The sequence below is a fragment of the Ovis aries genome, chromosome 3 (assembly GCF_016772045.2).
Source record: "Ovis aries strain OAR_USU_Benz2616 breed Rambouillet chromosome 3, ARS-UI_Ramb_v3.0, whole genome shotgun sequence".
Classification (NCBI taxonomy): Eukaryota; Metazoa; Chordata; class Mammalia; order Artiodactyla; family Bovidae; genus Ovis; species Ovis aries.
The window spans coordinates 165,444,352-165,505,299 of NC_056056.1; the positions used below are offsets into that span (position 1 = coordinate 165,444,352).

The window sequence follows — 60,948 nt, forward strand, 5'->3', positions numbered from 1 at the left end:
TTTCCCCCACTCTGACTCAGTCTGATTCCTACCATTTTCTCAAGGAAAGCCTTTGAAGTCATAGAAACTAGTGAGAAAGTGTGGTCCAGTGAAGTCACCTTGCACCCTCTCTCCTACTAGGATGCCTGATGCTGTATAATTAAGACTTGCAGATCTAACACTACATTGGGTTATCCATAGATTCAGGATTAGGCACTTGGGCAGTAGGGAGAAATGGTGCAGAAAATCCCAAACTGGAGATAATTCAAAATTATATCTCATTCAACAAATATCTATTTGTTCAAATCCTGGAAGGTGCTGGAGACACGAATGTGAACAAAATTGGAACACTCCAGGGATTCATAGTCCAAGGGAGGCTATTCACACTTATGAATAACATTAATCAAGGAAAAGGATGATGCATGCAACATAGGCCCTAGGATTCTAGAAGGTGTCTTGTGGCTCAGGGAATGCTTCCTGTAGGAGGTAGAATTTGAGCTGTGCCTTGAGACAGACAGGCAGACATGGCTTCTGTGTGTATTCTTATTAATGCAGCAGCAAATGGAAACTGGGCATTTGTATGCATTTTTCTCTAAATAATGTGCATTTTCCCCATAATCTTTATTTTATACTGTGTATAAGTAACTGTGTATAATAATAAACCCCTCAAGGGGATATATTTTTTAAGGTGACACCCTTAGATGTTTTGTTTTGTTTGTGACTGCTGAGGAAAATCAGCAGATTTACTTACTTTATCATTTTTGACTAGGATCTGGGAAATGTATTGATTGTACTAGCTTTTAAGGTTCTGACAGTTTTGAGCCATAGAGAATAAATAGCAAGTTCATATATACAGAGCGCTTTAGATATCTGCCTAATTTTTTCCGCCCGTGGGCAGAAAAATCTAAATTATTTTGTGCATGTTAAAAAAAAGATAAAACATCCATAAGGAGGGTGAACTTGAATGAGGTTACCCACTGAGATGGCTTGATGACGTGACAGGAGCTTATCTGAAAACAACCAAAACAAAACCAAAAGTCACTTGTGTGTTAAGATGAGACTACAATTCTTTGCTCTCATAGTGTCACCTCAAATCATCTAAACAAAACAACCTCAAATCAGAAGTATCCTTGCGTATAAGTAAATTCATCCCTGTGCTGTTTATTTAAGTTAAATTAGGAAATAACTCAATTGGGCTCAGCAGAATAATTAATTCAATTTAGGTAAATTTGTGAAATAAAACTTTGCAGCTTTTACCCTGTGTTTACCACAGATTTTGAAGACATCTAAAAATGGCAGAAAGTAAATAAAATGGCACACGTGTGAGTGTGTGTGTGTGTGTGTGTGTGTGTGTGTGTGTGTGTATGTTTTCAGTTGCTCAGCTGTGTCCAACTCTTTGTTACCCCTTGAACTGTAGCCTGCCATGCTCCTCTGTCCATCAAAATTTTCAGGCAAGAATACTGGTGTGGGTGGCCATTTTCCTCCTCCAGAGGATCTTCTCTACCCAGGGATTGATCCTGCGGCACAGGAAAATTTTGTACACAATGTGACCTCAACCATCTGCAATGTGTGCTGAGAACTGACAATTTTCCACCCCCATACAGCTTACTGTATACATTAACCTGACTTCCCTATTCAAGAAGCTCTTGCCCAGGAGGAAAATTATTTCAAATGCTTTACTGTTTATTTTAGGAATTTTGCTGAAAGAAAGGAGGAAAAAAGTTTAAATGGACATTGAATGATAGTATCAAGTGACTCCTTACCATCTAAGATGCTTCAAAATTCTCACTTCATAATCCTTGCCTTTCTCTCTTTCTTAATCCTAAACTGTTATATCATCATCTTTATCCTGTCATCTTTTCATCTCACACTGAAACACTCTTCATAAACTACACCTTCACATTATAAATATCCAAACCCCCTCCCAGTCCCTCTAAAAAAAAAAAAAACAAAGCAAAACACACCTAAGATTCTGACAACACAATGATCTCCCTTGCCATGGAAAGCAAAAAATTAAGCTCTGCCTTATAAACAGCTTATTTTGGTAGAATTTTGGAAGAACCCAGCCTTTTCAAATATTCAAAGGAAAAAAGTAGGAAAGAAGCACAACTGACTTCGGTTATTCCTTAGGCAGTAAGATATTTTGGGGTTTTTTTCTTTATTTTTATAGTAAGATATTGTTTTACCAATTTAAAATAAGTTGTTAGTCAAATGTGTAAGAGTCTCTTCAGGTTTCTTGAGATACATTTCACATCACTAGGACACAGAGAATTTATAATCCCTCTGAAAGCAATCCAACATGGTGATTCAAAACACAGACTTTGAAATCCCAATACTTTCTAACTTCCTTCTAAAACTTACCTTTCTGAGTCTATACTAACTCTGCTGATACTAATTTCCTGCATCTAACTCTTTATGATAATATTCTAAAGCCATCTTTGCTGTAAGTGTTCATACCCAAGTATGTATCTTCAGTCCAGACCACCCCATGGATGCCAGACCCACATATTCAACAGCCAACTTGATTATCACCAAGTTATGAGTCAGAGACATCTCAAGCTAAACTTGTCTAAAGCTGAATCCTTATCTCTCTAAATCTTATCCTCTTCCAGGCTTCTACCTCTCAGTTACCATTGACAAAATCCCGCTCTCTAGGGGCTCTGGCCAAAGAGCTTGAGATCATTCCAGTGCACTCTCTTTCTCTTACTCTTCCAGCCAGTCAACAAATTTGGTTGGTCCAACCTTCCAAGTATATTCAGAATCCCACCGGTTCTGCTATGACCCTGGTCCGAGTCATCATTATCTTTACCTGGGTGATTGTCATAGTCTCCTGACTGGTCCTCCTCTTTACATCCCAAATACAAGTCTGTTCTCAGCCTAGCATTGAAGTGAGAACTATTGCCACTGTTTGCTCAAAAGCTTTTAACAGCTTCACACTTTCCTCACAAAGTATTTCCAGTGATTTATACATCTTTCCTTCTTCTGACTAGACCTTGGATCCACTTTCCTCCAGGATCCCTGGCTTCTTTGCATGTCTCAAATAACCTGATCTTCTCATACTCCCTCCTTCATCTCCTACAACCATTCAGTTCAGTTCATTTCAGTTACAACCATTATTCATATCCAAATTATATTCAGATTAGATTATTTTGCCTCCCAACAAATAATGTCCATTCTCTGTTAAAAACCCATTCATCTTTCTAGTGCATGCCACCTTTTTAATGAGCTTATCCTTCCAGTCATTTTTTTACCTCTACCATAGCAGTACTATTATGTGCTAAATGATCACAATTCGTTCTGTTTGTTCATGTCTCCTACAGAATGAGTGCTCTCTTCATGTCAAAACTTATCTTCTTTTCAATGTCATTTCTGTAGCACAAAGTGTACTATGTCTATTACATGTGTTGAACCAAACTGTGAGAGTTGATCTCAAGAATCCCACATCAGGGGCTTGCCTGGAGGTCCAGTGGTTAAGAATTCACTTGCAATGCAGCAGACATGGGTTTGATCCCTAGTTGGGAAACTAAGAAGTCACATGCTATAAAGCAATTAAACCCACTCACCACAACTACAGAGCCTGCATACCACAACTAGAGAGTCTGTGTGCCACAACGAAAAAGAGTCCCACATCACTGGCAGGATGACCTGGCCATCATTGCATAAACTTTTTCTGAGCACCTCAACTGGCCAGACAGTTTTGGGCACTAGGGATCTAGTGGAAAATTGGATTGACAAGTTTCTTGTCAACTTTCTTTCAATAATACATGATATTATTGTTTACATAAAAATGAGAAAAATCATTTAAACACTAGAAAATTTAATTTCACAAGTGCTCTCAGGAATAATCTCCTGACATTTAAACTCAGGATATTCGATCTTGTTTCAACCTGTCCTATTTTCCCTCTGCTGTCACAGAAATCCTATTTTTGTCTTTCAGTGAGAAGTTCTTGTTGAAAATTCTTTACTCAAAACAAATATCTTTGTTCCAGGCCTCAGAGAGCTTATGTCTTTAAAATACTTATAACACTGTATAAGTAATTGAATTAAATATGTTGTAAAATGTCCATGTGTGTGGCAAGAGTAAAGACTAAAATGGGATGTTAAATGTTTGTTTTGAATGTAAAAAGGGGAAAGAAAAATGGGTCAAAATAGGGAAGAAGAGGTGGTGAAGTAGGTCCTTCTCTCTCTGTCTTTTCTAGAAGCATTCCATCCAGTTCCCTTGGCTTATCCAGGATATTTTCCTCTCTTAGGAACCAAATTAGCCCAAGATCTAGGTATCTCTCTGGTGCTCAAAGTATGCTCCATAACAAATGCATGTGTGTCTGTGTGTCTTTGTGTCTGTGTGTGTGTATATGTATAAGAGATAGGGACAAAGACAGAGAAAGAGAGAATGTGTGTTTACAGAAGGACTTTGGCCTGAAGGGTTCCTATCCCTTTTCATGGAGCTTATAGGGAGTGAAACTCTTAAAGAAATGGGAATGCCAGACCATCTTACCTGTCTCCTGAGAAACCTGTATGCAGGTGAAGAAGCAACAGTTAGAAACCTCCTGTGTGGAACCACTAACTGGTTCAGGATTGAGAAAGGAGTACGATGAGGCTGTTTGTTGGCACCCTGTTTACTTAACTTTTACCCTGAACACATCATGAGAAATGCCGGGCTGGAAGAGTTTACAAGCTGGAACCAAGATTGGCGGGGGAAACATCAGCAACCTCAGATATGCAGATGATACATACATTTCTCTAATGGCAGAAAGCAAAGAGAAACTAAAGAACCTCTTGATGGGAGTAAAGGAGGAAAGTGAAAAAGCCAGCGTAAAACTAAATATTAAACTAAGATCATGGCATCCAGCCCCATCACTTCATGGCAAATAAAAGGGGAAAAGGTGGAAGCAGTGACACATTTCCTATTCTTAGGCTCTAAATTCACTGTGAATGGTGATTTCAGCCATGAAATTAGAAGACCATTGCTTCTTGGCAGAAAAGCTATGACAAACCTAGACAGAGTGTTAAAAAGCAGAGACATCATTTTACCAACAAAGGTACATGTAGTCAACGCTATGGTCTTTCTAGTAGTCATGTATGGTTGTAAGAGCTGAAGGCTGGCTGCTAAAAAATTTATACTTTAAAACTGTGGTGCTGCAGAAGACTCTTGAGAGTCCCTTAGACAGCAAGATCAAACTAGTCAGTCTTAAAGGAAATCAACCATGAATACTCATTGGAAGGACTGATACTGAAGTATAAGCTCCAATATTGAGCCTTCTGATGCGAAGAACTGACTCCATGGAAAAGACACTGATGCTGGGAAAGATTGAGGGCAAAAGTAGAAATGGGCATCAGAAGATGAGATGGCTGGATGGCATCACTGATGCAATGGACATGAACTTGGGCAAACACCTGGAGATGGTGAGGGACAGAGAGGCCTGGTATACTGCAGTTCATGGGGTCATGAAGAGTCAGACACAATTGGGTGACTGACCACAACGACAACATAGGGAGTGAGGACAGAAACTCCTTAAAGAACAAGAATACTTTAAATTAGAGCTTCATGACCTTACAAAAGAGCTTCACAACCCAGATAATCATGATGGTGTGATCACTCACCTGAAGCCAGACATCCTGGAATGTGAAGTCAAATGGGCCTTAGAAAGCATCACTACGAACAAAGCTAGTGGAGGTGATGGAATTCCAGTTGAGCTAGTTCAAATCCTGAAAGATGATGCTGTCTAAGTGCTGCACTCAATATGCCAGAAAATTTGGAAAACTCAGCAGTGGCCACGGGACTGGAAAAGGTCAGTTTTCATTCCAATCCCAAAGAAAGGCAATACCAAAGATTGTTCAAACTACTGCACAATTGCACTCATCTCACATGCTAGTAAAGTAACGCTCAAAATTCTCCAAGCCAGGCTTCAGCAGTATGTGAACCATGAACTTCCAGATGTTCAAGCTGGTTTTAGAAAAGGCAGAGGAACCAGAGATAAAATTGCCAACATCTGCTGGATCATGGAAAATGCAAGAGAGTTCCAGAAAAACATCTGTTTCTGCTTTATTGACTATGCCAAAGCCTTTGACTGTGTGGATCACAATAAACTCTGGAAAATTCTGAAAGAGATGGGAATACCAGACCACCTGACCTGACTCTTGAGAAACCTATATGCAGGTCAGGAAGCAACAGTTAGAACTGGACATGGAACAACAGACTAGTTCCAAATAGGAAAAGGAGTACGTCAAGGCTGTATATTGTCACCCTGGTTATTTAACTTCTATGCAGAGTACATCAGGAGAAACGCTGGGCCAGAAGAAGCACAAGCTGGAATCAAGATTGCTGGGAGCAATATCAATAACCTCAGCTATGCAGATGACACCACCCTTATGGCAGAAAGTGAAGAGGAACTCAAAAGCCTCTTGATAAAAGTGAAAGAGGAGAGTGAAAAAGTTGGCTTAAAGCTCAACATTCAGAAAACAAAGATCATGGCATCTGGTCCCATCACTTCATGGGAAATAGATGGAGAAACAGTGGAAACAGTGTCAGACTTTGTTTGGGGGGGCTCCAAAATCACTGCAGATGGTGATTGCAGCCATGAAATTAAAAGATGCTTACTCCTTGGAAGGAAAGTTATGACCAAGCTAGATAGCATGTTGAAAAGCAGAGACATTACTTTGCCAACAAAGGTCCATCTAGTCAAGGCTATGTTTTTTCCAGTGGTCATGTATGGATGTGAGAGTTGGACTGTAAGAAAGCTGAGCACTGAAAAATTGATGCTTTTGAACTGTGGTGTTGGAGAAGACTCTTGAGAGTCCCTTGGACTGCAAGGAGATCCAACCAGTCTATCCTAAAGGAGATCAGCCCTGGGTGTTCATTGGAAGGACTGATGCTGAAGCTGAAACTCCAATACTTTGGCCACCTGATGCAAAGAGCTGACTCATTGGAAAAGACTCTGATGCTGGGAGGGATTGAGGGCAGGAGGAGAAGGGAATGGCAGAGGATGAGATGGCTGGATGACATCACCGACTCAATGGACATGAGTTTGAGTGAACTTTGGGAGCTGGTGATGGACAGGGAGGCCTGGAGTGCTGCAATTCATGGGGTCGCAAACAGTCAGACATGACTGAGTGGCTGAACTGAATGATTTAAAAAAGAGAAACAGATTCATAGACATAGAGAACAAATTTATGGTTCCCAAAGAGGAAAGAGGGGTAGGGAAGGGATAAATGAAGAGCTTGGGATTAACATATACACACTACTATATATTTAAAAAAAAATAAGCAACAAGAGCCTACTGTATAGCACAGGGAACTATATTCAGTATCTTGTGATAACCTATAATGGAAAAGAATCTGAAAAAGAATATATATAAGTGTGTGTATCTACACACACATATATATATGCATTAACTGAATCACTTTTCTATACACAAAAACATTGTAAATCAACTACTCTTCAATTAAAAAATTATGAGCTACATTATGAAGCCAGACTTCTTGGAAGAGGAGATGTGGGAGGTTTAAGAACCAAGAAGATTAACCTCCTTTTAGATTCCTCCTCCACACTGCTTGCTCTTGGCTAAGTCATTCTTTGGCTGGGGGATATGTTGCGGGGGAAGTGGCTGTGAAGATCAGTGGAGGGATAAAAAGGGCCCTGACAAAGCAGCTGGTCTAGTTAACTGCAGAGGCCTACAGCACTTTCAAAATTAAGAAAAATCAAATTATGTGTTCCTCTCCCATATTCTGAAGGCAGTGCCAGTTAATTGAACACTTCATAAATGCTGTATTGTTTTGCAATTGTCTTTCAGTGTTGTTGTAAGTAGCTGCAATACTCATTAGCCCTTTGTAAGATTTTTTTTCTTGAATTACTTTTAGTCCATTTATAAGCAAACTGTTGGGTGTCTCTCTGATCCAGATACTGGGAAAACAGTTACAATGAACTCTTGTGAATCATCTATGAGCTTAAGGAAATGAGAAAGAAAATTAGCATATCCGTAGGTGGCCCTAGTGGTAAAGAACCCACCTGCCAATGCAGGAGACACAGGTTTGATCCCTGGATCAGGAAGATGCCCTGGAGTAGGGCATGGCAACGCACTCCAGTATTCTTGCCTGGAGAATCCCATGGACAGAGAAGCCTGGCAGGCTGCAGTCCATAGAGTCACAGAGTCAGACATAACTGAAGCAACTTAGCATGCATCCAGTCCATTTCACACCATTTTTTAATTTAAAATTTGTGATGCTTAATTTTATGTGTCAACTTGACTGGGCTAAGGGATACCCAGATAACCTGCAAAACATTCCTAGGTGTATCTGTGAGGGTGTTTCTGGGAAATGTTTGCATTTAGATTGGAGACTAAGTAAAGATCACCCTCATCAGTGCAGGTAAACGTCACCCAACCTGCTAGGCCCCTGAACAGAATAAAAAGGTGTAGGAACGGCCAGTCTGTGCTCCCTGCCTGAGGGACATCCGTCTTCTCCTGCCCTCAGATATGGATGCTCCCGCTTCCTGGGCCTTTAGACTGGGACTCGGCAGGACCCTGGTCCTCAGGCCTTCAGACTTGGACTGAATTGCATAATCTTCCTTCCTGGTCTCCAGTGTGCAGTCAACAGGCTGTAGGACTTTTCGGCCTCCAAAATCAAGTGAGCCAATCCCTACAATAAATAAACACATATAATTGGTTTTGTTTCCCTGAAGAATTTTGATATAATATTCCCCAAGAAACTACGAAGAAACATGATTTTGTCTTTTGCAGATAAGGACTGAACAGTTAAGAAAAAGTATATAACCAAACAATGTGTGCACCTGTTCTGTGCCATGGTGGGACTCTCACCCACAATTACCTGATTGCAAGGTTCATAATTTTTTGATCATCCAGTGTCATTGGGGAGGAAGACAAGGCCCAGGTGTGAAGAGAAGTATGAAAGGCAGCCTATGAAAATATGAATAAACCCATACAAGGCATGAGCTGATGAAGTGACAGAATCCTGAAGGGCTATGAAATTTCAGACCTAGATCATCTCATTCTGGTATACTCAATTGCTTACTCTGAAGAAGGGTCTTAAAAACAAGTGTCTGGCAGTCCAATCATTGCCTTGGCCGGAAGTGGACATGCAAGTCGCTGCCAGCTCAGATTTGTCCTTTGGCCAGCACTACAAGTAACAGTATGTCATGCTACCCAGAGAACTTTTCAAATACCCACACCCATCCGATGTTTGAAGAAGGGTGGAGGAGACTGGGTGTCCAGAACGTCCAGGCTGGAGTGATTACATGATTCGTGAGCCAAAACCACCTGTTCTTTGGAACCACTCCTCCAAAAGATCAACTATAAAGAAGTGTATCTGGGTATAAGCGGTTAAATCTTTTTCACATTTAATGTACAAGTATATCTAAGGCAGTATTCAGGGAATACTCGAAAAATGTACAAATTATTCATCCATACCTCTGTGTGAGCTGTATTCTTCCCAGCAACAGAGCTCAGTTAAATTCAAGTAGGTTACTATACAGTGTTCAAGACAAATTTTCTTCTAGTCAGTTTTTCTCTTCATATAAAATGGACTTAATATAAAGCCTGTTGGACTTTACCTCTTAATTTTGTTAAATAAAGTTTGTACATTGTATTTATTTTGGTGTCTGTGTGGTCCATTGTGCCTTACTGAGGATGGTGGCTCATTCTCCCTAAAGTTATCATTCAGGCTCTATCTAAAAATTGGCAGCACAACATTGGAGCGGACTGCACTCCGGGTCAGAGGCAGACCTTGTGTAGGTCATGTGTGAAGGACACGCATCCCCCCCTGGAGGGCCTGGGGCAAAACCCCAGGGGGACATTTCATTTTGGATACTGGTGAAGAGACCTCATCAGACCCTCTCCTGGAAGTGCAAACTTAGGGACACACAGATGGTGAGTTAGGAGAGCACAGTTTGTCTCCTTATTTATCCCTGTCTCTCTGGGCGTCACTGTCCTGGTCCTGGACTCAGAATAACTGAGCTCCTGCCGCCATGCGCTTCCCTGCTGTGTCACCTCCCTGAGCAGCCGTAGAGCAGACCTGAACTACCGAAGGCACACCTATACATACGTAGACCAATCACGAGTCCCTGCTCTTCTTCAAAGCAGGAATTATGCCTTTACATACTTTCACAGGGGCTTCCCTGATGGCTCAGTTGGTAAAGACTCTGCCTGCAATGCAGGAGACTCCAGGTTCAATTCCAGGGTCAGGAAGGTCCGCTGGAGAAGGGATAGGCTGCCCATTCCCATATTCTTGGGCTTCCCTTGAGGCTCAGCTGGTGAAGAATCCACCTGTAATGCAGGAGACCCGGGTTTGATCCCTGGGTTGGGAAGATCCCCTGAAGAAGGGAAAGGCTACCCACTCCAGTATCCTGGCCTGGAGAATTCCACGGACTGTATAGTCCATGGGATCACGAAGAGTCAGACGTGGCTGAGGGACTTTCACTTTCATACTTTCACATCTACCTTACTATGGGATGTATGGTAAGCACACAACCGATATTAATGGAATGAAGAAATTAAGGACTGGCAAACTTTGTCTCTAGGCAATTTGAGATATCAATTACGTTCCGGTCTTAAAGGCAAGGCTCCCCAGGTGGCTCAGCTATAAGGAACACGCCTGCCAAGGCAGGAAACATAGGAGACGTGGGTTCAATCCTGGGTCAGGAAGATCCCCCGGAGAAGGGAATGATAACCCACTCCAGTATTCTTGCCTGGAGAATCCCATGGACAGAGGACTCTAGCAAAGAGCTGAATATGACTGACTAAAACAACATGAAGGCAAAGGCTGGAGGACAAGCTGTAAAACAGAATTCTGTAGGGAAAGTAGCCTTCTTTTTCACTTGAGATAGAGGTAGAAGACCCTGATGCCAGGAAAGATTGAGGGCAGGTGGTGAAGGGGGCAACAGAGGATGAGATGGTTTGATGACATCACCAAATCAACAGACATGAGCTTGAACAAACTCCAGGAGATAGTGAAGGACAGGAAAGGCTGGTGTGCTGCAGTCCAGGGGGTCTCAGAGTTGGACACGACTTAGCAACTGAACAACAACAACACTGCAGGATAAGTCGCAATGAATATTTGGAGAAAAGACTTGGGAGTTAGGAAGAGGGGAAGGGCTCACAAAAGTAGGAGTAGAATCTCAGTTTTGAGAAAGAGTTCTGTGCCATTCTTTCTTCCTTGGCCTGATGATAGTGGCCAGGCACAGCTGGCAGAAGGATGGATGGGATTTAGGTAGGTCCTTTGAGTAAAAGTCTCTTCTCTCTTTCTGATCTAATCTAATTCCAGGGGCCCAGATTGGCTGGGGAAGACAAAACAACCCAGGCAAGAAGAGTCAAATGTCCTCAGCAAATATTGGCTGTGCTCATTTACTTCTCATAGGCCCTGTACCCCAAAGGTGGGGGAAGAAAATTCCGGGCTGAAAATATAATTAGTCAGCCTGCTGGTTTGGGCTCTAATTTAATCTGGGCAGCTGTGTCAGGAGCCTGTATTAGCATGACACTGGGAGGCGGAGAATATAATTACTGAGCAATAGAGTAGGGGAGGAGAAGTGGGATGGTGACCGGTTTGTGCTTGTGTGAGAGGATGGGGGGTGGAGGGTGATGTCGATGAAAAGTGAGGATTCTCCTGGGAGAAGGCGCTAGGAAAGAGGCTTCTCTTCGTGGATGGACGGTGACTTTAATTTGGCTTTTGAGAAATGATGTGTGTGTTGTGCAGGATGTGTGCGCCTGTGTTGGGGTGGGGTGGGGCCGGGGCTCGGTAGCTAGCAGCTAGTCCACTCTGCATGACAAAGGTGAGCTTGAGAGCTGATAGATGGGCCTTGTTGGCTAGTGTGGAGAAAAGAGGACGGAAGGGACAGGAGTGAAGGAGCAGGTTAGGGTTCGATTCTGAACAAATATTCTCAGATACTTTTTCAGTGGATCGAAGTGGGGAAACAGAAGAAGAATTTTAAATGTGCATGCCCATTATCTCCTTTTTGTCTTAGGCAAAAGAAATGTGATTGGAAAAATATTTTGTAGGCAATTTCACTTAGACCAAAAAGCTACCAACTACCAATTTCACTTTGAAGATGCCTACTTTGTACAGAGCTCTGGGTTAAGCAGCTTATACTTTAATGCCCTAAATGGTCCTTTGAAAGTTCAACAAGATACATGGTATGATAACCCCCAATTAACAATGGAGGAAACTGAAGTTCAGAGGTGTTAATTACAATACTCAAAGTCAGACAGCTAGTAAGTTTGAAGTTATCATTTAAATCCAGGCCTATCTGACTCAAAACACTATGCTATTAACTAGCAAGCCATAAAAGGTGTTATCTTCTCCATGTAAGGGGCTTCTCTGGTGGCTTAGACAGTAAAGAATCTACCTGCAGTTCAGGAGTCTTGGAGTCCATCCCTGGGTCAGGAAGATCCCCTGGAGAAGGGAATGGCTACCCACTTCAGTATTATTCCCTGGAGAATTCCACGGACAGAAGAGCCTGGCAGGCTACAGTCCATGGGGTCACAAAGAGTCAGACTTGACTAAGCAACTAACACTTTCACTTTCTCCTTGTATATTTGGGGGAATTGAGGCTCAGAGTACTGAAATAAGTTGCATTAGCTCAAAACGTGACTTAGTATCACAACTGGAAATAGATCTTGGATCTCACACAGTACTGCCTTTTTACATAAAGGACATTTAGGGGAAAGAAGATATTATTTACCAAGAAAACAACTAGATATCTTAAAAAATATTCAAATACAAGAATGGTTTTCCTCACCCTCAACCCAGCAAGTGTGATAACAGCTAAATTTTTGCTCATTTGTTATATACTAGGTGATATACTAAATTTTATACACCCTCTCATTTCACTCTCACAACACCAGAGGGCATTAATATTGTCCCACATTACATGAGAAGATAAGGCTTCAAGGCTACACAACTTGCCCAAACTCACATAGCTGGTTAGTGACAAAGCAGTGATTCAAATCCTGACCGCCCGCCTCTCTCTTCATTACCATCTCCCTGTGAAACATGCTGTTCCTTCAAGCATCAGCCCATCCTTCCTTCAATATCCAAGATGGATCTATCAGGTTTATCTACCCCTTTAAAGTGACATAAAACTTAACAAAATTCCACAGAAATCTTCCTTTATTTCAACCCTAGGCCAGTCCCACTCACATTTCAGCCTATTATTTTCAGGAGTGGGAAAACATACAGATATTTATTGGGGAACTTTTTCTTTACTCTCAGAGCTATCTTTCTCTGTAGCTTTTAACCTTCCCCCGCCCAGGCAAGGCCTTGCAAATTTGTCCTCTGTCTTCTATCCTAGGGGCCTCTTGTCTTTTAAGCAAAAATCAGAGGAGAAGCCTGGTTCTTCTATTGCTTTTGTCCTTTTGAGGTTCCATCTGCCCTTCAGCTCTCTTTCTCCCAGGCAAATATCTCTCAAGGGGCCTAGAGAGCCACTGAGTTTGAGAAGGTAGAGAAGTCAACTCTTGGCCTCCCACGGGAAGGGGGAGCCCAGGAGGAAGCTGTGCTCCAGAGCTTCTGGACAACTGATTAGCTGGAGGAGATGGCCCTTCATGCCTGCCTGCATCGTCCCGCTTGCTCAGCTGCTCAGCATCTGCCCTGCCCCCAAGAGAAGAGTGGGTCTTCTCTAGGGTCCCTGCCAATCTCCTGGGCTCTGGCAAAACGAGCCAAGAAGGGCGCAGATGTGTCCTGCATCCTGAAGCCCGCAGGCACCACTGGGCAGCTCCGAAGCCCATATCCGGGAAGCCAGAAGAGGTATCGTGATTTCACAGGTCTCCCTATCCTGAAATCCTCCACCCCCCACAGTGTTTTCTCCCTATGTCTTCTCCCTCAGGCCCCCAAATCCTCTCCTCCCTCCTCAGAAGAAAGCATAGGCTATAATTAGAAAGTGCTTCTGACTGAAAGTCAAAGAGGTTACTTTCGTCATTAGCCACTAAGATCCCACAAACTGAGCAGCGTGACCTAAGTAAATAAATAAAGTTGATTCAAAAGAAAGAGACTGGTTATATCAGTTACCAAGGCAATGACAAGGGTCACTCCTAGTATGGCCATCAGAATGAGTGGATTTATGAGCCAGCAGCAATGATATAGTCTTCATAATCAGACAGACCAGAGATGAAATCCTGGCCTTCTTCTGAGACTGCTGGAGCTCCTCTTCTAACATCTAACCCAAAGTCAATCACAGGCAACTGCAGACAAACCAACCTGGGGGACACTCTAAACAACAGAAGAATGATACTCTTCCAAAAAGTCAAGGTCATGAGAGAGAAAGGGAAATTGAAGAGCAATTCCAGATGAAAGGAGATAAAATAGACATGAAATTTATGTGCTATGTGTGATTCTATGCTTCATGGAGGAAAAAGTTAAATTTGAATAAGATCTATCTTAGATGATAATGTTGTGTCATTGTCAGATTTCCTAATTTTGATCATTGTACTAGACTTGTGAAAATTAGTAGCTTTGTTTTAAGGTGACATGACATGTGCAAATTACTCTTAAAATTCAGAAAAAAGAGACTGTGTGATAATGCAAAATATTAACCATTCTCAGACAGTGTGAAAGGTGTCCTGGAGTTCTCTTTACTCTGCTTACAATTTCTCCATAAATTTAAAATTATTTCAAAAGAAAAATTTACAAAATAAAACAGAGTTCAAACCCTGAACCATGACATCCAAGGAATTCCTTCAGATTCCTAACCTCAAACTATCTTAACAATCTTATGTTCCTCTCATTCTTATCATACAACTTACCTGGCATTACTTGAGTTTTCCCAAGCATACCCTATATTTTCCATCTTGGTACTTATGCCCACTCACATATGCCAGTAGAGCTTTTTATTCCTTCAGTTCAGTTTAGTCGCTCAGTCATGTCCGATCTTTGCAACCCTATGGACTGCAGCATGCTAGGTCTCCCTGTCTATCAGCAACTTCTGGAGTTTATTCAAACTCATGTCCATTCAGTCGGTGATCCCACCCAACCATCTTATCCTCTGTCGTCCCCTTCTCCTCCTACCTTCAATCTTTCTCAGCATCAGAGTCTTTTCAAATGAGTCAGCTACTCGCATCAGGTGGCCACAGTAAAGGAGTATCTGCTTCAACATTAGTCCTTCCAATGAATATTAAGGACTGATTTCCTTTAGGATGGACTGGTTGGATCTCCTTGCTGTCCAAGGGACTCTCAAGAGTCTTCTCCAACACCACAGTTCAAAAGCATCAGTTCTTTGGCGCTCAGTTTTCTTTACAGTCCAACTCTCACATCCATACATGACTATTGGAAAAACCATAGCTTTGACTAACTGGACCTTAGCTGGCAAAGCAATGTCTCTGCTTTTTAATATGCTGTCTAGGTTGGTCAGAGCTTTTCTTCCAAGGAGCAAGCATCTTTTAATTTCATGGCTGCAGTCATCATCTGCAGTGATTTTGGAGCCCCCAAAAATAAAGTCAGCCATTGTTCCCATTGTTTCCCCGTCTGTTTTCCATGAAGTGATGGGACCGGATGCCATGATCTTCGTTTTCTGAATGTTGAACTTTAGGCCAATTTTTCACTCTCCACTTTCACTTTCATCAAGAGGTTTTTCAGTTCCTCTTCACTTTCTGCCATAAGGGTGATGTCATCTGCATATCTGAGGTTATTGATATTTCTCCCAGCAATCATGATTCCAGCTTGTGTTTCTTCCAGTCCAGCGTTTCTCATGATGTACTCTGCACAGGGTGGCAGTATACAGCCTTGATGTACTCCTTTTCCTATTTGGAACCAGTCTGTTGTTCCATGTGCAGTTCTAACTGTTACTTCCTGACCTGAATACGAATTTCTCAAGAATACACAGAAGAACTGTACAAAAAGATCTTCACAACCCAGATAATCATGATGGTGTGATCCCTCATCTAGAGCCAGACATCCTGGAATGTGAAGTCAAGTGGGCCTTAGAAAGCATGACTACGAACAAAGCTAGTGGAGGTGATGGAATTCCAGTTGAGCTAGTTCAAATCCTGAAAGATGATGCTGTCTAAGTGCTGCACTCAATATGCCAGCAAATTTGGAAAACTCAGCAGTGGCCACAGGACTGAAATAGGTCAGTTTTCATTCCAATCCCAAAGAAAGGCAATGCCAAAGAATACTCAAACTACTGCACAATTGCACTCATCTCACATGCTAGCAAAGTAATGCTCAAAATTCTCCAAGCCAGGCTTCAGCAGTACGTGAACTGTGAACTTCCAGATGTTCAAGCTGGTTTTAGAAAAGGCAGAGGAACCAGAGATCAAATTTCCAACATCTGCTGGATCATGGAACAAGCAAGAGAGTTCCAGAAAAACATCTGTTTCTGCTTTATTGACTATGTCAAAGCCTTTGACTGTGTGGATCACAATAAACTGTGGAAAATTCTTAAAGAGATTGGGACTACCAGACCACCTGACCTGCCATGATCTTAGTTTTCTAAATGTTGACTTTTAAGCCAACTTTTTCACTCTTCTCTTTCACCTTCATCAAGAGGCTCTTTAGTTCTTCTTCACTTTCTGCCATAAAGGTGGTGTCATCTGCATATCTGAGGTTATTGATATTTCTCCCAGCAATCTTGATTCCAGCTTGTGCTTCATCCAGCCTGGCATTTCTCATGATGTACTCTGCATATAAGTTAAATAAGCAGGGTGACAATATACAGCTGTGACATGTTCCTTTCCCGATTCGGAACCAGTCTGTTTTCCCATGTCCAGTTCTAACTCTTGCTTCCTAACCTGCATACAGATTTCTTGGGAGGCAGGTCAGGTGGTCTGGTATTCCCATCTCTTTCAGAATTTTCCACAGTTTGTTGTGATCTACACAGTCAAAGGCTTTGGCATAGTCAATAAAACAGAAACAGATGTTTTTCTGGAACTCTCTCGCTTTTTTGATGATCCAACGATTGTTGGCAATTTTATCTCTGGTTCCTCTGCCTTTTCTGAAACCAGCTTGAACATCTGGAAGTTCACAGTTCACGTACTGATGAAGTCTGGCTTGGAGAATTTTGAGCATTACTTTGCTAGCATGTGAGACGAGTGCAATTGTGTGGTAGTTTGAACATTCCTTGGTATTGCCTTTCTTTAGGATTACAATGAAAACTGACCTTTTCTAGTCCTGTGGCCACTGCTGAATTTTCCAGATTTGCTGGCATATTGGGTGCAACACTTTCACAGCATCATCTTTCAGGATTTGAACTAGCTCAACTGGAATTCCATCACCTCCACTAGCTTTGTTCGTAGTGATGTTTCCTAAGGCCATCTTGACTTCACATTCCAGCATGTCTGGCTCTAGGTGAGTGATTATACCATTGTGTGCCGGGGGCCAGCGTGAGGAATCCCACCCGTGACAAGGTCATGCAGAAGGAAGCCTGACAAAATGCAAGGACGTGATCAGACTTCTGGGGTTCCCCCTGGAATTTCCTGAGCATCTACCCCTAAGACCAGAGTCTGGTTTATTGTGTTATGCTTTCCACCTACTCTTGTCATTAACAGGGGGCTGTCCCCCCACCACCTTTTTCTGGAAAAAATTAGAGCTTTTAGATAATAAATCTCCTGGGCATAATTCGAGTGCTTCAGTCCAAAAACCCCTCTGATGGCTTTCTGGCCTGCCTGCAGGACTCATACAGCTGCGCATGTGATTGTTTAAGGCCTCCTGACTGCAGGAGGCACAGGAAGCTTAAAACATCCTAGGAATGTAGGGGCTTCGGAGGAGTCAAAATCATTAGAATAGGACTGATTAAAGGTTTCATTTGTTGAGCCAATACTTGCTGCCAAATTTTCATATCTTTTACTTGTTGATATAGTTGGTATATAGAAAAAACAAGTAGCAACATTAGATCTTTGAGTTAAGTACCTTCTTTGTTATAACCCACTACGCCTCTGTTCTATAGAGATGTAACTTTAGTGCTTTAAGGAGATGCTGATTAAAGAAAAACACTTCAGGGGAAACGAGATTAACATTCATTAAGGAAGAGAGTCAAAAAGTGTTAACAAGCCTCTTGGCCAGAAGATACTGTAAATCACCTGAGACCTTTTGTATACAAAAAGATATACGGAAAGAGTCTGGGCTGCTAACGCTGCATAATTTTGTATTACCCATTGATCTCTATGTATAATCAAAAGTATAAAAGGCCTTGAAGGACAATAGAGGGGGGGGCAAGTCATTGGAAGGACTGGTTTCCCCTGTGTCTCCTCTTTACTCTAATTTCAGGCTGAATTCCCATCTGGGGCGTGGAGGCTTACCATGTCTACTTTTGTCCTGGCTTCTAAGATCCGTAAGAAAGAGAGCCCAAGGCGGGGCACTCTCCGATATTCAAACGGGCGCTGGCGGCCTAATGTAGATGGCGCAAGCTCCTTGTCTGGAACTTTATTGGTTTTCCACATAAACCAAGTTAATCAGCCTCTTTTCTCCACTTAACTTTCCTACTACACTATTTCTTCATAATTTAATCTTATATTAATAAATAAATAAGTTTTTCCCTTGCCAACGCCATCCCCGCTTTGAATTCCCTGGATCCACCAGGGCTGGACCCCAGCAATCGTGATTATCTGGGTTGTAAAGATCTTTTTGTACAGTTCTTCTGTGTATTCTTTCCACCTCTTCTTAATATCTTCTGCTTCTGTTAAGTCCATACCATTTCTGTTCTTTATCGAGCCCATCTTTGCATGAAATGTTCCCTTGGTATCTCCAATTTTCTTGAAGAGATCTCTAGTCTTTCCCATTCTATTGTTTTCCTCTATTTCTTTGCATTGATCGCTGAGGAAGGCTTTCTTATCTCTCCTTACTATTCTTTGGAACTCTGCATTCAAATGTGTATATCTTTACTTTTCTCTTTTGCCTTTAGCTTCTCTTCTTTTCACAGCTATTTGTAAGGCCTCCTTAGACAACCAATTTGCCTTTTTGCATTTCTTTTTCTTGGTGATGATCTTGATCACTGCCTCCTTACAATGTCACCAACCTCCATCCATAGTTCTTCAGGCACTCTGTCTATCAGATCTAATCCCTTGAATCTACTTATCACTTCCACTGTATAAGGGATTTCATTAAGGTCATACCTGAATGGCTTTCCCTACTTTCTTCAGTTTAAGTCTGACTTTGGCAATAAGGAGTTCATGATCTGAGCCACAGTCAGCTCCCAGTCTTGTTTTTGCTGACTGTATAGAGCTTCTCCATCTTTGGCTGCAAAGAATATAATCAATCTGATTTCCATGTCAACCATCTGGTGATGTCCATGTGCAGAGTCTTCTATTGTGTTGTTGGAAGAGAGTGTTTGCTATGACCAGTGTGTTCTCTTTGCAAAACTCTATTAGCCTTTACTTTGCTTCATTCTGCACTCCAAGGCCAAATTTGCCTGTTACTCCAGGTGTTTCTTAACTTCCTACTTTTGCATTCCAGTCCTCTATAATGAGAAGGACAGTTCTTTGGGGTGCCTTAGATGCAAAGAGTTAGACACGACTGAGCGACTGAACTGAACTGAACTGAGACGGTTTTGTAGGTCTTCATAGAACCTTTTGAAATCCTATTCAACTTTGACTCAAATAAAAATTTATCCAATCTTAGGAATAAACCCTCTTTTAACCCTTAAATCCATCCAATCTCTTGAAATAATCCATCAGTTTGGGTTATGTCAACCTTTTCAACTGTGGCCTAGTCATTGATGCCTCCTACTACCTTAGACAAAGCAGAACTCAGATTAAAAAGTTAGACTGCCACCTGGTGGCCTTTAAAGAAAATTACTTGAAACATTCATCTGCACACAGAAGTTGGCAGATTAGGAAACATCAGGACACAGAGATTCTGCTTAAAGTCTCATTTAATTTTTCTGTGGGTTATAAAGTCCACTCTGTGGAAGTGAATTTTGAAGTCTAGAGTCAAGATATATTCACTGTTTTCCCCAGAGTATTTACTCAATAAATGGTAACTAGAATTACTAGAAACATAAAATGTTATACTGGAAAGAAACTTGAAGACCATTTATTTTTATCTAATCATTTTATAGTTAAGAAAACTTGGGACTTCCCTTGATCCAGTGGTTAAGAATCTGCCTTGAAATGCAGGGGATTCAGGTTTGATCCCTGCTCAAGGAAATAAAATCCCACATACCTCCGCAAAAAAATATTTTTTTAGAAAAAGAAACCTAAAATCCAGAAAAGATGCAGATCAAAGCCTGAAGGACAGGCTTTTGACTCCTCGCTTTTACCAGACCTATTTCAGAAGAAACCAGTTCATCCTGAGTGCAGCAAAAATGATAGTGCCTGACTACAGAACACTTGAGTTTAAATCTCATTCACACCCACCCTCTCATTTACTCCTCCCTTCTAAGGTGGGCCTGGCCGCTGCCAGCTCTAAGTAGTTAAGGGTAGGAGGGGGCTCCAGAGGAGGGAACTGTCCCCCCAGTGAAGGAGGAGGACTGTTGTGGCAGGAGAAGGTGCCTGCAAGAGATGAGATGTTTTTATGAGGTTGGTCAGCCAAAGCAACTTGCCTTTCGAAGTTAAGGTGGTTTTACACTCCAGTTTTACTTTCTCTTGTGTATGGATCACTTCCTTTCAGATTCTCTCTCTGCACTTGTCTTGGGTTCTGTTTCTCTTCTTCTCCTCCCTTCTTCCTCTTTCTTTCTCTCTAACCCTAAACAAAGAGAACTCTCCTTGGAGCCGAGACTCCTGCACAGACCAGTAGCTGGGGTGGACCCTACACCAACTCCCCCTCTGCAACTCTCCCTCTGATCAGAAGCTGACGGTTATCCCACTTCCTGATTAACTGACACATCACTGATGAAACTTTTTAACGTCCTTCCAGAAATCCTGGTTTGTTGTTCTTCACCCACCAGTGGGTTCTGCCCCACACCCTCTCCTGCCTCCGTATCTGCTCTGCCCCCCAGGTTCTCTGGTCCACTGTGGCTGGGAAGAACAGGCTAACTTCAGTGGAATGGCCTCAGAGTTTCAGGGCTTCTCTTCTATAGAGATGAGAGGAGAATGTAGGCTTAGAAGAGCCCTCCACCTCTTCCTGCAATCTGCTTCTCCTGCCCCTTCCTCATCAGAACACACGTTCTCATGTTCTGCCTCTAAACCCTAAACCCCACACTCAAACACCACATTTCCCCTTATATCAGATCTAAAGCAGCCTTCAAATTCTGCCTGCTGTTGTGGCTTTTAATTCCTATCCTTTTAAAGACTTTAGAGTGCTGGACCTAAAGACCCCAGCTTTCAAAGTTTCCCAAGTCCATGAGGTCACTAAGTGCCTCCTGGCACTTGATGCATAGTTTCTCAAAGGTTCAACTCACCTTAGATGCTCTTTTGCCCAAACATTTTGACAGCTTTTCTGTCATCCACTTGTTTTCTTACCGCCAGTTATACCATTGCTGTGAGTGTTGACTTTGTACCAGCATCCTGGTAGAGAGAGGAACCATCCTAGAAGCTGTCCTGTCTTCTAGCTAGGAAGACCAAGCTGAAAATTTTTCCACATTTCTTATTCCTCAAGTCCACAGGGTTGTCCCAGCTCCCAAAGTCCCCTGCCTCCCATCCTGTGAATCCCCAGATCCCTCCTCTTTCACTGCACTTATGTTCACATCCTGTGGACCCCAGACTCTGTCCTCCTCAAAGGGCTTCTGAGACACTGAGCTTACTACATGAATCACACTTGAGGCCCCATGAGGCCTCTAAGTTAAATGACATACTTATAAATTGAACAGGCTTGATCAGAAGAAAGGTAGGACATAGACTTACCAGACAATCTCTGTTCAAACCATCTGAGTGTGATGAAAGACCTGAACAGCATTTTTTAATCTAGAGAGGGCAGAACAGAAATGACTGTAGTGGAGGACAACTTTCCTATGAGTGATTTTTTGGGGATGTTCCTAAAAAAACAAAAGAGACATTTGGGAAATAAAAACTCCTTTTAAGAGAGTCACAACTGATGTCAGCTTGTTAAAATCTTCAAGAAGTTGTGCCTTAAGAATCAAGTTTTTTCTTTTGTTAGCCATGTATTTCCTCCAAATTATCTAATCACACAACAGAGTAAGCCTTCTAAGGGATAGCATTTTATATTGTCTATCTTTGTATCCCCCTGGATCTAGTGTTTCTCTGGAACTTAGATGGCAGACAACTAAATACAATTCAAATAGAATTATCACATCAGATCCCCACAGGAATGCCCTCTGCAGAGGCTTGTGACATTCTGCTCTTTAGTTCTGCTGGATTTATAACAGAGAAGAGATAGCAAAACAGAAAGAAGAACTTCACTGCAGTTAAGTTGAGTGATTCAGGGCACTGGGTGTTTTAGGAAATAATAGTAAATCCCATTTCTTTGAATCCTGTACTGCCAAGCACAGAAGCAAAGAAAAGGACATGATGACCCTCTGCAGGTCTGAATTTCTCATGAAGTTCAGAAAACTCTTGATGAGTTGAACCCCTACTTTCTCCCCTAGTGCACTACCCATGCTCTCTCCCCACTTTTTAAACAAATTTTTGGCTATGTGGGCTCTTAGTTCCCTGACTAAGGATCAGACCTGTACCCCCTGCACTGGAGGCAGAGTCAGTCAACCACTGGATCACCAGGGAAGTCCCTCTCTCCCCCACTTTTGAGCTTTTGGTACAGGGAGGGGACAAACGCATTCAAACTCCCACATCAGTGATTTGCAGAAACGGACCCAGTGGAAAATGGCTGTTCGCAAACCCCACGGTCTGAAAACAGAGAGAGCTGAGAACTGGAATGGAAGCAACTAGCTTGCATCTGGGCTGGGGCAGAGGGGTCCAGCTGCTTGGCCCAGAGCAGCGGCTGTGAGCAGCAGCTTGTCCATCTTGGGACAGTCTTGCTGGGCAGCTGTCCTGGCTCTGCCCCAGGTCTGGCTGGGCTGCCTGCCAACTAGCTCTCAATCTGGGAGCTTCAGAACTTTTTCCCAATCCTGCTCAGCTGTTTGATGGACACCTCAGTGCTAGGAAACTGTTCTTACTTATCAGTGTTGTCAGGTTACATGTCTGGAGGACAATATCATTCAAAGGCCATTTTTACTTAGCTTTGTAATGGGTAACACTTTGTTCCCTAACACATTCTCTCTTGCCTTTCTAATGATTTCTTACCAAAGATCTGTCACTTAATATTTTCATTTTCTGTAAGAAACCGCACATAGGTACATGAGAGAAGAGTAAAAGTATGTGTAGATTTCTAGAGCCAAGAGAATCTTACAAAATTTTTCTCTGTCGGAAAGGAAGCTGATAGCCAGAGAAACTAAGTAACCAGCATATAGCTAGTGTTAAAGCCAATGGCTTTTTTACTCCCAGTTCAGTGTTCTTACTAAATTTCATAAAGCATAAGGGAGGTCACCCTAGAATGACAAGTTGGCCACGTGATAAGGCGTTAAACTACTGAATCGCATGGGCAGTAGAGAGATAATTCCACATCTCAGATAGTTTAAGGGTTTTTATTTTAAACTGGGGGCGGGGGGGGTGGGGAGGGATGAGCAAAATCTCCTAAAAACCTCCTGAAATTTTGAACTACATCTAGCAGAAAAAGGACAATTGGTCAAGGTTTCAGGAAGCCCATGGAATATATGATGAGAGAACTTTACAGAGTCAAAGGTATAGAGGCTCCATCCCTGGGCGGGAGAGATCCCCTGGAGAAGAAAATGACCTCCAACTCCAGTATTTTTCCCTGGAGAATTCCATGGAGAGAGGAGCCCGGTGGGCTACAGTCCAAGGGGTCGCAAAGAGTCAGACACAACTGAAAGACCGAACATACACACACACACACACACACACACACACACACACACACACACACACACAATGTTATCAGAGGACATAGGAAGGGTAGATAAGAGGGAGAGAGAGAAATACTCTACAACTGAGGAATAAGACAAACATAGAATACTCTGGACTTCTTTGTCTTCCTAGGGATCATACAGCAGCATCTTTGTCTTTCAGCAATTGCTTTTAAAGAAGAAAACATTTATTTAAAAAATCACAGATCTTTTTTTAATTAACAAAAAAACTCTCAAATTTTGTTTGTGAAATGAAATTTTTTGTGAAATGAAGATTTGCTTCTTTAATGAGTAAGGTCACTTTGGTGGCTGCAGAGACTAGAGTTTTCCTAGAGTTTTGCAACTAGTCCTTTAGGAAGATTATCTTCATTTTGTAGATAGGAAGTTGAGGCCTGGAGGTGTTAGTTAATGTGCCCAGGGCTTCCCTGGTGGCTGAGTGGTAGAAAATCTGCCTGCAGTGCAAGAGACTCGGGTTCAATCCCTGAGTCAGGAAGACTGGAGGAGGGCATGGCAACCCACTCCAGCGTTGTTGCCTGGAGAATCCCATGGACAGAGGAGCCTGGTGGGCTACAGTCCATGGGGGTCAGGAAAAAGTTGGACATGACTCACTGACTAAACAACAGACAGCATACAGGTGGTACTTTCCCTGTCCCCAGCATGTTGAAAATAACAGTTAAGGAGAGTAGTGAATTTCAGAAACTTGAGGTTAAAAACAATTTTAAGAATTCCACTAGTTAGTTTTTGTAGTTAATTTGTACAGGGGAAAAATAGTGTTAAAGAGACCAAGGGAGTGCTAGATTCGGTTTTTACTTGTGGATTTTGAGTTAATTCTCTGAAAAGTTTATATTTAGCACCTACTATATACTGGGGAAAGAGGTTGGACATTTTTATCCCTACATGTAAATGAATGTATTGTGTGTATTAGAGAGAGAGAGAATTATTATTTTAATCCTACTTATCTTCAAAGAAAATAATATTTAGAGAAGTTAATTTGCTGAGCAGAAATTTAGGCTTCTTTCCATGACACTATAAGTATATTGTGAATATCCAATGAAGTTGTCCCACTGGCAATTGGAAATGAAATTTTGGAACGTGGTTAAAAGAGGTCCAGCTGTAGTTATAGCCATAAAATTGGGAAGAAAAGAATGAACACTTGAAAGTCAGTCCCAGCAGTACATCAGCGGTGTGTCTCATATGGTAAATATCATGATAAATATTTGTAAGTAAATGCCACAGGAAAGGAACAGAATCAGGACCTGAAAGAGAGATAGGAGATAGATAACTTGGTGCCACATGGAAGAAGAAAGAGCGTCAGGAGATGGGGTGAGGGATCGTCAAGGATACTGAATGCTGGTCAGAGGTGAAACTGACAGAGGGATGGAAGAAAATCTAGAGTCTAATAAGTCTTCTTGAAACTGAAAGCCAGTAAATGGAAGACATCTCCAGGGTGGGACAGATTTGGGGGTGAGAAATCAATCAGTTATTTAACAAAAAATACTTTGAATTGGTTTAAGCAAAAAATAAAACAATAAGAAGTGCACACAGAGAAACAGTTGCTTACAATGGTGCAGTATTTGAAAACAAGCTTCTGGGGACTTCATGAGAGTGTGAAAGAGTTATGAAAACAGATGCACTCTGGCTTTAAGCCCTCTTCAGTTTGTGATGGGGCTGTAAGCATCTTCTCAGAAATAAATGTGAGATCATTTTAGGGAGAGTGCATTACCATTTTTAGACCCTTCTCCTGCTGAGGACAGAAGCTTTACGTGAGGCAATGGAATTATTTGAGGCAGTTACATGGTTAGAAGATTTTTCCTATACACACCCTTCAGTGAGCTGTACCTTCCCCTTAATAGGAAAAGATCTCCTGTTGTCTAGGAAAGAGCAACACGGCTCTTGACAGGAAGGGCTCCTTAGTGGTGAGCTCCGGGGACCTCAGATATTTTGTTCTACCGTCAGTTTGCCGAGCTAAACAGAGGATGTGGCCGGGGTAGGAGGCGGGGACTGTGCGTGTGTGTGTGTGTGTGTGTGTGTGTATGTGTGTATGTGTGTATGAGCGTTTTCTCATTTCCGCTTCCCCTTTCAAGCCGGCAAACGCAGTTTCATGAAGACAGAGAGAAAGGTGCGATATGCAATATGATACCTTCTCCCTGTCCTCGCCTCCGTCCCAAAACAGGGGAAGGGCAGTGCCCAGCACTGACAACTGCATTGCCTCAAACTCAGCTCTCTACCAGTGGACAGGTGAGTACAACTTCCACCTCAGTTTTAAGATTGTGCTGATTTAGAATGGTGCCAGGAGATAGGGAACTTCCCTGGTGGCTCAGCAGTAAAGAATCCATCTGCAATAAAGGAGACCCAGGTTCAATCCCTGGATCAGGAAGATCCCCTGGAGTAGGAAATGACAACCCACTCCAGTATTTTTACCTGGAAAATTCCATGGACAGAGAAGCCTGGAGGGCTACTGTGCATGGGGTCACAAAAGAGTCGGACATAACTTAGCGACTAAACAACAGGAGACAGGACGAAACAAGTCAGAGAAAACTGAGGCTGCAGAGAAGAAGGAAGCATCAGGAGAAAAGCTCCCACATCCCTGACTTCAACCTTAAGAAATGCATCACTGTGCCTCTTGGAACATGGTCTCTCTGCCTTTTTTTTTTTTCCTTCCTGTTATCAGAGAGGTACTCTGGGCCGGGTCATAAAACATGGGGTCCTTTGATGACCTGGTTAGTATTTAGGAATTCTTTCTCACCTGAGAAGTTCCTCTCTGTGCCCTGCTGACCTTGCTTTTGCTTCGTTTCAGTCTGATTCTAGCTTTGAAGAGTTCTCAAGGAGAAAAGTTGCTACACTTCGTCCGCTCTAGTGTTCATAACTCCGACTCTCGAGAGTATCTAGCCTAAGTCAACTTTGCTTTTTTGTGGACATGGCCTCTTTCTTCAATAGCTGCAGAAGGAGGTTGGTGAGGAGATAAACTATAGCAATATATGCTTGGGTGAGAGGAGAAGGGGAATTTATACAACTGGACAACACTGGGCCAAATTTACTGCAAAGCCCAAGATTGATAACCACCTCCCAGGTTGGTGTTCAAGTCGTACATCTCAGAGATGGATTGATGAATGTATTGACCCCTTATGATCTATGTAATCCTGATTGAGGAGTGGATCTGCTCCTCCAACACACCTGGTCTCAGCAGTAACCAGGCTGAGCATGTCACCACCTGCATGAGTTTGGGGGAAGGCAGAGGAGTATGCTGGGGTTTTCCCATGCCCTGCTTGCTACTGAACCCACCAGTGGGTGGAGGAGCAGAGGTGGGTGCCCAGTACAGAACAAGGACAAGATGAAAGAGCCCCCCAGAGGAGATTTGATGAGACCATGAGGGTTTGGAGGAGAGCCTCGGTGACTCCATCTACCACAAATGGCCCTGAATAGAGAGAAAAGAGAACTTTCTAGACTCCTAGACAGTACATGGTGGACCCAGGATAGGAGATTGGCAGTTGCAGGATTTCAACTTTTTGTCTAAGCTTGTTATTAGGCTTGAGTGATTAGACCTACAGATCTGGTATAATTTTCCTATAACTTGAAGCATTATTATGAGGAGGGTAAGTCGGGTTTATTATCTGTCTCTACTGAGAATATCATCAGAGATAACTTGCTGAACCTATCACAAGAGGGATAGAAAGAGGTTTTACAAATGGTTTCTTATTCATAGACACCCCAAGGAGTTTAGAAATTCTTTCCAACTATACTAATAACTTTTTCTCATAATTCTCTTATTCCACTGAAACTTAGATGGAGTCCAGTGAGTAAACATAATGTAGTGGCTATGGAGACCCAACATAGTCATTTTGATTCATGATTCATATTCTATTAGAAAAAGGAGAGGAAATTTATTCTCAGCTTGGATCATGATTCACACAATAAGAGAAAAAGATCCGACATCTATCTCCACTTAATAACTGCCAAATATTTACTGCCTAAAACACAAAACCAAGGTTGGTATTCCAGTACCCAGTACTACTCTGTGTCTGGCCCATACCTGGGCCTACTGCAAAAAGCTTGAACACAGATTTTGAGAAGATGAAGAGAGGGTGTAGATATTGTGAAAGAAAAAGAAGAGTAAATGTGAGTACCTGAAGGACAGAGTTTCATTACCAAGGAAATAATACTGAAGCATTAAAGATTGTAATTCACAGAACTAACTCAATGATTGAGACATCTGCTCATTCTCACTCCTGTTTCTAGACTGAACTGCCTGTAAACCAGTCCCAATGAACTGATGCCTCTTATTCTTGATGCCTGATGATAACCCATCCAGAGGAAAGAAATTAGTGTCTCCCAACATGGACAGCACAAGATTCTTTTTTTCCAAATGTACAACTTTAGTAAAGAAGAGAGAAAAAGAGTCTGTAGATGGTCTTCTTTCAGGATGCATTCAACTAAGCTTATTTGTGGGTAAGAGGGGAAGGAGGGAATGAAAAGAGAAGGGGGAAAGAGTTATAAAAGTGAATAGGCATTTTTCTTGGTTTTATTTATCAAATAGCATCCCTCTTTTCTCCTTGAATAGATTGAACTGCTCCCTTAGACCACAAGAAGTCTTGAATGCAAAAATGCTCCACTCAGGGTAAATTTTATTCTGATGGTCTTCCAAACAGCAGTGACATGGGAAACGGTTACAAATTGGGAAGGCATTGCCTATCTGTGAAGGAACATGAGAGCTCATGGCAAGTATGGAGAGCCTAGGGGTATGGAGAATGGCGGGCTGTTAGCCTGGCTTGAGGTGCAGTTTGTCCTATTCAAAAACCGAGAAATTGGCCATCCTGGGATTTCCCACAACACCTTACAACAGTGGTGATGTCTCTCTTGGCTGTGACCGAGGATAATATGTACCCATTGCGGAAGGTCTTACAGGCCCCATCATGGAAATTCCGTTTCCTTTTTCTCTCCTCCCACGCTTGTTTTCACTCTCAGTCCAATTCACAGGCACTGCTCGGGGTGTAGGCATAATTCAGACAGAAGAGAAGAGAGGCCTGTCTGATACATGTCCTAGGAGGAGGCCTAGAGTGCTGAAAAGAAAACCAGGCCTGGGTCTTAGAAACCAAGAGCGGAGGAGGAGGGCTGTGTAATATAGAGGAAGAAAGCACACACCTGGGGCTCAGAACTTGTGTGTGTTCCATTGATAATAGTCGGTATTCTGTGTGACTTCAGATAAGCCTCTCTCTCTCTCTCTGACAGTTTTCTTAACTACAAAATGAGGGGTCAGGATTATATGATCTCTCTGATCCCTCTGAGTATTAAATAAGAACAAAGAACATATTTACTGCTTATTTTTCATCTCTTCTTAACAGCATCATCTTCCTTTCATCCTCTGGATTTGACACACACTTCTGTACCTTGCCCCCTGGAGGAGGAAATGGCAACCCACTACAGTATTCTTGCCTGAAAACCCCATGGACAAAGGAGCCTGGCAGGCTACCGTCCGTGGGGTTGCAAAGAGTCAGACATAATTGAGCACAAACATCTCTACTCTTCTGCCCACTTCTTGTTCTTTCTTTCCTTATTCCTGAAAATGTCCCAACTTTAGTGAATGATTTAGACCGAGAGAAAATAATAATAATAACTATATTTATTAAGCACCTCCTTTATACATCAGGGAATATGCATTATCTGATTTTTAAATCTCAATAACCCAACAAGTCTGGTACTCTGTCTGTTTTATATATGAAATAATTTAGGTTTAGAGGGGACAAGGAATTTCACCAAGGACACGTATGCAGTAAGTAGACAGAACTGTGATTTCAAACAAGGTTTATTCTGATTCCACAGTGCACATTCTTTCTACAGTCTTCCTTCTCAAGAGTTGACCATTCTTCCTAAACCCCTTCAAAACATCCCCATAGTAAGATATCTGTAACTGGAGCTGATATTTGGCAGGTTCAGATTGGTAGGCTATAATGGTTGATAAAATATTAAAATATGTTCATATCAAATTTGGTAAATATTCATTGTTTCAAGCCCTATGAATGCCCATCACTAACTCAGCTATCCCAGTGCTTTCTACAAGACTCCCCAGATGGCACCAAAAATTCAGTGCTGTGCTAGCCATAGCACTTGTGGGACCCAGTCCAAGGACTCTGACTGGTGTCACCTCTGATTTTCCTGTGCTGCTAAATGTTCTGAATGCTATAACCATTTAAAAGTAATGTGAGATTCCAGGCAAACTCTCCTCTAAAGTAGAACCTAGCGTCTTGACTGCTGTTAACCAAACAAAGTCACTCTCCTTTTGCTAAGATGAAAACAAAGTTGACCCCAAATTACTTTTGGTTTCTCTGCCTCCTCTGTACTAGATTATAAGATGGAGAGTTTATGTAGCATGATATGGAATAGAAAATTTACTAACAGAGTTTCTCCTTCCTTTTATCCTAAATTGCATTTACTGCTGACATCTACATGGTGATCTTAGGTTATCCTCATATGCTATTACCAGTGGGAAGATGATCCAGCTAGAGTCAGATCAATGTGGGTTAAAGCTCAGTACCACAAGATCTTAAATATATGACCTTGGATCACTCACATATCACTCCAAGCTTCAGATAACAATAATTAGCTCCAAGGAGATTGTGGGGATTAAGTGGAGTAGTTTGTGGAGAAGCTTTATGGGTAAATATAAGGAATTCTATACATCTCAGTTATTATGAATACCTATTACTTTGACTTGCCTATGTTAATATTAAGTGAATCTCAGACTACATTCCTTAGAAAAGAGATACTGGAAGTAAGTGATGATCTCAGTATAGTAAAAATCACATACCCATAAAGATTTTCTCTGCTACAAAAGCTACTGCTTCTGCTGATGATTTTGGTTGGAAGATATTCCTTTCAAAGCTCTTAAACAACTCCCTAGTCTTAAACCACAAATGGTGATTTTTCTTGTCTAACTTCCATCCTATCTGCTGAAATTTTTTCTTTTAACTATAACATGCTCAGAACAAAGAGAATTTACTCCTTCTCTGTTTGGTTGTAGTCAGTTTCCAGAACACTCAACAGATGATGGAGAAATATTTGGGGAGTAAATCTCTAGAGAAATGTAGGGAAGGCAAAGACAAAGGACTGAAAATGGTAGCAGAAGGGGAAAGAAGATTTTGGAGTGATTTAGGCAAGTAGCAATAAAACCAGTGTGGCATTTTTGTTGCCTTTTTTAGGGGGTGGGGGGAAATAGTTAATGGAAACATCAGAGAAAATTTATCAGACATCCATCCTTACAGAAGATAGATTAATATAAGATTATAATATAAACCAGCATTAAGAAAGATGGTACTCAAATCCCAAAGGAATTTTTGAACAAGGAGTAAAAATTTACAACGGAAAATTCTGGAAGACAGGTTTTTTTGTGTGTTTTTGTTTTTTAGAATAGGAGGATTTGATAGTTTCAGCTTATAAATTCAGTAAGACTTGTGTGGCCCTACGTTCTAGCAACAAAGCCTTGGTGTGACTATGCCCCAAGCCGTCTTCCTCTACATTAAAATGTATATAAAACATATACTGATACATTAGAATTTGAGACCATGTGGAGTCTCTGTCCTAGGACATAGACTAGATGAGGGTAATTTTTCAGCACCAGTGCGATTCTTGCTTCTAGGTACAGTGTCTACTGAGCCCCTTCTGTTGTGAGGTACTGTGCAATTTCCTGAGTACGATTTAGGAGAGAGGTTCAAGCATTGGTGGATAATGACAAGAAATGTAGACACACATATCTTGCTGAATGTTATATAGGTACCTGTGCTGGGTGCTAGAGGTGGGTAAGAGAACAGAGATGACTTGAGAAGGTCTTCAAAGGATAGATAGCATATGGTTGGGTAGAGAGGAAGGTGGATGAAACTGTATAAACTAAGGCAAAGGATCAGAGAAGCTCAAGAAGTGCCGGGGGTCCATGAGCTCTCCTGACTGAGCCACACTCTTTTGGTCTCCTTCTTTCAGCCTTCCTCATCCAGGCTTACCACTCTCCTAGGTCACCAGGAAGTTTTAAGTCTGGAACCTCATGAAAGTGAAAGTGCTATACACTCAATCATGTCTGTTTCCTTGTAACCTCATGGACCATAGCCCACCAGGCTCCTCTGTCCATGGAATTCTCCAGGCAAGAATATTGGAATGGGTAGTCATTCCCTTCTCTAGGGGCCCTTCCAAACCCAGGGATCAAACCCGAGTCTCCTGCATTGGAGGCAGATTTTTTACTGTTTGAGTCACCAGGGAAGCCCTCATAAATCAGTGTTAATTGAAGGTAAATTTCTTAAGTAGGAAGTAAATCCCGAGGCCACTGGACCATTTTCTAATTCTTACAGGAAAAACTACACAAATGCTTCTTTTGTACAGTATTATTCCTACAAATATTTCAAATTCAGCTAGAATAAATTCATAAATGTTATTATTAGAGGCAAACTCTATAACATTCATTGCCACCAATTCACTTTCTAGAGAACAAAGTCAATGCCCAAGTAGAAAATCTGATTGACTTACCAGAAGTCAGTTAATTGGACAGCAAGTTTGGAAGAATGCCCAAGTCTCCAAACTCCCAGTCAATGCTTTTTTCATTGCACCAAACTCCACTGTACACACAGGTATGTGTTTTTGTATGACTTGTTTGGAGGAAATACCTCCATACCTTTTCTCTATTATAAGCCACCCCTCCATACCTTCCAAGGTGACATCCTGACAGCTGTGTGCATACATCCCTCAGTTCTAACAGTCTCACTGCTGATGTGCTTGCCTGATAATCATTTGCCACTTCCTCCAGATTTCCACAAAGAACACTCAGTTTCTTATCTTCCAGCAACACAGCTTCCGAACTTCTGCTACCACTAACCAGACAATTCTATTTCTTTCTGCCTCGGAATATTGCTGTACTTTTAGTGTTCCCACACAATGCCCCATGAACCCGTCTCTATAATCCAAGTGTGGCAGAGATTGGAGAAAACCAGTTAAATTCTGTTTAGGCAACAGGGACAGAGCAGTGAACAACCCCGAGAAAAATCTCTGTCCTGGTGAAGCTTCTGTTTTAATCAGAAGAGTAAATAATGAATTAGATTAACAAATAAAATATAATGTTAGTGATAAGAACAATGAAGAAGGGAAGGAACTACGTGAAAGTGACTGTTGCCTGGAGGCTGTGGAAGACAGCCCTGGCTTCACAGAGAAATTGCTTGAGAGCTGGGCTTTGCAGGTTGAGTGTGTCAAAGGCTGAGGTGGCAGGGAAGACGGGAAAACAATGTGTGAAAAGTCTGGGGTTAAAAGAAAGATAAGTATTTTCGGGGGACAGAGGGGAAATGAGTCTATATGAGTGTGATGTATTTTCCAAGAAGTAGGAGGAGTACAGGATAGATTCACATCATGGAGGATGTTAAAACCCAAGTATAGGCCTCTATCTCTCATCTCAGTGAGATTCTGACACAGTGCTTGAATACAGCATCCTCACTGAGAAAACGAGCCCAGAGAAAGGGGGTGAATTTGCCAAAGTTACACTTTAGCAAGTGGCTGAATGTGGGAATCCATTTTCCTTCCTTCTTTCCCTCCTTCCTTCACTTCTTCCCTCCCTTCCCGACTTTCTTCTCTCACTTCTTTCCCTCTTTCTTTCCTTCCTCTCTGCCTGCCTTTCTGACTTCCTTTTAAATTCCCCTCATCCCCGAATAAGTTCTGGTGAGCTGAAGATTTCCTGTGATTTAGGTGAGGTTCATTTGCTCTGGAAATCAAAGACAACAGGCAAGTCAACCTTTGCTATCTTCTTCCCCAGTCTGACTGATGCCAACCTATTAAATGCTTTGGATGGTGGTGCAGGACCAGGTAAATGCAGGCTAAGACGGTTTTTTAGACTCTCTCCCTAAATTCTTTACAGTGGCAGTTTCATCCTTGTTTTATCACCTCACAGCAGCTTTAGCCAAAGGACAACATATTCTCTCTGCTACCACTCTTTGTGGCTTCACTCTGCATCACAGGTTTCATTCAATCATTTAATTTCCCCTCAAAGGCACTGGCTGTGGACAAAGAGCCCAGTGCCAAGGGTTAATAAAGTTGCGCAGTCCCAACTGCTGTCTCTCCTTGGGGGGAAAAATATACCTTAGGCTTGACCTGAAGTAAAAGAATTTAGATCAGACAGCAGTGATTATGTATCCTTTTCCTCTGAATATATTTTATCAGTAACAAACAGAAGCATCCAAAACAATTTTATTGTCTTAGGAAGGCTTTTATATTTAGGATGTTCTTTTCAAAAATAGCTATTTTAGTGCCTAAATTAATGCTTCACTGATGGTTTTGTTTTTAAGAGTTTGAAAAGCAGGAGTCTCTGGAAACTGGCTTTCTTCTTATTTTTCCCCCTTTTATTTTTCCTAACTCTGACAGATAAAGGTGTAGGTATGAGGATGGAGTGTTTATGGCAGCTGCAGGGATGACGGGTGGTCCCACCTCCACCTGTTCACTGTGGAAGTTGTGAGTGCAGCTGGTGGAGAAGAGGCGGGACGACAGAGTATAAGCAAGTTACAGTATCTTAGCCTCAAATCTTTTAAGCTCTATTTGCACAACTGAATGATTCATCCCTTCTGTTTTCCTCTTCAAATAAGTGGCTTGTACCATTGGAATGCATCACTTGGAAAAACACACAAGTGTTGATTAGGCAGTGTTAAATGAAATATTAGCACACTGATGAACTAGGGAATTAACTCAGAGCCAGGGAAAAACCCAAGATGACAAATTAGAAGGTGATGATTCTGAAGGTGGTAACTACTAATTGATCCAGAAATTGCAGAAAAGAAACATCTACATTTGCTTCATCAACTGCACTAAAGCCTTTGTGTGGATCACAACAAACTGGAAAATTCTTAGAGATGAGAGTACCAGAACACCTTACCTGCCTCCTGAGAAACCTGTATGCAGGTCAAGAAGCAACCATTAGAACCAGACATGAAACGACTGATTGGTTCAAAATTGGGAAAGGAGTATGACAAAACTATATTGTCACCCTTGTCACCCTGCTTATTTAACTTATATGCAGAGTACATCATGCAAAATGCTGGGCTGGATGAATCACAAGTGGGAATCAAGACTGTCAGCAGAAATATCAATAACCTCAGATATGCAGATGATACCACTATAATGGCAGAAAGTGAAGAAAAACTAAAGAGCCTCTTGATGATGGTGAAAGAGGAGAGTGAAAAAGCTGGCTTGAAATTTAACCTTAAAAAAACTAAGATCATGGCATCTGGTCCCATCACTTCACAGCAAATAGAAGGGGGGGAAAGTGGAAGCACTGACGGATTTTATTTTCTTGGGCTCCAAAATCACTGCAGAAGGTGACTGCAGCCATCAAATTAAAAGACGCTTGCTCCTTGGAAGGAAAGCTATGACAAACCTAGATAGTATATTAAAAAGCAGAGACATCACCTTTATGCTAACAAAGGTCCGTATAGTCAAAGCTATGGTTTTTCCAGTAGTCATGTATGGGTGTGAGAGTTGGACCACGAAGAAGGCTGTGCACCAAAGAATTGATGGTTTCGAACCATGGTGCTGGAGAAGAGCTTTGAGTGTCCCTTGGACTTTAAGGAGATCAAATTGGCCAACACTAAAGGAAATCAACCTTGAATATTCATTGAAAGAACTGATGCTGAAGTTGAAGCTCCAATACTTTGGCCACTTGATGTGAAGAGCCAACTCAATAGAAAAGACCCTGATGCTGGAAAGGTTGAAGGCAAAAGGAGAAGAGGGTGACAGCGGATGAGATTATTGGGCTGAATCACCAACTCAACAGACATGAATTTGAGCAAACTCCGGGAGACAGTGAAGGACAGGGAAGCCTGATGTGCTACAGTCCATGGGATCACAAAGAGTTGGACATGACTTAGTGACTGAACAACAACAATAACAACAGTGTCTCCATGTTGTTTTTATTATGGGATTCTCCCACCCCCATTTCCCCCAGAGAAATCCTATGTTAAATGGAAACAAAACAAGCCCAGAATGACTGTAGTTAGAGTGACATCCTGGTTGTGAGACCTTTAGAAAATTGGTTTAACCTTTGAGATCTAATTTTTCTCCTTTCATATATCTTTATGAAGATCAAATAAAGTGAAATTTATACATTGCAAATTTAAAGATATTTTCATTTCAATGGAATATTCTGGGAGACAAAATTCTTAAGAATTAAAGAAAATGTTTTCTAACACAGCATCTCACCTATCATGAGAGGCAGCCCTTTCTCATTATCCCTTAAATTATACGATGTTTCAAGTTTCCAGATTTGAAAGCCTTGCCCTGGTGTTTACCTTGTTCAGAGCATTCCTTTTTTTTTTTTTTTTTTTTGAAGAAACAGACATCTCCTCCCAGCTCCTGAATAGGCAGAGGGTTATGTTCTTTTGTGCAGAGCTGGGAAAATGTGGGGGCAACCCTGGGGGTGGTGGATTCTGAACACAGGATGACAGTGTATCACTGTGTTCCAACTCTCAGGATAGCGTCTCTGTGGCCAGAGGCCCTGAAGTCTGAAGTGGCGCCATGGAGGGCTCTGTGCTGAGCCCCACGTCCTGGGAGAGACGCAGGGCCTGGCTCCGTCAGAGCCGGCACTGGCAGACCCAGGTCCTGGAGGAAGAGGCTGCAGCAGCCCTGCAGAATGTCCCAGATGCCGAGCCCGCTGGCTTGGATGACGTTTTCCAGGAAGGTAAGGAGGCCAAACAGAGAGGCTTGTGATAGGGAATATGTGGCAGATGCCCAGGTCTGCCGTGCAAGCAGAGGGTCCCCAGTTTCTTCCCTGATAGCTCGGTTGGTAAAGAATCCGCCTGCAATGCAGGAGATCCCGGTTCGAATCCTGGGTTGGGAAGATCCTCTGGAGATGGGAGAGGCTACCCACTCCAGTATTCTTGGGCTTCCCTTGTGGCTCAGCTGGTAAAGGATCCGCCTGCAGTGAGGGAGGCCTGGGTTTGATCCTCGGGTTAGGAAGATCTCTGGAGAAGGGAAAGGCTACCCACTCCAGTGTTCTGGCCTGGAGAATTCCACGAATTGTATAGTCCATGGAGTCGCAAAGGGTCGGACACAACTGAGTGGCTTTCACTCTCACTCCTTGTGGCTCATTTTGACTGGGTTAAATGAGCTCAAGGGAAGACCATGAAGACAGTAACATAAGGTATGAATTGTGTAGGAAAGAAAGGGCATAAGATTGAGAAAGAGGAAGAGGCACACTTTGCGTCATCTTGAGCAGCTGTGAGGACCCCAGGCCGGGGATCTCTGTGAATGTTTGGAGTGTTTCTCTGTTGTCTGTGTGACAAAGCTACACTCAGTCTTGGCGCCTGGACTCTGGCTGCTGCTCAGTTGCCGATGTGACCTTTGGCAAGCCACTCACTCCTCTAGGACATATTTGATAATTGAAGTATTAGTGCCTGAAATAGTAGTAGTACCTTTTCCACATGCCTCTCAGAACTTCTTGGAGGTTCAAATGATGCTACAGACATGATTGAAAACTAAAAAAGAAATCTTATGTAAATAAGCCTACCTTTGCTTGTTTGATAGGAAACAAAAAGGACAAAAGCAAAATTGTGCTGGTTTTTCTTGTTTTTTCTTTCTTTTTTCTGTATTTTTTTTTTCACACCAAAACAGTATTTTATTTTGTAAATTTTGACCCATTATTACTCCCATGTTATGGTCTTTTCAGCTGTCAAGCGTACAAGGTGAAGAAAAAATTTAGTTAGATGGGGGTTGCACCTGGAAAATAAATTTCTTAAACTCCATATACATGTTTCAAATCTGCTGGGTCCCAAGTCCATCTATGAACTCCCAGGCTGCCAGTATCATATGCAGCATACTAAAGCTACACTATCTGAATAGCAAATTCTGCATAAATCAGGTCAACCAATGTGTCAACCTGTAATAGACTGCATACTTTTAACTGAACATGGCAAAATATTCACTCTCTTGAACTTTACATCATCTCTGATGTCAAACAATGAGGCAAATCCCAACAGTATTTGTTCCCAAACCTTGGGATATTTCCCAAGTTTCTGGGAGAAAGGGGGCACAGAGGCCAAGAGAAAAGAGATGTTCACTGTTTTTTTTACATGGGTATATCACTTTTGCGGAGAAGGCAATGGCACCCCACTCCAGTACTCTTGCCTGGAAAATCCCGTGGATGGAGGAGCCTGGTGGACTGCAGTCCATGGGATCGCTAGGAGTTGGACTCGACTGAGTGACTTCACTTTCACTTTTCACTTTCATGCATTGGATAAGGAAATGGCAACCCACTCCAGTGTTCTGGCCTGGAGAATCCCAGGGATGGGGGAGCCTGGTGGGCTGCCATCTATGGGGTCACACAGTCAGACATGACTGAAGTGACTTAGCAGCAGCAGCAGCAGCATATCACTCTTATATCTTAAGGGAAAGTTTCATGGGAATATAAAGGGTTCATGAGGTGGCTTGAATAAAGATAAATTTGTGGAACAAGGTGAGTTCCAGGGAGGAAGTCTGATATCCTTCAGTCCCCACAGTGATCCAATATCTGACTTTTCTAGGAAATCCAATCAACAAGATTGAAGACTGGCTTCAAGATTGTGGGTAAGTGCCAGCAAAGGGGTGTGTTGAGCATGGTTGATGGTTGGGTGTCCTGACTGGAGGACTCAGAGACAGGGACATGAATTTTAATTGGGCCTAATAATTAGAAGTGAGGTTGAAATGAGTGAGAGGGGTCTGTAAAGAATTGGGTGAGTGTGGGGGTTACGGCTGTGAGTCAAGTGCCTCTCTGGGCTGAGACTAAGTTAGGGTGAAGGTCTGGAAACACTGAAGGTCTGGAAACACAGACTGGATCTGGTCTAAAACCAAGAAGGATGGAAATTGGCAGCCATAGTGAATGACAGCTAAATTCCAGACCCTTGCTCCATTACTTTTCCCTTTGGATCGGAGTCTTAGACTGCATGACAGAAGAGGAGTTAAAAACCTAACTGTTCTTACAATCAGAGTAATTCATCATTATGAATCATTATACTGTTTATTTCTACAACAGAACACAGGAAGGGCTAAGCATTGACCCTGGTTATTCAAAGCATTGACTAAGTGGAATAGGGACTTCAGATTATAGCATTTCTTTCCTGAGAAACTCTTAACATTTGAGGCCCCACACCCCCAACAGGCTGTCCCATTTTCGGCTCAGTCTACTCAGACACGGAGGGAAAGCTTCTGTGACCTGTTTAAGTGTGATCACTTGTGTGATAATGAATTCTCAGAACTTAAAAACTACTGCCTGCTCTTTATTTCCTTTCCAGAAATGTCTCAAGCTTGGTACAGCCTTTCTTTTTTTTTGATATAGCCTTTCATCTAAACTTGTTTATTAACATAAAAATAAACCCATCCTGGTTGATTTGGTAGGAAATAAATAGCACTGCATAATCCAAGGTTGTTTATTTTAACTCTGCTCTGGGAGGTAAGGCCAGGAAGGATTTATTTTGTGTTTTTTGTTGTTGTTGTTGTTTATTAAACATATTGTCTTTATTGATTGTCATAATCTGGTTCAAAATTTTTTGACTTCAAAAGTCAATTAAGTGTAATCAAAATACAGGGAATTAAAGGGATGATGTTAATGGGAATGCTTGCAGGTTTGGGTGTGTAATAACTGTCCCAGGATTTAAAATGCTTCCCACAGTTCAATACTCCTTTGTACTCTTCGTTTATGAATTGGGTATATAGGAAGAGCAGTAACTTGGCCCTTCCGTGTCAGAATGAAATGATGCTAAGGGACCTTTCAATGCAAATAGGGAGAGGAGCAAGCTCTGGATCTAGTGTCTAGTCATTGATTTTATGTCCTAAGCAATAACTCATGAAAGGCCTGGGACTTGGATGAGGGCTGTGAAATGTCAGACCATCATTCTCAGTGAGAAGACATAACAGATCCAGGCTTTTGTCCATACTTCTGTTGTGTATCCCACATACACATAGAAAAGCAAGGGTCAGCCTGAGCTGGTCTTCATATATAGACTGTAGAAATGCCTGCTAGAGCACAACTAGAAAACAGAAACAAAGGATGCGTATCCAACAAATCTTGTGTTACCAAATTTTGTTTTGGACAAATAAGGAATTTTATCAGTGGTATTTTAATGTAAATTTTATTGTAGTATACACATCAGTAGAATTTTTATTTTTAAGATAAATTGTACAACTCAATGAATATAAATTCCAGCTATGTTAGATGAATACATTCTAGCGACCAGTGCTGTACAACGTAGTGCCTGTAGTTAACAAGATGGTATTGGGCACTTCAAAATTTGTTTAGATGGTAGAGCTCATGTTAAGTGTTCTTATTTCAAAAAAAAAGTCAAAGGGAGATGAAGATACCCTGGGAATTGTTGGATATGTCTGTTTCCTTGATTGGTGATGGATGGTATCACAAGTGTTTACATATGTCCAAGCTTATCAAGTTATACACATTAAATATGTGCTGTTCCTTGTATATCAATTGTACCTCAAAAAAAAAACCTGTTAAAATAAGAGCAGTATAAATCACATAGAAGTATAAAATATTTACTGAAAAACAAGTGAGGATTAACTATATGGTTCAGTAACTTTTCTCAAGGGAATAGAGTGATGAAATCTGAAAAATCTGAAGTGAAACATTGCCTGCACTCCAGAAGCCCCTTGTGTCCCCTTCCGTTCACTGTCCTACTTCCAAGGGTAACCAGTACCTTGACTTGTAGCAGCATGGATAAGTTTTGTACTTTTTAAACTTTATATAAAGGGAATCATACTATATGCATTTTTTTATGTGTGCTTCTTTTGTTCAGCCTTAAGTTTGTGATGTTCATCCACGCATTTTCATCCAGCAATAGGTCCTTCTTTTTCATTGTGTAGCCCTGTCTATCTATCCATCATGCAAATTATCCACTTTACAATAACTAGAGATTTGGGAGTCTCCTGATTCTGGGTTATTATATATATTATTTCTTTTGGTGAATATATACGGGCATTTCCATTGATGGCATACCTAGAAATGCAACAATAGTGTGTTTTATTGTAGTCATATTAATAGTGGGCTTTAGCAGTTGCATTGCTGTGTACTGACGGCGCAAGCATTAAATGCAGCAGTAGATCTTGTCATTCTAGTAGCTGACTGCACCAGCTACCATAATGTCTTTTAATAGTAGTAGGAAATATTAATTTATACTAGTATTTGTGATGTTCTATGTACTAACACAGGTTTGTTGTTATTATGACATATGTTTTTATGCAATTATATATTAGGAACAAAAGTATATATTTGTAGTTCTAATTGTGTTCATTAGAGTTACCCATTCTTAATTACCTTGAGTATAATTCTACATTTTATAACACACATTGATGTTTTTCTTATGAGGACATGTAAAAATCCAGATTTTAGAAAATATTGTTGATTTTTTCACTATTTAAAGGAAAGTACCAGTAATATATAGTGATTTATTTTGTAAAATTAACCATAGTTTGTTCTACTCTGTCTGTAAGCCCATTTTCATTATGAAACATTTCATGAACTGATACTCTGATAGCCTGAGAGCTGCCTGGATCACTGAATAAAGAAGACTTATTTAAGAACAGCTCCAATGGCTGCTTTCCAGTCAGTTTCCCTGTTAATTCGCTTTAGCAATTCCCCTCTATTCCAGCCTCAATTTGAGATTATATTCAAAGCATTCAAATGGAATGTGCAACTTCCATTTTTAAAACTTTCAGGAAAGCCAACTATAAAACTCATAACACATCAGTGCTCAAAGTGAACTTAGAAAACGATAATATCTAGGCCTCTAAATCCCCTTACTTAATATATTTGACAACAGAGCAGCAGCAAGGAGCCAGGACTAGAATCCAGGTACTCTGTTCCCCATTCAAAGCTTTTCCGTAGACAACTTTGTTCATTTGTTTCAGTGAATTTCTCCCTTTTTAAAGTTGTTTCTCACTACTATGTATGCTGACTTTCATCTGTTCTTGTGGAGATAGTGAATGTTTGATAAAGCACATATCTCAAAATGTAGAAACATAATCTTTAACCAAAATGCCGTTCCTACTGCTTCCTGAAAGACATGATATTCACCAAGAAAGGAGCTCAGAGGAAAGGAAGGAGAGGTGGGTAAATAAGATGATCTCCTAAAAGATTTTTTCTTAGTCTCAATATTTGCATTTGTAATGGAAAGTTTATGGCACCCAAACCCCTGTTTCTATAAATAGATTTCTCCAGTTTTGTTTCCATATTCTTTCTTTCCTAGCTTCTGAAGAATTATTGCTAAGCTGACTTGGGGCACTGTGGTCAGCATGATGGCAGCCCAATTTAAAATATGGGGCCCTCTGACTACCTCTATGGATTTGTCAGTCAGATCTTCACTCTCCATTTTCTTGAACATAAAAGTGATTTAAATACTAGTGACTCTCATTAGAAAATTATATAAACTTGTGGGAGATATTTGAAGAAAAGCCCCTTTGAAAATGTAGTGATTTAAAGCTGTGAGTTTCTTTTTGCTTTTTAGATACTCTGAAGAAGGGTTTTTTGAGGAAGCAGGACAGCTGAACTACAATGGTAAGTAGAGGCTCTAGTCTTTATTCTCCTGTTCATCCTCCTTAGACAGTGACATCACTCTGTGTGTGTGTACCTGCACATGCATATGAGTGCCTAAGATGCTACCTCCTCACTGCCTGCAGAACACCTGTAACGGTCATAAGGCAATTCAGGAGGCCCAGAAGATAGCGTTGGCTGAGACCCCACAGGCTGACTAGTCCTCAAAGCTTATCTTCTGTTAGTGGTTGCTCAGCTAATAATCAGATAAGGCGATGGCACCCCACTCCAGTACTCTTGCCTGGAAAATCCCATGGGTGGAGGAGCCTGGTGGGCTGCCGTCCATGGGGTCACAAAGAATTGGACGCAACTGACCAACTTCACTTTCACTTTTTAGTTTCATGCATTGGAGGAGGAAATGGCAACCCACTCCAGTGTTCTTGCCTGGAGAATCCCAGGGACTGGGGAGCCTGGTGGGCTGCCATCTCTGGGGTCTCACAGAGTCGGATACCACTGAAGCGACTTAGCAAGAGCAGCAGCAGCTAATAATCACTGCTATGGAAAAAGAGCTTTATAAAATGTGTGTCTGTATATGTATGTTTATGTGTCTGAGTGCATACCCACATGTGCTAATTCTTTGATAAAGGACTGTGTACATGACTATGTGATTTGGGGACAGATTAATTATAGGTAATTTTACAAAACAAAAAAAATTTTACATGATTATTTTTAATCAAAATTATGAATGTGATTTTAGTATATGTATGGCTGGGGTTGTTTTGCAAATGTGTGGATGTGTGATGTCATTGTGTGGTTGTAGATGTGTATATAAGTGTGCGAGCATGTGTGTGAGTCCAAGCCTGATTTTCTGCAGCCCTTGCCTCATTATTTGATAGGGTGCCCCAGCCATGGAACCAGCTTTGAAGATGACTTGAGCCTTGGAGCAGAGGGTAAGTGGCACAGCTCTCCGAGGTTGGGATTGAAGAAGCAGCTATCCACTGGATGAATGAAGATAGACTGGAAGGGGAGAACTGTAGAAAGGAGCAGCCCAACCCTGGTATCTTCTCTGCAGGGAAAAAGCAATCCCATATGATCTAATGGAAACCTCAGAAAGCATCACATGCCCAGAAATGTCTGCTCACCAGTCTATCAAGACATTTACTGGTTCATCATTGGAGCTTTCCTTTGGCCCCTAGGAAGATAATACATAAAATCACCATAAAGCTGGCTGCCCAGACATCTTTGAAATGGTTTTCTATATAGAAGCCTCAAGCAGCCTGAGTACTGCGTGTAAGAGAGAGATTACATTGGAGGAAGACAAAGGCTGAAATGAAGGATGGAAGTACAGCAACCCACTTGTGTCTTCTGGGACCCTAAGAGACCCATGTGGTGAGACAGGAGCACTAGCCTGGGGGCCTGAATGACTCTGTCCTCCTCAGGTCAGAGAAACTCTTGTCTGGACACCAGGCACAGTTCAGAAGTTCAGAGGCTCGGGGCCAGTTTTTCTCTGCCATGTTTGTCCCCCTTCCAGGTCTATGTTTGATAATCTTCATATACTTTCCTAAAGAATAGGGTTCATAGGGTTTACGGGCCTATAGTAGTAGCAGAGAGGAACAGAAGGGGCCGAGGTTTCAGTTCAGAGGGGCAGCTCAGATGATTTTCATTTCCCCTTCTAACTTTGTCTTTCTCTTACTTGTCCAGCCACACTGTTGGCCACCAGCAGCAAACTCTACTCCAGGTAAGTGTTAGTTTCAGCCAGGCTGAGTGATACCTCCTTCAGGAGCTACTGAACTGGGGTGGGCGTCAGAGTCCAAGAGATTAAAAACAAAGAGCTGCAGTTTCGCAATAGAGAGTGAAATTTCCAACCAGAAATGAGACCATAGATTCAGTTTTTACAGTAGATGGTTCAAACATACCCAGCAGGGAGTGACTGCGCCCTGCAGGGCATGTCTAGAAGCCAGAGTACAGACTGACTGCTCACAAGATTAGTTACGTCTTCAGCATTGATCCCTGCAGGAGCTTCCTGGAGACATCCCGGCCCGGACAGCTACTAGATCTTGGCTGCAGTTTGGCTTCCAGCAGCATGACTGGTGGGACCAACAAGACTAGTTCAAGGTAGGTACCAAGTTTGGCAGGGGTATAAAGTCAGGGAAGATGAGAGGCAGAAGAGACTGGAACTTAGAACCATTGCCAGTTTTTTTCTGGGATATATTATTACTAGTGCTTTTATGCAGTCACATACTTGACAAGGGTCACAGTGTGCTTCAAGAATAGCAGGGAAAAAAAAAAAGAATAGCAGGGATGCACAGATATCTACTACTCAGAGCTGGTTGCTGTGTGTAAAATGCAGGTGTCTCCTGCCCTGAACTTTGTACCCCAGGAAGTGTAATATTGGTCCCATCACATTTCCCGGACTTATAATAAGTTCTCAGTAAACAATCAGTTGGATATCAGTTTCAGCAAACTCCCAGAGATAGTGAAGGACAGGAAAACCTGGTATGCTGCAGTCCATGGGTTGCAAAGAGTTGGACATGACTTAGTGACTAAACAACAACAAAACAATCAACAAGTGTATCCATTAATTGATTGATCAGTTGAGGTGATAAAATATTGATTCATTCAAGCAATTTTGTATCTCCAAATGCAGGCCAGGCAATGACTGTATGGAATTTGAAAATTAAACAGATAAAAATTTTGCCTGCATGAGCTCAACAATTCTATAGGGTGAAAAAAAATACACACCAATAACTCTAAAACAAGGTGGAAAATGATGAGAACTAGTGTGCTATTATAAAAATTGTTCAGTATTTGGAGTCAAAGTTTGAATCTCAAACCTGGTTCTCAGACTTATTAGCTTATTTACTATTTTTAGTGATTTGTACTCACTGAGCCTTACACCCCAATTCAGTTAACATAGAATCTCTGGGGGTAAGACTCAAATGTCTGCATTTAAAAGAAAACTCTTTTTGAAGTACATTTGATTTACAATGCTTCATATGTACAGCAAAGTGATTCAAATATATATATATTCTTTTTCAGATTCTTTTGTATTATAGGTTATTACAAGATATTGAGTATAGTTTCCTGTGTTCCTATAGTAGGTCCTTATTGTTTACCCATTGTATATATAGTAGCATATATGTGTTAATCCCAAACTCCTAACTTATCTCTCATCCCTTGCTATCCCCTTTGGTAACCATAGCTTGTTTTCTATGTCTGTGAGTCTATTTCTATTTTGTAAATAAGTTCGTTTGTATCATTTTTTTGGATTCCACATGTAAGTAATATCATATGATATTTATCTTTCTCTGACTTACTTCACTTAGTATAATAATTTCTAGATCTGTGTTGCTGTAAATGGTATTATTTCAATCTTTTTTATGGCCGATATATACCACATCTTTTTTCCCTTGATTTTCTTGTTTTTAATTTATTCATTCTTAATTAGAGAATAATTGCTTTACAATATTGTGTTGGTTCCTGCCACACATCAGCATGAATCGGCCATTGGTATACATCCCCCCTCCTTGAACCTCCCTCCCACCTCTCACCCCACTAAGTTGTCGCAGGGAGCCAGGTTTGAACTTTTGATTTAGAGCAAATTCTCATTGGCTATTTTACACATGGTAATGTACGTATTTCCATGCTATTCCCTCAATTCGTCCCACCCTCTCCTTGCCCTGTGTCCACAGGTTTGTTCTCCATGTCTACATCTCCATTGCTGCTCTGCCAATAGGTTCCGTGTGTGTGTGTGTGTGTGTGTTAATATTTTTTTTTCTCTTTCTGACTTACTTCATTCTGTATAACAGGCTTCAGGTTCATCCACTTCATTAGAACTGACTCAAATGCATTCCTTTTTATGGTTAAGTAATATTCCACTATATATATATACCACAAGTAGCCTATAGTTGTTAGGGTTAGAGTTAGGGTTAGGGTATCTCTATATATACCACAACTTCTTTACCCATTCTTCTGTTGATGGACATCTAGGTTGCTTCCATGTCCTAGCTACTGTAAACAGTGCTGCAGTGAGCCTTTTGGTACATGTGTCTTTTTCAATTATGGTTTCCTCAGGATAAATGCCTGCATGGCTCAGAGGGTAAAGCGTCTGCCTGCAATGCAGGAGACCTGGGTTCGATCCTTGTGTCAGGAAGATCCCCTGGAGAAGGAAATGGCAACCCACTCTAGTACTCTGGCCTGGAAAATCCCATGGACAAAGAAGCCTGGTAGACTACAGTCCATGAGGTCACAAAGAGTCAGACTCGACTGAGCAACTTCACTTTCACTTCCACTTTTCAGGATAAATGCCTAGTAGCAGATTGTTGGGTCATACGGTAATTTTATTTCTAGCTTTTTAAGGAATCTCCATACTGTTCTCCATAGTGGTTGTGTTCATTTATATTCCCACCAACAGTGCAAGAAAGTTCCCTTTTCTCCATACCCTCTCTAGCATGTATTGTTTGTAGACTTTTTCATGATGGCCATTCTGACCAGTGTGAGGTGTAGTTTTGATTTTTAGTTTTCTAATCATTAGCAATGATGAACATCTTTTCATGCCGATTGGCCATCTATATGTCTTCTTTGGGAAAATATCTATTCAGGTCTTCTGCCCATTTTCTAATTAGGTTCTTCAATTTTTTGATATGAGTTGTATGAGCTATATATTCATTTTATATTAACTCATTATCAGTCATATCATTTTAAAATATTTTCTCCCATTCAGTAGGTTTTCTTTTCATTTTGTAAATTATTTCCTTTGCTGTGCAAAATGTTTTAAGTTTAATCAGGTCCCATTTGTTCATTTTTGCTTTTGTTTCCTTTGCCTTATGAGACAGATCAAAAAAAACTTTGCTGTGATTTATGTTCAAGAGTGTTCTGCCTGTGCTTTCTTCTAGGAGTTTTATGGTTTCTGTTCTTATGGAACTGTCTTTATCCATTTTGAGTTTATTTTTTATATGGGATAGGAAAATGTTCTAATTTCATTATTTTACATGCAGCTGTCCAGTTTTCCCAGCAGCATTTATTGAAGAAACTATCTTTTATTCCATTGTATATTCTTTCCCCCTTTATCACAGATTATTAGACTATACATGCATGGGTGTATTTCTGGGCTCTGTTCTGTTCCATTGATCTGTATGTCTGTTTTTGTGCCAGTAGCATACTGCTTTGATGACTGTAGCTTTATAAAAGAGCTGTATCTGAAATGAGCACAAATCACATCTTTCCCCAGAGTGTGCTGGGAACTCTCACCTTAGTGGAAAGTACAGCTAGAGATGGGGGTGGGTGAGGGCGTTGGCTAGAGCCAAAGTTAGGTGTGAGCCAGGGCTTCTGTGCTCAGTGACTGACAGTTCCCTATCCAGGGCAAGATGGTGTCCTAAGTTTTTGGAGCAGGATTCCTGAGGGTCAGTTCTGAGCTGATTCCCTTCCCTTTTAGTGTGTGCTCTCCCCTATCCCAGGTTTGGTACCTTTGCTCTGGAGGAGAACAGTGCTAGAGCAAGAAGGGCCAGAGCAGGTACCCAATGCAGGCTAGGGCACACTCTGGAGAAGTTCTGGCAAATTCAGTTAGAGTTTCAGCCCGTTCTTGATCTGCCTTCTCTGGGAGCAACAGTAATGACTGCCATCACCCCTTTCAGATGTAGTGCCAGGTCCAAGGCAGCTCCATCCCCGACAGCTACACACTGTCTTCACAAATGGCAGCCTCCACCCTAGTGGAGCACTACACTAGCGAGTGAGAAGAGCTGGAGGGATGTTCAGTGTAGGTTTCAGGGAGCTGGCCAGAGTTCCAGACACATTGAATCTGCTTCCTCATCCCTGTTTCAGGAGTAAGCAAGTGTGGGCATAATCTTTGCAAGCACGGTTCTTATTGCCCTCCTGTTAGTCCTACTGGTTTTCAAGCTAGGGAATGGGACTCCTCTGCCCAGCATCAGACTCGAGGGCTATGGTGCCCAATTTGTAGTTTGAATCATCCATTCCCCAGGGAGGATCTCTGAGCCTCTGGGACCTCCCTCCTCCTCTTTGTCCCCTCCTAGGGATGCAGATCCTGACCTGATTGTTTCTCTTCTCTTCCTACCCACTTCCGGGTAGATCATTCTTTATAGCCTTAGTTGTCAAAGAGTCTTTCTGCCAGTCTCCATCCAGTTTGTTTTCAGCAAGAACTGCTCCTTGTGTGGATGTATGTTTTGGTGTGTTCACTGAGGGCAGTGAGCTCAGCGAGCTCAGCATCTTCCTTCTCTGCCACCTTGATCTCCTTCCTCCTCAGGGATCTAGTCTTATGATGACAATTCAGATAAGGAAACTCGGGATCATGGAGATGAAATTAGCAGTTAGGAGAAATGCACAAGAATAGAGCCAGGGATTCCAATTTCCAGCTTTTACTTAAACAAGATGATCTCAGTTTTGAACACCAGCATCCTCTCTGAAGAGATTAACGGTGATTAGTCAAAGCCTCAAATAATTCACAGCTCCCCTACTCTCACTGATGTTTGGAATGTACTGTTAGTGAGCTCTTGTGTCACCAGCCTGGTGCTGCAATGATTTGCACATAGATGGATGTTGGAGACAGAAAGTGTTTGATCTACAGATGCAGGGATTCTATCCTGAAATTGTGCTACAAACAGGCCTACCTAACACAGCTGTATTGATAAAATTTTATCCTCAGGGTGAGAATAAAATGAGTTCTATGTTGCTTACACACTCATTGCCTGGTTGTTCCACCAACCACTGGTGCAAGCTCGTAAGCAAGTGACAAAGCACTTGGCAAAAGCCAGCTATATCACATAGCAAATGGGAACTGACTGGTTAATAACACAACCCCAGATCATTTTGCAACTATACTGATTTTGCTTTTTTGGATCCCTCTCATAGCAAATTTTCATTCATCTGTAATCATTTTAATCAGTTGTTTGAAGTACTCTAATAGAATCACGTTCAGTTTTTAAACCAAGGCCAGATTGTAATTCCCAGGTTTCAGACAGAGAATTTAGATTCAGAGAAGTGAAAGCTTTTCTGGGTTGCAGTGATAGAGAAATGGCCAGAAAGGTATCTCAGTGTCCTGACACTTTTATTAGATAGTCTGGATTACCCTGTTTCTCAAAGCTTCCTGTGTTTACCCAAACCCCCACTTTTCAGCATCTCAGAGATTCTGGACCAGGTGCAAGAAGATGCGGAAGATGTCCTTTTCAGCCTGGGCTTTGGTCAGGAGGACCACAAAGACACTTCTCGAATCCCTGCTCGATTTTTCACCACCCCCTCTCAAGCCAAAGGCATTGATTTCCAGCTCTTCCTGAAGTCCCAGGTGCGGAGGATTGAGATGGAAGACCCTTGCCTCATGCTGGCCAGTGAGTGTTAGCACAGACCCGTGCTCTACTTCTCTCTCAACCTCCAGACAGTCATAACAGAGATCAATGGCTCTAAATTCTACTTTCTCTTGGTTAGCTTCTCTTGACCCTTTGTTTTTGGTGTCTGTTTCTTCCTATGTTGTCTTCAGTGAATGGAGAACTTTGAGTTCTGCTTCTCTCTCTTGAAGAGTTTTCAAGAGACCTGGTATCATAGTGATTTTCTTTTAGATCTTCTCCCTTTTTGCTGAATCAAATTGGACTGGTGTCTTTAAATCTTACCACCATTTTCTATTTCTCAGTTGGAATTAGTGAATGTTCCCCATTTATAGCCATTACATTAATACAATTTCCATTTAGGACAGAAGTTCCGTTAATTATATTAAATTGTGCAGGAGTTTATAAAGCATTCATATTAATTGGCTTTTCTTCCACAGAAGGAAGGGCTCAGGAATATTTAAGTAAGCACACCAATGATCCTTATGTGTAATCTTACCACATCTAGGGAAACAATGATTTAAGTTGTCGCAATTCCATACTGAAGAAAGATATGAGAGGGCCTCTCTACTTTGATGAGGGATGAAAGACTCTATTTTATTCCATATGTTAGAATATATTTCAAATAATATTCTTTTACAGCCCACCCCCCCCCCATCATAATGGTGTTCTTGATAGTGTTGTTTCAGATCCTTTGTATCAGATTCAACTTTAAAATTTGGTAAAACTATACTCTTGAGCTCCACTTGCTGAAATAAGGATTTTCAGTGGAAGTATTTCACAAGCACTTTATATGATTCTTATGCACCCTAAAGGTTGAGGATGTTTTTGTTGAATGTATTTTATGTGCCAGGTACAGATGTTAAATTCTGGAAACAGCAGCTAGGCAAGAGGAACATGATCTTGCCTTTAGGACACTTACAGTTTAATGGGTAAATGGTTTATCATATGCTTTTCAAATATGGATGTGCATATGAATTATGGAAGGATATTGTTAAGATGCATGGGATACAGTCTGAGATTCTGTATTTACATAAGTTCCCAAGTAATGCCAGTGCTACTGAACTACTGGCCACACGTTGAGAAGCAAAGTCTATTAGAAATAACATAGTCCATCTAGACTTCTCTACCCTTGTCCATTGCCTAGTAATTGCTATCTCTCAAATTTGCTTCTATCAAAGATTTCCATAACCCTAAATTTTTCTTACTAAGAACACAATGTTAGTTTTGCCTTTTTTAGTCATGTTTGTCATCTAAAGCAGGGGTCCCCAACCTCTGGGATCTAATGCCTGATGATCTAAGGTAGAGTTAACATAATAATAATAAAAACAAAGTGCACAATAAACGTTATGCATTTGAATCATCCTGAAGCCATCCCTCTACCCCAAGTCCATGGAAAAAATTGTCTTCCATGGAACTGGTCTCTGGTCCCAAAAAGGTTGGGGACTGCTGAAGCAAACATAGTGATAGAGGCCGTTGTATACTGACAGCAGAAAGATATGCTAAATCAAGATATGGAAAAGTTCCTCATCCTGTATAGAATTAATTTCTAGACTACTGGGGATAAAGAGTCAAAAAGTCAAGAAAGGGAATCCTAGGTCTAATAACTCTAAATGGGAGAGATGTTGGTAGAGAAATCGGCATCTTCTTTCTGAACTTTGAGTTTTAGGAAAGCTATTGAAGGGAAAAATTCAAGAAGTAACTTTCTGATGTCTCCTAGACTCACCATCTTCATCCCTTGCACTCAGGCAGGTTTAAGCAAGTGCAAACACTGGCCGTCACTGCAGATGCCTTCTTCTGTCTCTACTCCTACGTGTCTAAGACACCTGTCCAAAAGTTCACACCGTCCCACATGTTCTGGAATTGTAACCCAACTGATGTGCCATCCATCAAGATTCTGTCCCCAGAGCCTGAACCTCACTCACCCAGAGAGCGCCTCCGGAAAGCCATCTCCAAAATGTGCCTGTACACATGCCCACGAGATAGGCTATCGCCACCCGACCATACTCCCAAAAGAAACAGTTTAGACCAGGTGGTGTGGGAAGTGATGGACAGAGTGAGAGGAGAGAAGTTGGTCCTCCAGCAAGACTCTGGGTTTGGACCAGGCCCACAGGGAGATCCCTTGTGCCCTATCAAGGGTACAAAACTGCCTACTTCTTCCTGTCCATGTGTTCTCTGCCTTAAAGAAGAAACACAGCAGGGGATGTCCACATGGCAAGAACCTTCAGAAACTCTGGATTCTGACCTCAAGATACCATGTTGCTCACATTCTCTGCCCAGAGCAGATCTGCAGTGGAGCACAGACCCTGCACAGGTAAAGAGAGAGCTGTGGGGGCTACAGGCCACCAGTAAGGAAGCCCATTCAGTCAAGGATGATGCCTTCTGGATGAGAAAGAGCAGAGCAAGAAGGAGTCTGTTTCAGAAGAATCCCATGGGCAAGAAGGTTAAATCACTGGATTTGTCCATCATCCAACAGAAATGGAAACAGAGTCAAGAGAGAACAGAAATGCACCGATCTCTAACTGAGCAGTGGCAGGACACTTTGGGCTTGGAGGTGAGTGGGTTAAAAGTGAAGGGGAGGTTGGCATTCCTGCCCTTGAATTCTGGATTCCTGCCCTTGGGTTAAAATATATCTTCCTTGTCAGATATACCAAGTCTTGAATTACATTCAGAAACCTTTGAAAGTGGCTTTCCTGGTGGCTCAGATGGTAAAGAGTATGCCTGCAATGCTGGAGTCCCAGGTTTGATCCATAGGTCGGGAAGATCCCCTAGAGAAGGGAATGGCTACCCACTCCAGTACTCTTGCATGGAGAATTCCATGGACAGAGGAGCCTGGTGGGCTATAGTCCATGGAGTTGCAAAGAGTCAGATACAACTGATCAACCAACGTTAATATAGAAGGAAGAGGAAAGAGAAATAGACCCATTTTCTTAAGAGTGCCTAGTTTTTGTCACCATTTTTCTAATTCCTCTTCCAGGCTGATCTTCACTAAAGTTTCCCATCAAACACACCTACCCCTATCATCTGTGGGATACACACAAGAGTAAAGATAGAGATCAGTTACACACTAGACTAAACATGATTATATAAAATCTCTTCTACCTTGGCAAGTATAAAACCACGAAGACCTAGAAGTTCAGATTCAAATCTAGAATTCTCACTCTTAGGACTTCAGTGCTAGAACATGGCAGTGTGGGCAGAGCCATCCCAGCCCTGGCCTATCTCCTTCTCTTCCCATACCCATGTCTGTCCTGCACCATAAGGAATTTTGCACACCATGTGTGAACACCCCAGCTGACATATTGAAATGCCACAAAACCCCTGCCTGTGTGCATGCATGCTAAGTCACTTCAGTCATGTCCGACTCTTTGCGACCCTATGGACTGTAGCCTACCAGGCTCCTCTGTCCATGAGATTCTCTAGGCAAGAATACTGGAGTGGGTTGCCGTGCCCTCCTCCAGGGGATCTTCCTGACCTGGGGCTTGAACCTGCATCTCTCACATCTCCTGCATTGGCAGCTGGGTTGTTTACCACTAGCGCCACCTGGGAAGCCCCCACAACCCCCCTATCAATGCATATAACCACCTACCAGTCATCATTCAGGCCTAGGAGTGCACACCTTAGGAAAAGGCCAGCCTTGAGAGAACAGACACCAGGCGAAACCACTGCATTTCCCTGAAATAGGCTTGGGGCCATTTGAGTTGCATCTGGGGAGGGGATTGTGGGCATCCAGAGCATGGTCTAGAAGGGGTAGTGCAATATCAAAGTGGACACTGAACTCTCTAAAACTTGGGATTCCTCTTGCCTGGGTCTATAGGCAGCGCTATGATCAAGTGCCGGCATCTCAAGGACACTCTCTCAAACCCTTGCCACAAAGAGAAGCCGTGGTGACTTGCAGTCCTGTTTGCATGCGTGTCACCTCTCACTGAATGTAGAGCTGGCCCTGCCTTCCTCACTGCCAGGCTCCTACCACAAGAGGAGAGGCCAGGCTTCTCAAGAACACAGCCTCTTTCCCCTGTAGTCGCCTGCTGTCCTGCACTTTTCCCCACCACTCGTGCTGACTGAGTTCTGCAGGGATCTTGGTTACAGGTGCAAAGCAACAGTGAGGAGGAGGAGAGCCACTGGCCCAGCAGACCTGAACATCACCACCTCTACCAGACTTTTGCTGGTGAAGACTCCAGAAGTAAGTGAAGTTGATCTCTCATCTCTCTTTGTCTCTCTCTCTGTCTCTCTCTGTCTCTCTTGGTTCTCAAACTGGGCTGCACATTACAAGCACATGTTGAAATTTTTACAAATACTCACAATGAAGTGTCCCACATCCTGCCTCCTAATTTAATTGATATGGAGCCCAGAGACTGATTTTTTTTTTAAGCTCTTAGGTAGGGTGATTCTATTATGGCTGGATAAATACTTATTGAAATCAGTGATTCTCAGACTTTAGCATCAACATCCCCTGGAAGGCTTGAGGCACTACAGATGCCTGGGTCCTCACTGCCAGAGTTTCTGATTGAACAGGTCCTGGACAGGGCCTGGGAAATCTGCATCTCTAACATGTTCTCAAGTGATGTTGATGTGGTTGGTTTGGTGATCACAGTCTGAAAACTGTTGTCTAGGGAGAAAATTCTGTATTACCTTAATATTCAAAATATAGTCTGCAGAATAGAAGTATTAGCATCACTTGGGATATTGTTAGAAATGTGGGATCCCAGCCCTCCCCCATCCTAGATCTGATGAATCAAATTTTACTAAGACCCTTAGATGATTTGCTTGCACATTGAAGTTTAAGAAGCATTGTAGTTTTGCAACAGGTAAAAACCAACCATGGAGATTTATACCCTTGCACCTGCTTTTAGCTGCTTTCTAATCAGCCTAAATCATAGGACTGAGGCAAAATTCCTTAATGTGTCTTACAGCTGTGTTCATTTAGGCTATGAGGTCCATCCTGCAGCTCAGGTTAGATATACATAAGCTTTCCTTCCCTCCTCAAAGAAGGACCATGAATATTTACTGCAGCTAAAATGTCTTTCCCCTGGATGTGAATTTCAAGCATTAATTCTTTCAGAGGTATTTTTTATTCTTTTTAATTTTAGCTAAAGATTTATATTTAAACTAAGCAGAAATTAGTCTCCTGGTGCTACAACTGCCTGTCCCCTAGGACCACAGAGAATATGGCAAGAGAGTAAGAATTGAAATCTTTCTTGAATTAAGTAAATGAATCATCTTGCTTAGGGTTCCCTCCATTTTGGATGTCTTATTACTATTTACTGCACTTCCTAGTCCACTATTAACCAAATTGTTGATTATTAACCAGTTGTTTACCAAAATTTTGATTAACACTGAAATTTCATTGTTACTGGTCCTGAATCACAAAGGTCTTTATGAGTCTAAGTAAGTAAGTAAGTAAAGTCACTCGGTCGTGTCCGACTCTTTGTGACCCCATGGACTGCAGCCCACCAGGCTCCTCAGTCCATGGGATTCTGCAGGCAAGAATACTGGAGTGGGTTGTAACTCCTTTAATTCTAACTATCTGTGGTTTTAGGGCCCTAGTCACTTTATTTTCTCTTGTGCCCATTACCTTCATCTCCAGGTACATAACTAGCAGCTGTCAGTCACTCACGGAAGAGGTAAATATCAGAAGCAGCAATCTACTATGTGTAGCTGAAAAAATTTAGGATGTGAAGTCAAATAACCTACCTCCTACTAGCTCAGTAATCTTGCAGAAATCAACTTTTGTTTGTTCCTATGAAACCTTATAAGGAGTATGTGAAAGAAATGTGATTTATTGGAGTAACTGTTATGATGTTGCTGCTGTAGATGATGATGAGATTTTAAAAAAAGTAATTATGGGCATAAAATATTTAGATGAGTGATTCCCAATCTTGCAAGCTTTTTTAAAAAAAATATATTTTATTTCCTGGATTCCACCTAATAGAATTAAATATAAATCTCTTAGATTTGAACTTGGGCATTATTATTGTTTATTCTTCTTTAAATTTTTCCTAGTGATGTCAAGCATCTATTGTTGTATAATAAACCACCCAAAATGTAGTGACTTAAAGAAAAACTTACTTATAAGTTTCTATTTTGTGGGTTTGCTAGGGGGATTCTTCTTGTCTCATCTGGTTTCACTTATGCAACTGCTTTTGGCTAGTTGACTGGGCTGGCCCTGGTCAAAAGTGGGCTCGCCCTCATGGTGCTGACCTTGGACTGAATCTTGGTGCTCACTGTCAGCCAGGTACTCTCTCCATGGGGGTTGAGTCATTCTTCAGTAGTCTTAACTGAAGAATGTTCAGCAAAAACTGAAATTGCAATGCCTCTTTTTAAGGATACGTTGTAAGTTGTACAATGCCCCTTCAACCACATGTTATTGCTCAAATTAAATTGCAAAGCCAAGCTAGATTCAAAAGGAAGGAAAACATACTTTAGCTTTTTAATAGGAGTAGCAAAGTCACACTATGAAAAGGCATGTGGAATGGGAGGGTTGTTGTGGCCATGTTTATAAACAGTCTATCACAGACAGTGATTCTGGCACCCAGTGAGGGTTAGGAACAACTAATTTTATTAAAGGGCTTCATCTTCACATATTAAAGATGCCCCCAAGGTCAAGCTCTCATTCTAAAGCTCACTGAGACTCAGCCACAGCATACAAAATTTGAAAAGAAAATTAACTGCCAAACTTACCAAATTTAAATAGAAGATGTGGAGTATATGCACCACGGCTAAGCTTCACTGCCAAAAGTTTTACTCTAAAATACAAAGCTCTGATCAAGTGTTACTTGTCCAGCAGATGTCAGCCTCACACAAGATAATGCCAAGATGTCCAGCAAAGCAGGCTGTGCAGAATCTATATGACTATACTTTTCTACACAATTCATGAAATACCCAGCACATCAGTTCCTCTCTCAAACATACCCCATCTTTGGCTAGAAGTCGAGTATACAGAAAGATTGGAATTGCTTTGCCAGAGAGGAAGTTTTCAGGAGGTACACATTTCAAATAAGTAATAGCTTCTATTTTCTGCTAGGGTGATAGGATTTCATTATAGGAGGAGGAATTGTGGTTAGAGATGCTGTATTTCACCTATTCTAAGATGTACATTTTTCTGTATTTGAATATGTCTGAAATAGAATGGGTCTAACAGTTGGCATTGTCAGCCAATGTAATTGTAAGATATACGGTTTTGTCCTACACACACACACACATACATGTACTTGCCTCCTTGAAAATATTTATAAGCCTTACAAACAATAGCTTATCAGACTCAATGAAACACAGTAACTTTAGAAAGGAAATCAACACTGAATATTCATTGGAAGGACTGATGCTGAAGCTGAAACTCCAATACTTTGGCCACCTGATGCAAAGAGCCAATTCATTAGAAAACACCCTGATGCTGGGAAAGATTGAAGGCAGGAGGAGAAGGGGACAACAGAGGATGAGATGGTTGGATGGCATCACTGACTCACTGGACTTGAGTTTGAGCAAGCTCTAGGAGATGGTGAAGGACAGGGAAGCCTGGCATGCTGCAGTCCATAGGGCCACAAAATGTTGGACACAACTAAGCGACTGAACAACAAAAAAAATAATGTTTCAAGAAGAGGGGTGTAGTGTTCAGTAACATATACCATAAAATATCCAGTAGGAAAGACAGTGCAATTATACCACTAGATTTTCCACTAGAAAATAATTAGGAAACTTGATAAGAGTATTTTTATTTGTGTGACAGGGCTTTATAATATTAATGTGAAAAATTAATAAGAAACTACGCAAGCAAAGTAGATAAAAGGGTCAAGAGTCTCTAAGGAGTGTTTTGTGTTTTTCTCCCTAGGGTGATGAAGTTTTAAGCATGTATATTTGCTGAAGGAAAAGAATCAATAGAGTGCAGGGGACCATGGTTCAGGAGGGTAGGGAAATGATGATGTGAGGTCAGTGGAGAGTGGGAACAAGTTGAGATCCAAAGCACTTTTGGAGGGTTTAGCCAGGGACTAAGGTACAGATCTTTGAGATGAGAGGAAATGAAAAAGGACAGGCGTGACTAGTTACATTGGTCATCTGGAGAGGAGGTCAAGAAATGTATGCTTACTCTTTTCTCCCTTTTTCCTGTCAGGTCATCATTAAAAGTGTGAGGCAGGAAATCTGAGGAAGATCATAAAGGTTTGAGATCACCACTATGGAGAAAGGACAAGAAGAATAGAAACATATGTTAGTAGTTGAATTGGGGAATAATGTTAGGGCTCAGCTCAAGTTGCAGAACATGGATTGGCAATGGTTTTGTCATTTTCTCCAGCAGTGCTCAGTAATCTATACAAAAGAATAAGAATAAAAGTATAGGTAAACATTTTATAACTCTAAACATTGAGTTGAATAGAAAGTCTAAGTCACATGAATCTTTGATGTCACTGCTGCTGCTGCTGCAAATAACTTGAAAAATCACTTGTAGCAGCAAGAAACATTTCCCCAGGTAGGGTATAGAAGTTGCTACCAACCCAGTACCTACAGTTGTCTCAAAGATGCACGATGTGACAAACAGCCCAATCAAAAATGAGCAGAAGACCTAAATAGACATTTCTCCAAAGACACAAAAAGCTGCTCAACATTGCTAATTATTAGGAAAATGCCAATCAAAACCACAGTGAGATATCACCTCACATGGGTCAGAATGGCCACCATCAAAAAGTACAAATAAATGCTGGAGAGGGTGTGGATAAGAGGGAACCCTCCTATACTGTTGGTGGGAATGCAAATTGGTGCAGCTGCTATGGAAAACAGTAAGGAGGTTCCTTTAAAAACTAAAAATAGTATTACCATATGATAAAGCAATCCTACCTCTGGGCATATACCCAGAGAAACCTCTAATTCAAGACAATACATGCACCCCAGTGGCACTAGCCAAAACTTGAATACCTGCTAAGTCGCTTCAGTTGTGTCTGACTCTCTGCAATGCTATGCACCGTAGCCAGGCTCCTCTGTCTGTGGGACTCTCCAGGCAAGAATACTGGAGTGTGTTGCCATTTCCTTCTCCAGGGGATCTTCCTGACCCGGGGACTGAACCTGCATCTTTTATGTCTCCTGCAGTGGCAGGCAGGTTCTTTACCACTAGTGCCACATGGGAAGCCAAAACATGAAAGCAGTGTAAATATCCATGGACAGATGAATAAATAAAAAGGATATGGTATATATATACAGTGAAATATCACTCAGCCATTAAAAAGAATGAAATAATGACATTTGCAGCAACATGGATGGATCTAGAAATTATTATACTAATTGAAATAAGTCAGAAAGAGAAAGACAAATATCATATGATATCACTTATATGTGGAATCTTAAAAGTGATACAAAAAAACTTACTTACAAAATGGAAACAAACTCACAGATACAGAAAGCAATGTTATGGTTACCAAAGGGAGTAATGAAGGAGCAGGAGAGGTAATTTAGGAGTCTAGGATTAACAGATACACACTATGTGTGTATGCTCAGTTGCTCAGTTGTATTTGACTTTGCAGCCTCATGGACTGTAGCCTGCCAAGTTCCTCTGTCTATGGAACTTTCCAGGCAAGAATATTGGAATGGGTTGTCATTTCCTACTCCAAGGGATCTTCCCCATCCAGGAACTGAACCAGTTCTTGCGTCTCCTGCATTGGCAGGCAAATTCTTTACCACTAGCACCACCTGGGAAGCCCAATACACACTCTACTGTATATAAAACAGATAAACAACAAGGTCTTGTTGTACAGCACAGAGAAATATATTCAATATCTTATAATAACCTATAATGTAAAATAATAAAAAGAATTCATCTGTGTGGGTTTCCCTGGTGATTCAGTGGTAAAGAATCCTCCTGCAATGCAGGAGACCTGGGTTCAATCCCTGGGTTGGGAAGATTCCCTGGCGGAGGGCATGACAACCTACTCCGGTATTCTTGCCTGGAGAATCCCCATGGATAGATAGAGGAGCCTGGCGGGCTACAATCCATGGGGTTGCAAAGAGTCGTACACGACCAAGCGACTAAGCGCACTTATATAATTGCATTACTCTGGTGTACACCTGAGGCTAACACAACATTTGTAAATTAGCTATACGTCAGTTTTTTTAAAAAAGCATGATGTGTTTCTTTTAAATTTCCATTGCAGGCTTTCACCACCACCACAACCACAGCACATTCTCTGACAGCAGTGACTTCACAGAAGAGCCTAATTCCCACCTCTCCTCACAGGAGGCTCTACAGCCTCCAACATCCAGCTCCTGCTCCCTGGCCCTGCAAACTCCTGACCTCAATAAGAGAAAAGCAAGATGGTACACCAGACAGAAGACCAGAGTGAGAGACTTGGAATCTCCATCCTGATGCTGTCATGAACAGCATGCACAGAGATAGACCTTAAACAGTCGCTTCATTTCTTTGCACTTTGGTTTTTCTATGTGGGTATTAGAATACATGATCCATATGATATGGACAGTGGTAACCTGGACAAATAATTTTCTCTCAAGCTTTGACACTGCTTAGGGCAGTTAGTAGATTTAAGGATAATCAAATTTGAAAAACAAGGGTGCTACTGGAATACTCTCAAAAGGCTCAAGCTAAATGAGGAAAGACAATTCACACTTTCAGGTTCTGAAACCTTGGTGCAATCTACAGTGGGATTCCCTCGGAGCCTCTACTCATCCCTCTGTGCTCCCAATTAAATTCCAGGAAGTCTTCCACCTTACCAATGTCTTGTTTTTCTTCTTTTTTATTTTTAGTTTTTTTTTAATTGGAGGATAATTGCTTCACAGTGTTGTAGTGTTTTCTGCCGTACATCAGTGAAAATTAGTCATAATTTTATATATATATATATATATATATATATCCCCTCCCTCTTTATCCTCCTCCACTCCATTCCACTCCTCTAGGTCATCACAGAGCACCAGGCTGGGCTCCCTATATTATACAGCAGCTTCCTGCTAGTTACCTATTTTACACATGATAGTGTGTATATGTATATACATATATATGCATATGTATATATGCTACTTTTTCAATTTGTCCTGCTCTGCCCTTCCCCCGCTGTGTCCACCAGCCCATTCTCTACTCTGCATCTCCATTTGTCCTCTGTAAACATGTTCATCGGTACTATTTTTCTAGAATCCATAAAGTGAAAGTGAAGTCGCTCAGTCATATCCGACTCTTTGCGACTCCATGGCTGTAGCCTACCAGGCTCCTGTCCGTGGGATTTTCCAGGCAATAGTCCTGGAGTGGATTCCCACTTTCTTCTCCAGAGGATCTTCCCAACCCAGGGACTGAACCCGGGTCTCCCGCATTGTAGACAGATGCTTTACGATCTGAGCCACCAGGGAAGTCATATACATGTTAATATACTATATTTGTTTTTCTTTTT

General features: G+C 41.6%; 1 protein-coding gene across 13 annotated transcripts; it reads left to right on the forward strand.

Moving 5' to 3' along the window:
• The first annotated feature begins 25,806 nt into the window (after positions 1-25,806).
• Positions 25,807-60,279, forward strand: TESPA1 (thymocyte expressed, positive selection associated 1). Of its 13 annotated transcripts, XM_042247085.1 has the most exons (14): positions 25,807-25,963; positions 26,523-26,678; positions 27,962-28,171; positions 28,284-28,340; positions 36,203-36,410; positions 38,251-38,293; positions 42,217-42,266; positions 43,139-43,192; positions 43,944-43,980; positions 44,244-44,357; positions 49,371-49,579; positions 51,322-52,127; positions 53,648-53,756; positions 59,707-60,279. In XM_042247085.1, exons 5-14 carry the CDS (start codon positions 36,248-36,250, stop codon positions 59,916-59,918), a joined length of 1,797 nt encoding a protein of 598 aa, XP_042103019.1. In that variant the 5' UTR covers positions 25,807-25,963; positions 26,523-26,678; positions 27,962-28,171; positions 28,284-28,340; positions 36,203-36,247; the 3' UTR covers positions 59,919-60,279. The 13 variants fall into 13 exon arrangements, with proteins under 13 accessions (XP_042103019.1, XP_060270087.1, XP_042103017.1 ...); XM_060414104.1 differs by lacking the exon at positions 28,284-28,340 and having other exon boundaries at positions 44,259-44,357; positions 53,663-53,756; XM_042247083.1 differs by lacking the exon at positions 26,523-26,678.
• Positions 60,280-60,948: the final 669 nt, after the last annotated feature.

What these genes read in the sequence shown, in the direction of transcription:
- TESPA1 (XM_042247085.1), top strand. Translation starts at nt 36,248, where the DNA reads ATGGAGGGCTCTGTGCTGAGCCCCACGTCCTGGGAGAGACGCAGGGCC. An exon ending in GGATGACGTTTTCCAGGAAG is followed by an intron (nt 36,411 to 38,250) that starts GTAAGGAGGCCA and finishes TGACTTTTCTAG; the next exon opens with GAAATCCAATCAACAAGATT. An exon ending in ACCAACAAGACTAGTTCAAG is followed by an intron (nt 44,358 to 49,370) that starts GTAGGTACCAAG and finishes CCCACTTTTCAG; the next exon opens with CATCTCAGAGATTCTGGACC.